Raw genomic sequence first — 72,089 nt, forward strand, 5'->3', positions numbered from 1 at the left:
CTGTACATTCAAGAAATCATTAGAAGTGGTGCATAATCTGTGTGCAAAATCAAATACTGTAGCTACTGTAACTATGAATTTAAGAACTGCTGTAGACTGGGGATAGTCAATCAAGAAGCAAACAATATCCATTACAATTCTTTCTGAAAATGTGAGTGTGAGTTCAAACATATCAACATATGTGAGATGCTTCGACACTGTGAGCATGGGTATTATATAAGAGGAAAAATATTGAAATTATTTCTTCAAAGGCTATTTGTTGTTTTCAGAGAAGCTGCTTCCAACTCCATTATTTTTTAGGCTGTATTTTGATTCCAATTAGTCTGACTTGATCTGCTAGTTTTAGGATTTAATGTACAGGATTATCTTTTACTGCCATAATAGCCATCATGATAGAAAGAAACTTAATATTTGAAAAGTATGCTGTTAAAACAAAAACAATTTTAGAAATACACTTTTAATATGTTTTATGTAGGAAGTCTAATCATGTTATATTGAAAAAACAAGGAAACAACTGTATATAACAAAATAAAAATAGTACTTCTGGAGCCTTATGTTCCTTTTATATATTATACTAATATATTTGCATTATACTATATATTATACTAATATATTTGCATTAACACAAATCATGACTGACAACTGATATGTTGTATTTGGTTCTGAGGCTTGAATTAGAAGCAAAAAAAATTTTGCACTACAGAAATTATATCAGAATGGATGACTCGCTATCTTTTCTTATTTCTTTTTTTATGTTGGACATCTTTATGTCATGTCATAACATATCACATGCTGTGGCTGACAAATAAGATGAAATACTATGCCAGTACAGCAGCCATAGAGCACCTTAACTTGAGAGCATCACATGCAATGTAACTGTACTGCAATAACAAGCATAATTACAATGAAAACACCTAGGATGCACCAAATAATCAATTATTTCCTTGGCTACTTTGATAATAATGAAGAAATTTGGTAAACATATCTACTACTACATTTTTATATAAATTAATGGTTTTATATTTTCCCTTGTGATCCAAATACTGGCATCTGCTACACAGATTAGACAATCTGGATGCAAAATTCAGAAGTGTTCTCTTTCTCACCTTGTTTTCATACACTGATGTATTTTATTTAGTCTGGGGTTTGATTTTTTAATAGAATCATTGATATGTAAGACTTACATGTTGAAAACTACTTGTGAAGGTCATCTAGACTACCCTCCTGATCTAAGTAGGTTCAGTTAGACCAGGTGCTTAGGGTCTTGTCATGTTCAGTTTTTAATATCTCTGTGATAGATATCCAACAACCTTTATGGGCAGCATGTGACAGCGTCAGACCACACTCACAGTGAATTCTTTTTTCCTTAGTATCTAACCAAACTTAACTAAGCTCCAGCTTGGTTTTGTTGCCTCTTGTCTTACCACTGTGTATTTTCTAGAGGAGTCTGGCTCTGTTTTCTCTGTAGCCTCCCCATTAAGTACCTCTATACAGCAATAAGGTGTCCCCTCAGCCTTCCCTTCTTCAGACTGAACAAATCCTCCACTTTCTGCCTTTCCACTTTCTGCACAATAGTGCTTCAGCCCTCTTATCATGGTGGCCTTCTCTGACAGTATGTCACTGACTGTGTTGTACTGTGGAGCCCAAAAGCAGGCATGGTACTCTGGATATGGTCTTATAAATGCCAGGGGGGATGAATTGCTTCCCTTGACTTTCTGAATACTTGCCAATACACCCCAAAATGCAGTCACATTTCTTAACTGCTAGGGTATAACGCTGATTTTATATATTTTTTTAATATGCAAACTATGTTGTTGTCTGCTTATGTTAGAAAAAGCACAACCAAAGAGGTGCCCTCATCTCTAAACCATTTTACCTTTTTAGATGAAACGGGTAATGCTTACAACAATCTTTAATTCCTGTGGGAGTACATTATTCTTCCAGAGCAGCTCTTCCTCCTACACAAAGGAGTGTTAGCATGGCTGTTCTATGCTGATAATAGTCTTATCCCATCTAGTTTCAGACCATTCATAAAGCAAGGTAACACCTGCTATAAAAGCACCAGGATGAGGTCAACAATAAATGATGCACAAGTTTCACAGCTAGTATTTACAAAAAAACAACAACAAATATTGTTCCCTTTTAAAATTCCACCCTGTTACTCATCACTATAATGTACTTCTCCCAGCACATATTGTATCCACTTAGCAAAATGGATTATGCAAAATGGACATTGGTGAGTTATCCAAATGAAAGCGTACCTTTAGGTCAAAGCTTCATGATAGCAGCATGATCACTGCATAGATAAAGCTGCTGCTGAGATGTCACTATAACAGTGGGTCACTGAGAAAGCTGTGAATGACACAGGCATTCTTGGACTGTTTTTGTGTCACTGCTTGCGTTGCTATAGGAAAGCAGCTGGTAAATTATTGATCATACGATCATGCAGCTTGACTAACCTGATGTCCTTCTATGACAAGGTGACCCACTTAGTGAATGAGGGAAAGGCTGTGGATGTCGTTTACCTGGGCTTTAGTAAAGCCTTTGACACTATTTCCCACAGCATTCTCCTGGAGAAACTGGCTGCTCATGGCTTGAATGGGAGTACTCTTCACTGGGTAAAAAACAGGCTGTACCCAAAGAGTCGTGGTGAATGGCGTTAAAACCAGTTGGCAGCTGGCCACAAGTGGTGTCCCTCAGGGCTTGCTATTGGGGCCAGTTCTGTTTAACATGTTTATCAACAATCTGGATGAGGGGATCAAGTGCACCCTCAGTAAATTTACAGACAACACCAAATTAGGTAGGAGTGTTGATCTGCTTGAGGGAAGGAGGGCTCTATAGTGGGATCTGGACAGCCTGGGTCAATGGGATGAGGCCATTGTGTGAGGTTCAACAAGGCGAAGTGCCGAGTCCTGCACTTGGGTCACAACCACCCCATGCAATGCTACAGGCTTAGGGATGAGTGGCTGGAAAGCTGCTCATTGGAAAAGAACCTGGGGGTGTTGGTCAACAGCCAGCTGAATAGGAGCTGGCAGTGTGCCCAGGTGGCCAAGAAGGCCAATGGCATTCTGGTTTATGTCAGAAATAGTGTGGCCAGTAGGACTAGGGAAGGGATTGTCCCCCTGTACTTGGCACTGGTGAGCCCGCACCTTGAATACTGTGTTCAGTTTTGGGCCCCTCACTACAAGAAAGACATTGAGGTGCTGGAGCGTGTCCAAAGAAAAGCAATGAAGCTGGTGAAGGGTCTGGAGCATAAGTCTTATGAGGTGTGGCTGAGGGAACTGGGGTTGTTTAGCCTGGAGAAATGGAGGCTAGCGGAGACCTTATTACTCTCCACAACTACTGAAAGGAGGTTGTAGAGAGGTGGGTGTTGTTCTCTTTTCTCAAGTAACAAGTGATAGGATGAGATGAAATGGCCTTGAGTTGCACCAGGGGAGGTTTAGATTGGATATCAGGAAAAATTTCTTCACTGAAAGGGTTGTCAAGCACTGGAACAGGCTGCCCAGGGAAGTGGTTGAGTCACTATCCCTGGAGGTATTTAAAAGATGTGTGGTGCTTAGGGATATGGTTTAGTGTTGGACTTGGTAGTGATAATTTTATGGTTGAACTGGATGATCTTAAAGGTCTTTTCCAACCTAAAATTCTATGTTCTTAAGTATATTGAAAAACATGGGAATGAGAACGTATGACCTATGAGTTTCTCTCAGAGTATCACAGAACAATCTACAGTTGAGGTAAAGAAAAACTTATTGCATTGAAAAGGAATGAGAAAATAGTCTTTACTGGTACACTGAGAGTTGCTAAGGGAAGTACCTCACTGTTGTATATCCCTGTTTCACCAAATGTCATTGAGGGAAACCAGAAGACAGCATCCAGATGCATATTCTAAGATGAAAGCTCTGCCAAAGCAGGAAACACTGATTTTATAAGATGTAGGAAGAACTTTTTAAAAGAGATGGATCTAGAAAACCACAATTCTGTGGCTGCTTACAAACTATCTTCCCTCTCACTTTTCCCACTGCTGCTTCACTCTCCTACTGTTCTCTCTTGTTCCCTACCTTATCATCTCTGTCTTCCAAGTAAAAGTAAGTAAAAACCATGGTGATAGAATAATTGCAGTATCTGCTGTGACTCTGCACTCTTACCTACTTAAAATGTCAGGGATATTTTTTTTTGCTGTATTGTTTTGGTTGGGGTTTTTTTGTGGTTTTGTTTGTTGTTTTTTTTTTTTTTCCGTTGTGTTTTTTTTAAGGAAGGAACCTCATCTGGCAATTGAATAATCATCTTCGATTAAATAGTTCCAAATTTCTGTTTCAGTTTATTTTAGAAAGAGGAAAAGCTGATATAAACATTATTAATTTTTTAGTGCACTGGCCAGAAGTATTATATTTTGTTTGCAGTATGGTCTATGTGATACATGTTTTGCAGATGAATTTGATTTATTGCTATAGTTTGTGTAGTTTTTATTTCAAGCATGAAAAATGAAACCTTTTTTTTAATGTTTTTTCTCGGTAATCATGAAAGTTCTAAAGTATGCATTTCTAAGTAAGCAGAAAGGACAGAACTGTTGTTATGCTTTTAGCTTTTAAAATAAAATACTATTTTTGTGAATATTTATGCCCCCAGGTGACAGCTCAGCATCCTCTGGTCCATGCACCCTTGCTCTGAAATGTTTTCTGCTCTAACAAGATCACTATCTGCAAAGATTACAGAACACCTATTTAAGTGTTTCCCACTGATTCCTCTTAAAATCTTATTATAAGATTTTGCAGTATTCACTTTCATGTTAGACACCTGACAGTCAAGATTCTGAGAATGACATTAGTTAGGAATAATTTTCTATATGCATTTGCACAATTGTTTCAAAATTCTATATCAAGACATTTTTTAAAATAATATTATGAAGCTTAAATAGGAAAATATATTAAAAAGCAGTATGCTAAATTGATTATAGAAATTTCTACTAGGTAGCCATAACCATTCACAGTATATTTCAACAAGTCATTTTAAATTTCAAATAATCACAAGTAACACTGCAAGTTGCATCTCTATTATGCCTCTCAGATGCCCTTCAATGTGATCAAGAGGGCAATTCAAATCTGACACTTTTCACCAGATTCTTCAGAAACTGTATCTTATTTGAACTTTCTGACAGTACAAAGGGGAACAAACCTTAATAAAAGAAAACCTTCCTAATTTGGGCATGGTCTGATTCTGGCAGCCAGTAGCCAACATACTAGCAATTTCCATAGTTAATATGTTACATCTCTGAGGTGATTTTTACACAACTTTCACAGAAGGATATTGATGTGATCAATAAGTTAGCTATTACCTAATCAGATAACAATCTACTGCATTGCTTCTAGGCAATACAAAGTCAATGTAATGTGTATGCAATTTTGCTAGTCATTGGAAATGTCTTAATTCAGTTGAACAGAAAATTAACAATTGAAAAGAAAACCAAGAATATCTCTTGTAGTCACACAAATAAAAATTATGTTCTCCATCCCACCCTGATGAATTTTTAGAGAAAATGCATTGCAATTACCCTACCTAACATTGTAACCTAATTTGGGGAAGGAAAATGTCATATAGTGATTTCAGCTGTTGTAAAATCATATCAAATTTCAGGAGACAAATGCTGTTATTAGCAGATGAAATAAGAAAACACTGTTTAAGGAGGACTGACACTACTCAGTGTAGAAGAAATGAGAAATCAGTGAATATTGTACTATTGCACAAATACTTGTGTATCTTCCTGGAGTGCTGGAAAATAATGTTTTAGAATTTGTGATCACCGACCATTTAATGCAAAATATATGAGATTATCTCTGGCAGATGCAGATAAGCAATATCTTATGTGGTGTGTGGGGCAAAGATCATGTATTTTTATCAATTCTCAGAATTTTCTACCAATTCAAAGAGTAAGCCTTTTAAATAATCATCATCTCTGAGCACTGATGGATACAAAATTTCAACACATTTTTTCTGTTGGTTGCCAAAAAAACCCAACTAGCCATGCAATGAATACTAGTATCTAAATAGGATGGACTTCACAGTTCAACATAATCTTAGAATTTTTCAGAGACGTAATGAAGATCACCTAGCAGCAATGTGTACTAAGGGCTCTTGTTAGTAACAGCTGGAGTCAGTTGCTATGTTTACAGTAGGCCTTTTTCTTCTTTTTTTGCAGCCTTTTCATACTGTTCCAGGCAAGTTGTACATATGTTGACAGTGATAGACAAAGATGTTCTTATGTAGAGCTATAAATATACTAAGGTTGATCTTTCATTAGCTCAACAGATACATGGAAGAAGGCAAAGTTTCATTTTGTAGAAATCCTCTTGACAGTCATATCCTCACACTATAAACAGAACCAAACCTTTAGGTGAAAAATTGCCAAATTGCCACTAATGAATCAAACTTCAAGGCTTCAGGTCCTTCTCCAGGAACAATCCCTCAATGGGTGACGTTCAGAACATCAAAGCATAAGATACTCTACATTAAGAAAGTTTTGTGATAGTGAACTGGGATAAATGCAGATGTGGGCATACAGCATACACAATTAAAGGCTTCTGTGACATGTGGTGACATTGTTAAAAAAAAAAAAAAAAAAAAAAAAAAAGAGTTGACAAGTCTTAAACTAGCCTAGCACTTCTGAAACTCATGTTTATATTGATGCAACTCGGAAGTGAAGACTGCCTATTATTTCCTTAATGCCTTCTAGTCCTTCTAGACTTCCATGAATGTAGGTTAACAAGAGTACTCTGTCCATAATAAACAAGTTTTTGTATTAGAAATCAGAAGCCAAGAGACTTGTGAATGTTTCAGATAACTACTAATTTAATCATTCAGGGTCTCCCAGGAAGAAATTCTGACTAATCTCAAGATTAATCTTTTAAATATCTTTTCTGATGCATCATGACTATGATTATAACAACCATTCCCAAAGGAGTTCCAGGCATATACAGTGCTGCAGAAGTAGTGCATGTATCATGCCATGCCCCAGCAGCAGCAGAAGACTCACACCATAATGTCACTTAGAATAACAGTGTACTTGGCAGTGTTAGAACTGTATGAAAGGTGAAAGACTGAACAATGTTGAACTTCTCTACGTACTCTTTGTAAGTCATAAGAATTGCATCATAGGCTCATTTGTAAGGTCAAAATAGTGTCATATGCCTTGATATTAGATAGATTATCCTAATACTCTTTCTTTTCTTGAGAAAACATGGATACATCACCTTCTCTAATACTTAAGGTTCAGCTTCATTTGCAGAATTTATATATTTTCTCTACATCACTGTTCAATTTATGATGTATTAGCTCACTTCTACTTAATCCTGCATGTCATTCTCCAATATTTGGATCAATTTTCAGCTGATTATAATTTTGTTAAATTTCATGCATGCAGGTTGAATCTTCCCATCATAGATATTTACCTCACCTTATTAATACTTACAGTTGCCAGTTTTTCAGGGATGTACCTTTTGCAATTCCTCTGGAAAACAGTACCCAAGCAGAGCATTTCTGCAGTAGACCCTTGCTAAGGCTCTACCTCTGCAGACTGCCTACGCAGAACTTGCTTCACCTCACCTTGCTTCTCTGCATATATCAAAAAAGATACTTTTCAGAAATTGTTCCACTGGCAGCTGACAGCCTCAGTTGTGCCAGCCAGCAAGCAGGTACTGGAAAGTGTGCATTGTAATTGCATGGCAGGATGAACTGAAGCTGAGGCCTCACAGTCCCTCCCTCTCTCCCAGGCTCTGCTGTGTGTTCTTGCCATCCTTCCCACATCAGCCTGGGTGCAGCTCAACCAGCCAAAAGCTTTTTAGCAGTGTTTGTTTTCAGCAAACCCACGAATGTCTGTGCCATCGCCAGCACGAGTGAAAACTATATGAATATACATTCATGCACAGTGGGAACATGAGGAGAGTGCTGGCTTAGAGCTGTCATGGGATTGCAGTCTCTTTTCCCATGTTTCTTGTGCTTCTGCCTCTTGAAAACCAACTAGACCAGCATGAAAGCAGGAAGCAAAAATGAATGTAAGAAGTAGTGGAAACAGGCTACAATTAACAGTACTCCTAAACACAAAAAGATCTGACTCTAAACTGGAAATTATGATCCGTGAGCATCAGCATTCCCCACCTAAGGCAGGAACTGTCAGTCCCATAAATCTCTCGTGGTCTTTATACTGGCTTAAGTTTTCAAATGCTTGATTTTCTACAGTACAGCAAAAATGACCATTTTTAGAAGACATATGAAAAAAATCACAAAAACAAGGATTACACATTTTTAGAAGACTGGAATTAAAATTGCCTGTCCAATTCTAATGGCCATTTTTCTTAGGATTTTTCTTAGGATTCAGTAGTCACTTCTCTGCAGATTTTTCACACCTCTATACATAGAATGGGCCACCTTCAAGGAATAAAGCAATGACTGCACACTGAGGTATTTATTTACAGTGGGAAGATGTTGAAAAAAAGACTCCAGAAAACGGAGAAAATGCATTACAGCTATGGGCAGTTGCACTTTGTCCTGGAGAAGTAGGTGCTGTCTTTTCTTTCAAAATTTCTGTGTAATAGTAAACAATGTTTTTCCTCAGTAATATTTTACATAATTGGCCATCATTTTGTTGCTGCATTTCTTTAACTAATCACAATGCAGAATTGACAGAGCTTGGTGAGTACCCATGGCTATCACTGGGGTGGCTCAAAGGTATTAAATGCTATTCAAAATGGCAAATTACTTGAAAAAATGAAACATTTGGCTTTTCAGATTAAGATTCAAAATCAGTGGATGTTTAAATGATTTTTACCTTGTCTTGTGCCTCATTTCTCCATATGTCAGATGGAGATAATAATTCTTACCTCTCCTGGAGAGGAATTTTCAAGATGAATAAAGGTTTGTGAAGAAAAGCCCATGTTATTCCACAGGCAGTTCAATATAGAGATGGTATAAAGTAAAATATGGCATGGCAGTAGAGAATGAATGATGACATAAAATTAAATTGAGTTCCAAATACCTCTTAGAACATCGTTCTTTCTACTGGGTCACGATTCCTGTGGAAAAAATGGTACTGCGGTTTCCTCTGCACAAGTATTCCTATGATAAAAGCCAGATTACGTAAACCAATTTTTGATCTGCTAAAACATCTAATTATTTGAATTATGTATGCTAATAATCTATGTATGTATGAGCTTGTTAGAATTAAATGAAACACATGTTTCTCTATGTTGGATGTTTTTAGTTTTTCTCCTTCTGGGTATTATTCATTACTCTTCCCGGCAACTTTCATTGCTCTTTTCTGAACCTGAATCCATTTTATGAATAATATCCTGGTAAGATACTGTAAAAAATTTAAGACAACTAAGTTGCAATAGAAGTTTTGAGCTTAAAAAAAAAGTTTTATTGCTTCTCTAATTCCTAAAAATCACAATTGCCTTTTTCAGTACAGGTCGTATTAAAATCTCTTGTCAACACGTTATCTGATTTCAACTTTATGTCCCTTCAGTATTATTTCTTTCTACATTTCATGCCATCCTTTGGATTTTTATTTTTTTAACCAGCTGCACATATTTCCATATGTTGATTCAATGCCTATACTTTTAACTCCTAATTTTCTTCCCATGTTTTTAATCAGGTACAGAACTGGCTTGTGATTTTACAGGTGACTTACATTATCAACTATACATCTCAAAAAGCTCCAAACCCATAGTAATCAGCAGTTTAAAATTCTGCTTGCATTTTCAACAAGATTCATGAGGTTGAATAAAAGGAGAGTTAAATCTTGTCCATCCCATCTGCCTGAAAACAAACCCTGTTGTGAGGACTGAGAAACTGGCAGAATTTCAGGTTCTTTGCTGCTTAAAAAATACCTGCTATTGGATGGGCTCCTAGCTACCTGCAACTGGAAAAAGGGCAGATATTTGAATTAATTTCTTTGTATGTTCTATTTTCATTCATGCAAGAAAGGTCATCAGCCCAATATTTAGTAACAGAGCAATGAAAAGGATGTTAGTTTATTGTCTCGAAATCAGCAGTCACTAAGCCATCACTAATTCTATATTCTCTATGTATATATTGGTCTTGGAAAACAAATAAAACATCAATCTTTAGCTCTTATCTGGAGAAGATTTAACATGTCCATAATTTTTAGCGTCTGCTTACTGTAACTGCATTCAATCTGAGTGCTCAACACATGTCTCCAAAAGCATCTGCAGGGACAGACGCTTACATAATTTTACAGAGTTCCTGCATGCAAAACACTATATAAATTGTGTGAATTTCTTCGGGGAATCTACTGAGAACATTAGCTAAGTTAACATAGCTATACGATTTGCAAATGTCAAAAAAGCTTAAAAAATGAACTTTCCTTTGCATTTTCTATATTTGTATAGACTATATATAAACTGGGTATGTGTTCATATATACACGATCATAGACTCACACTTAAAAATAAAGAGAAACACAATTGTTTTTATATCCATCTATTAGTTACAGTTTCCTCAGACAAGGATAGAGAGGAAATACTACATTTAGAAAATACGATGAAACCAGTAAGTGTTATCACCTTCACTGATATCAGATAAAAAGAAATTGTCTGTTTCATGCTGGGATTCAGGAGAAGAAACTAATAAATATGCATGTGTAAGCAAAAGTGTTTATGCTACCAGCAGCTGTAGCAGACCTTCAAAAGGGTTTCATTTTTAAGTTCCCTGTTTTGATCTGCTTTTTTTTCCCCAAATATTCACTTTTGCAGTAAAAAACCAGTATAGGTCATTCCTGAAACAACATTTTAAAGTTTAAATCCAAATACTTTAATAAGGTCATCCCTTTCCCTTATCTGTGGAACAGTTCTGACCATCGTCCTTCCCAGAATACTGAGAATATTTTAAAATTATTCAAGTTTTAAACTTCAGATTTAGTGTGTAAATTCTGCCTACTATAACATTGCAGCATTGAATTGTTTTGTAAAAATGTTATTAGTGGCATCATAAGGAAGACCAATACAGTGACTGACCTGCTAATCTGGTGAAAATAGGAGAACCTCTGAAGGCAAAAAATAACAAAGTCTAATTTTTTCTTCTCTTACTTCAACTGCAAAAGGATGAGAAGAAAGAACAATGTTGGGTTTGCAGAATTAGAGCTTGATTTACCCCTTCTTTTGCGGACTTATGTGTGGCTGTCCAAAAAGAGCTTAAAATGTCACCATATCAGAGCAGTGACCTAAAACACTGGTTCAGGTGTAAATAATAGTAGAAGAGACAAGAAGGCAGCAAGTCTGTTCTAGAGGATAAGTAGGAAATTGTTCATTTCCGTGAGTAATTTCCAGCTGTGGCATATCTCCCACTTCCCTGCGTAAGCCTGGGTGAGAGTTTCCCAAGGAGCTCTCCTTCAGACAGGATGGCACAAGGCATGTGGTGGCCAGCTTGGAGCTGCTGCTGCACATGCTCAGTATGCTTGGCCCCACATAAGTGGTCATGGAGATGCTCACAGCAGGGTGTGTATCAGGCAGAAATCCTGCCCGTTCAGCATCCCTTGGTGCCAAACAGGGGAGAGAACCAAAAATGTCCCCCACAAAACCAAAAACAGAAGCTTGTGGAAAAAAAAGTTTTAACGTGTTAAAAACATTTATTTTAATTTATGTAATATAATATTGAAACAAAGATTCAATAAACACAGGGTGAGGCTTTTGAGAGAACAATGTCATAGAACTGACTGGCTGACTGCCAACTTTATGAATCTAAGCCTTTAAAAATTCTCTTTTCTGACTATGATTTGAGTCAATCTTTAAACAAAGTGCACCTGCCTCCCCAAAATCAACAACAAAGGATTAACAGTAAAGGTGGGGTTTTTCAGGAGTATGAAAAGAGAAAGAATATTTAAAATAAAAGAAGTAAATTGGAGGGTTAAGAGGTCAATAGAATTTGCTAAAGATCTGGAACTAAACTCCAAGGCATACAGAAAGCTGAGTCTGAAATACAAATAGATATGCTTGCCTGAAACAATAAATAACATCAGAATTATCACTAAAAATCTATTTAACCTTAAAATTATTTTCCCATCATTTAACTGCATTTAATTTACTATACAAAATTTGTCTCAATCTATGATATTGATTGCCTGTGTCTGGAAATGCTAACCATCTCTTCTGAGGAAGATAAAACTCCTAAGAAATGTCCTGTAATTCCTATTAGATGCTGAACTGTTGAAGGTGTAGCTGTAAGGAAGCTAACTTTGGATATGAAGTTTATAATCAATTTACAGAATCACAGAATCATCTAGGTTGGAAAGGACCTTGAAGACCATCCAGTCCAACCATTAACCTAACATTAACAGTTCCCAACTACACCATATCCCTTGGCGCTAGGTCAACCTGACTCTTAAACACCTCCAAGGATGGGGACTCCACCACCTCCTTGGGCAGCCCATTCCAACGCCTAACAACCCGTTCTGTAAAGAAATACTTCCTAATATCCAGTCTAAACCTTCCCTGGTGCAACTTGAGCCCATTACCTCTTGCCCTGTTGCTTATTACTTGGTTAAAGAGACTCATCCCCAGCTCTCTGCAACCTCCTTTCAGGTAGCTGTAGAGGGCGATGAGGTCTCCCCTCAGCCTCCTCTTCTCCACACTAAACAACCCCAGTTCCCTCAGCCGCTCCTCGTACGACATGTGCTCCAGACCCTTCACCAGCTCCATTGCCCTTCTCTGGACACGCTCAAGTAATTCCATGTCCTTTTTGTAGTGAGGGGCCCAAAACTGAACACAGGAATCGAGGTGCAGCCTCATCAGTGCCGAGTACAGGGGTAAGATCCCTTCCCTGTCCCTGCTGGCCACACTATTTCTGATGCAAGCCAGGATGCCATTGGCCTTCTTGGCCACCTGGGCACGCTGCTGGCTCATGTTCAGCCGGCTGTCAATCAACACCCCCAGGTCCCTCTCTGACTGGCAGCTCTCCAGCCACTCCTCCCCAAGCCTGTAGCGCTGCTGGGGGTTGTTGTGGCCCAAGTGCAGCACCCGGCATTTGGCCTTGTTGAAGCTCATACAGTTGGCCTTAGCCCATCGCTCCAGCCTGTCCAGATCTCTCTGCAGAGCCTCCCTACCCTCGAGCCGATCAACACTCCCACCCAACTTGGTGTCATCTGCAAACTTACTGAGGGTGCACTCGATCCCCTCGTGGAGATCATCAATAAAGATGTTAAACAGGAGTGGCCCCAAAACCGAGCCCTGGGGGACACCACTCGTGACTGGCCACCAACTGGATTTAACTCTGTTCACCACCACTCTTTGGGCCCGGCCATCCAGCCAGTTTTTTACCCAGCAAAGCTGGGTAAAAGTCACTTGAATTCTTTTCAGGATGGATTTTTCTCTCCAGTAGAGTTGCACTGTCATATAATCATCGTATTATATGTACAGTTCTGTGCATGACTCAGGTTTGCATGTTCTGCTCTCAGAAACCTTCACATCTGATTTTAAGAAAAAGGTAAAGTAATAAACCTGGAATGTTTTACTTTTATTTTCCAGTCAGCCATTTATATGTTGAACTTCTTCATTCAGCTCTTGTATATTAACATATATTTTCACAATATCATAATTTAATCTCCAATAGAAATAATTTAGAGGTTTTAAACATTTTCACACATACTTTATAATGCAATAACTGTTATGCAGTTATTGATAAATGAATTACCTACCTCTATACTGGAGAGAAAGAGTTTGGAGGCTGTGTGCCTTTGTTATTAACAGCTGATAAAAGAGCTACTGTTATTTTGCTTATTTTTAAATAAATGAGTTGTCTCTGATTCTACATATTCTCATGTGAGTTATCAAAAGAAAACTTGCAAATCTATAATCTGCTTACATATACAAATAGGTAATAGTTTATTTACCACAGCAGCCAACTTAATGTGAAATATTGGCTTCTCTCATTGACCTGTATCTTTCATTACCCTCCAAGCAACACTGTTTCCCTTATGAAACAGGAAACAATTAGTTTACAGAAGTTTACCTTTGAAGGATGTTTATAGTTGGTAGATTTAGAGGATGGACTGAAAAACTGGTCTTGTATAGTTTGGCAACAGGATCTTGGAAACTGGACAGGAACCTGATTGCTTTCCACACAGCAAATAGGCTTATTTGCAAATGGTGTTTGCACAGAATAACCTACTGACAGCTTTAGAATATTTTTTTTTTTGTATGGCTATAGTCTACTCAAAACTATTCAGCTAACTTAATAAATGCATTTTTTTAAGAATCCCCAAGTACTTTAAAAGATGGGATACTTTATAATTAGGGTGAATCCACTGAAATGTTCTAGAATTTACAACTGAGACAGGAGAAAAAGTAGAGAAAGATACAGTATTTAGAGCTCAATTCTAAAGCTTCTAAATCAGTGGCAGCATAAGCCAATTTTAACAGGATATAACTGCCACAGAAGGTTAGTTTCTGGCCTATACAGAACCAACAGGTGGTGTAGGAGTCTGGGCCGCGCTGGGAGAAAGTTAGTGCAGACAGAAGAATGCAAGGACGAAGACAAGGCCAGCAAAATAAGGCTGGCAAAAACACACAAGATAGCAGATAAGTGAGAAACACCTGTGGTCAGCAAAAGCACACAAGTCTGAGCAAAACAGGGTATGAGATAAGGGAGTTTTGGCAAGTTTTGGGCTTTACGTGCTAATTGCAATTAACCAATGCAAATGCTTGTAGAGGCGCGTGAACAGCGCGTGTAGATGACCTGTAGCCTATTAGAAGATAGATGAGTGCGTGTACGGAACTTAGTAGAGTATAAATGTAACCAGAAAAGGAATAGAAAAAAACTAAAACAATAATATATAATAAAAAGATGGACGACCTATCATCACATTGGTGTTGCATCGTTTCTGTTCCCGCACGGAGAAATAAGGACCCCGGCTAATGGTGACTCCGACAAGGTGGTACAACTTTTCTAGATCAGGGGTACAGATCACAGTAGCAGTTATACTTTTTCTAATACAAAAGGAACAGAACTAAATTATATAATAAACATGAAATGTGTAATAAATTATTAAAAATATTCTGAAAAAGGTTTCTGAAGAAAATGCTTTTGTGTGCATATAAAAATAGCTCACTAAACTATCTCTGCAATCTACAAACATGCATAAGGTGTGGCTCATCCTGTAAGTACAAGCCAAGCAGACCAGAGACAACCACAGGGCATAGTACTGTAATGCCCCTTGAAGGGGGTGAAGGGTGTTACTTTTGCTTGGTAAAATTTTCCCCTGTGTGAAGAGATTCTGAGAGAACAGTAAACACTATCTAAGGAATAGAAAGCAATCATTTGTTGGGTAATTCACATAAAAAGATAGGATTAATTAGTTAGGCTAAGCACTAGTATGGTGGTCTCCACTAATAAGGTCCTGCAAGTCTTTGGTGACTTCCTTTTATTTATTTATTTTAAACTTTTCCTATTTCACATATCTGTAGACCATGTGTTGACTCACACCTCGATGTGTTTCTCATGAGCTTCTGAGCTTAGTCAAATGACCCTGCTGTATCAGGTGTGGAGGGTTACACGGCTCTGTTCCTCTGGTGTGCAGCAATTATACCAACATTACATGACATATAGATGAATCCCCATCCTGGTGCAGCAGCACATCCCCTTAGCAGAATACATCACACTACACTCATTACTCCATACACAAAATGATGAGAAATGCTATAAAAGTAACATAATATGCACTCTTAATTTTTTCAGTTAACATTTAAAAATATATTCTGTCAGTTCAGGACACATCACTGGGCACAGTGGTTGCTTTGTCAGTCTCCTAGTTAGTGCTACAGCTAGCATGGGAGCTGGAAGTGGATCCCATCTGTGAGAGAAAGGAGGAATTAAGACAGTTCTATTTTGCTTTTTTAAAAAGAACACAAATATTGAAAGGCTTCTGATGGCAAACTCTCTTTACTGATACATTAGCTCCAAGAAAGTGAGCTTGTGCTCTGTAGCAAGAACAAGGCACCTGTAAGGAGGCCTCCACATGTATGTATTTTATATCTTCTAAATGATAACTATCATCTCAGGTGCAGATTACTGCCCAGTCCCACCAGTGGGTATTGTCTCCCTGATGAGCGGCTTCCGAGTAACAGAAAGGAGATGTCTGTTGGAGATAACCCAGTCTGCTTCACTACTAACATACAGCAAGTGATGGGTCATCACATATATATCATTTGTCTCCTGTACGTGTGGTAGGCCTGGGGGTACCACTTCCTACAGGTTGTATGCATCTGTTTTGCTGATTAAGGATACCAATTAAACTCAGACACCAAAGTGAAAAGAGTAGGTGTACTTTACTAGTGATAACCAAGTAATGTAACAGAGTAATACAGAAAATATGTAGTAAGAAAAGGCAGTGTAATGCACCTAAATCAGCAATAGGAAAATACAGGGTAATGCATCGAATCATTACTACATGAGAGAGAGAATAGTGATTAAGAAAGATACATCACCACTTGCATATGTTACCATCATCCAGATCCGCAGTCGCTGGGGAGCCCCGGTTACAGCGAGGATTTGGAGAGCCAGTCCCGGCAAGTGGGAAATCCTACGCGGTGTGTCCACCTGTAGGTGAGGCATCCAAAGTCGCTGTGAGCGGGTCCAGCCTTATATACCAGAGATCGACAAGCCAGAATAACTGGCACCTTTGTTTTGAGTGGAAAATTTCTGGTTTCATTCTCCTGTTGGATTCCACCCAAAGCCTGGCCAGGGCTTGGAGGGGGGGAAACCAAGGGAGTTTCTGACAAGGCCAAATACTTGGCTTCTCAGGCTTGAACAAGGCTGAGAAAGGAAAGTTGGATACATTCTCTCCTCACTACTGATTGTACTGATTATATTCTGTCTAAGCTGCATCTTTCATGAGTTTATGTATTTTATTAATGACTACATGCTAAGTTAGCATGTTCAGCTTGGGGCCTGATGTTCAGGCTGCAGTATTTCAATGCTTTAGCACTTTTTACACCAGCATAAGTGGGTTGTTATAACTTAGTACAATACTTACTAGCACAATGGTTATCAGTTATAAAATATACAGGATTCATCTATAGGTCAACTCTGGCTTGGGCCTGTTGTCCAAGCCTTAGCACTTCAGCATCTCACAGTCATTTGTCTAGCATCATCCCAAAAAGTTAGGTTCCTCAACTTGAAACAGTGGGAATGTCTCTTCCATCATGTACTTGATTAATGTAGGCAGCTGGAGCAGAGGTCACAGCAGAAGGAGCAGGAAATGGTGGTGTATTGTCACAACTATCATGAGTGCTAACAGATTACTGGTGGTACCTAGGGCTCAGCAGAATTTGAATGTATGATGTGTGCACAAACTAGAGAAATGTATATGTTACACATGCTAGAAAGGTTTATGGGAGAGTAAGTACAAAGGTGTCTAAGATGTATTCCTCATCCAGAGTTGTCCCACTAGTGCTATTCAGCATAGATTCAGCCAGTCTGCTTTAGAAACAGCCAGCTCTGGATGTTAGCTGCACAAGGGCCAATTGGCCAGGGGGGCATAAAAATGTCATTAGACAGGATCACCAGAGCAACAGCATAATCTAATTGCCTTTTATAACATTTGGAAGAGACAAAGTCCTTCTGAAGAGAATTTTAAGGAGGAAACCATGTCATTTGACTGCTGGAGGTAGTAAATTAGAAACACCTTCCTTTGGCACATGTTGCTGTTTTAATACCTTCTGTCATATATCCAAAATGAGGTTCAATTATAAGAGTCGTCACACTTTAAGATTATTCTCATCTCTAATTCCATTATGGAAAAGCCTTTTACGTGTCTTGGTCATCTATAGGAAGCTTTATCTTGGCTGTTCCTTACTACTGGTAATGCAAAAGACTTTGTGTTGTTCCTTTGTTAAAGCATGGAAATACTGTGCTTATCATCTAAGTAGTTTGAAAGAGCTGCCAGCTAAGGTGGCCTCTAGTTTACAAAGGCTTTTTTTGTTTGGTACAACACTCTCACCCCGGGCAGAAGTCCACAAGCAATGGCTCATTAGTGCTGACTAATCAACACAGATCTCTCCAGAGAAGCAACTGTGCAATCTAAGATACTGAGTTCTTAGCTTTGGGGTGCTTTTTGTTTGGTCCTCAGTGCCAGATCAGGTCTGATGTAACTACTGTCTTTTCTGACAAAATTTGAGTCTAAAGTCAAGTTATACCATGTTATCATACTTTAGTACAGTAATTGCATACCAGCATTTCACTTCATGGTGCTTCATATCATCTGAAAATAGTCAATTTATAGATACCTATCCTGAGAATACTAAGCACACAAGATTCATGAATGCGTATAAAGTCAATCAGGCTTTAACCTCCTATAATAGCCATATGCATTACATATGCTGAAATTTTTCACTTATATGTGCAGATGTAAAATAATCTTTTTCTAATGAAAAGCAAGAAACATAAGGAGTTTCAGGTAATAAAAAATGTTATGAAATATTCAGCCATAGTGCAAAAGAATGCCTATATAGAAAATATCACATCTTGATCATTAAATAAATAGAAAACTCTACAAAAGTGAATATATAGTGCAAAAAAATAAACCAACGTCTTCATTACTGTTTCACCAAATATCACTAACTATATCTTTAATGTTAGCTTTCACTATTGCCTCTCAAAAGGCTATTTATTATTTTTCACCCACGCAGTCACCTGCCAATACATTACAGTTTCTTGAGTTATGACAAGTCATTTGTCACCCCACAGGGCAAAATGTTATTTGAAATAAATGACAATGCGCAGATGAATTTAAAAAAAATAGTTTTCCCATTCTAGAAATGGAAAGCTGTTCAGTCTTAAAAAAGGTTCTTCATAATTTTCCAATATAGAACAGCAAAAAGAAAAACCCCTAAAAGCAGTCTTCCAAGAAGCACACAAAAACAATCAGCAAACTGCTTCTTGGGAAGACAGATAAATCTATAATACCCCAACAGGCCTTGGTCACCCTGGCCACACAGCCTCTCTTGAGCAAACATGCACATACACATGCATAACCTTGTCCAAATTCTATGCCTGTGAACACAGTTTCATACCAAAGCAGGTGTTGAGGTAAATCAAAACCACAAGCGAAACAGCAGAGGTGGCTGCAGTGTACACCATTCTAGTTGGCCAGCAGCCAGAATACATCACATATAATGAATATGTAGATACACTAATCAGGTAATAAGATAAAGCACTGCTGGCTCTCTGTCCCTCTTTTGTGAGGTCTGGGGAGATTTCATCATACACCTGTTTTCATTCAAAATGATATTGACTGAAAGGTGTATCCATTTACAAATTAATCCTTTAAATAAGACACAGAACCTATAGAAAAAGCAGTGTTATGTGCAATTCCCTTAATTCTTCCCCCTAATGAGCAAAGTGAAAAACAAGTATTGCATACACTTTAAAAAACTCTGTACTTTAAACTCTGAAATATTTCAAGACTTTGCTCAATTGGTTTTGGCCATTTTAATTAATGTTTTTCCTAATCCTGCTTTAATTAATGTCTTGTTCTCTGTGTTTTGAAGGTTCAACAGCAGAAACTCACAGATGAAGTTTTCCAAAAGAGAAACTCCATAAAGGACTATCCAGTTGCAAAATGGCTGCTATGTCACACTGTTCTCAATGTGACTCTGACTCCTGGCAGCATAAGACACCCAAGTATCTCCTAGCTTTTTTTTGTCAGGGGAAGTAACAGGGGCCAGAGGATTTTTTGGAAGGTGTCTGTTTATTTCAGTGCCACTGAGAACAATGAGATGCAGCAGCCATTTTAGAAGGAAACTGTTGCATATTTCTTGGAATAGAAACTTCATGTAAGTCCTCTAAAGTTAAATTAAGTTGCAAATGTCTAGCAGCCCAATACAACCATATAAGTAAAAATATATTTTTTTAGTAATTCTCCATTGCACTCAACTCTACTAAACACTTTTTTTTTTTTTTACCCAGATAGTCTAACACTTAGAAATACTGCCAATTATGCATGCATACAACTTGTGCATATAGAAAGAAATAGGGTTTGACTATTTCACTCCCACATTATATCACCTGGTTCCTATAGTAGTTTGGCACCTTCAAGTTCCAGAAGAGTTATTTCCTTGATCCATCTCTTGCACGTGTCCAGGACAGCACTGACTCCCTCCCTGCACACCAGTGCGTATCTGCAGCCATTAAAGACCTTTAGTCCTTCCCAGCCCTTAGGAGAGTGACTTCAAAACATGTTTTCTTCTCTCTTTCTCAGGACTGCTGTTAGAATGTTAAATAAGAACAAATGAGCTAGAGGACAGAGATGGCAATGTATATGATAACAATAATGAAAAAGAGTATGCAGCATCTTTGTGAGGGATGATGTAGTTGTAGAATAAAAATGAGGGACTGACAGAAAAGAGGTAGAGAGATATTGGAGAATGTACTTCAGCTGCTTTAATGTTATTCTGGCAAAACAAAATAGCTGTGAATGCAGTTTAGTTGATGACTGTAATCTACTCAACCTGCACTATTTGATGTTGTAAAACAGAACAAACTTGATGCTGGATCTGCCATAAAGTTGACACACAAGTTAATCATTTAGGATTAGGATTTAGTGAATTAGGTTTCAGCTGCCTTCAAGTAAACTGCATTGTGGCTCAGTAAATCTTGTGGTTTGAGGACAAAATGTCAGGAATTGCTGAACACCTGAATAACAATTAAAATCAGGTATTTATATTAGCAAGTCTTCTCCATGATATCACTCACTTTTCTTTTACAGGCACCTCCATCATTACTCTTCTAGGGAGAGACTTTTTCAAAATCTAAAATTACCTCCATGTGTATTTCTCAAGAATGGCAGAATATATTTCAGGAATAAACCCACTATCTTCTGTATTCCAATAACATCTAAAAAAATCCCACCTACACTAGAGTAACTGTTTAAACATCGTACAACCACACAACAAAAGGCAACTAATAAAAAAGAAGTTATTAATTTAAACAAACAAGACAGATTGAAGAAAGATGGTATCATGACATGTTGCAAAGTGAACTGAGTCACCAGCAGGCTGGTTTACCTAGGTTACATGGTAGTTTGTGCCATCTGGGAACAAAGGAGAGGAATAGAAATCAAAATCTTCTGATTCCCTGTATACTGCCTTAACCAAAGCCCAAGGTTACTACTCACCAAACCCCAAATTTTTGGTTTCTTTGTGCAAAAGCAATTAGTTCCTAAGGCTATATCTTTATTGCATAAATTATAAAAACATAAATTACCAATTATTTCATGCATTATAGATACTTTTTCACTGCTTATGCCCTTTAACATCCTACTTCCATAATGATTAGCTTTCATTAATTTTAACACATGCAAATATAATCACATGAAATGCATAACATTGGAAAAAAACGTATAGAAACAAATTTTATATTGCCAATTATTTATTCATAGATTCTCTTGGAGTCAGAACAGATGTTTTAATTAAGATTAACTATGAAATGAATTAAACTGCAATTTTAATACATGTTTCTTGTGATAGGAACTGAGCTATATTTATCCATCCAGCCTCACTATGTATTTCTCAAATTCTTCATGTACAGATCTTTCTGCTATGTGCTCATTCTCTTCCAGGAACAGGTCTTAGATGAAAAAAAAAAAAATTCTTACAAGAAAAAATTTCTTTTCCTCAGTAATGGATTTCCTCCAGTCACTGGTCTTTCACTAACTTTGTGATTGTTTTCTTTATCACACATTCATTTTGACAGCCAATAAATATACAGTTATATTTTCCTTAAGAAAACAAACACCATTAATGCTTCCCATTAATGTTCACATATGTTAAGAGGAATATCTGTTTAATTCAGTCATGGTTTTCCTTTTATTGAGAAGAAATTTTGTCAAAGACTTTGATTTAGTTCACAAAAGTCATACTGGCAGTGAGCATGTCAGACATTTTGGCAGCTCCAATTACAAAGGGGTTTTCCTTTTACATCAATATCTCTCAGGGATTTGCCTGCTTGAATTTATTTCTTTGTGGGATGGGGATTTCTGTCATACATAATGATCCTTATGATTGCTTCATATAGGATTTCTTTACAGAATTATTGTGTGACCTTTATATTTCATTTAAAGTGCTGCAATAAAACAGAAAATGACAAGAAAGGCGACTAAAATTTTCCTTACTGACACAAAGCCAACACAATTTTCATTTGCCAATGGAAGAAAACAGATCAATGGAAGATTAAAACTTTAAATGGAGGTGTTACACACAAATGAAACCCAAAATGGTTGTTGATGCATGGACTTCACTTGGTCTCTCTTCCTTTGGTTGGGAAAAGATCTATATCTTCTGGGGAAAGTTGGGTTACAGAACTATGTAGAGAAAGTGTTAAAAACATTCAACATCCATGGCATGACTTAAAGACTACTACAGTACAGAAACTGGTGTAATTGTTAAAACAAACTGTATTACTGGAAACTGCAAGGCTTCACAAGAGATCTGAAATTCCTGTATCTGCAAACAATTACTGTTTATTTTACTGTTATAACAACTGTAAGATCTCTTCATGGAAAATAGTCCATTTAAACACTTTTCAGATTGGCAGTGGAGAAATTATATTTTGTAAGACAGGTTGTCCATTTTGATGACTTTTAAAATAATTTCTTCACAATAAAAGTTCCTCAACCTATGGATTGCCATCTGGTTATTATTCTGTTTGCCAGGATTTGAAAAGTGCTTTGCTTTTCTATCTTCTCATCCTTCTATTAAATCAGTGTGTTAATCTGATCAGCTTCAGCTGCTTACAGTTTCTTAAACATGGGATTTTCTGATCACCTCTGCTACTAAGAATTTGATTCTTCTGATGGCAAATTCTCCTTTCCATGACTATTGCACATTTCTTGCCATTTTAGGTAAGATAGCCCTGTTTTACAATTCTGGTTGTGCCTGGTTGCAAATTTATTGATGGGGGATGGGGAAAGAGAGCCTACAATACTTAAAAGACAATACATTGTTTTAGTCATGTAGGGAAATTGTATATGAGATATGCTAAATCTTGTTTTATGAAAAAAAATATGTTAATTGTGCTAATGGACCACCTCAGATACCTACTACATTCAATAGAATATGTAACTCCATTTCCTTCCCAGTTTAATTGCCATAGCTAACAGTAGTGCCTCCATCAGTTCCATAGCTCCTCAGCTGCTGCATTTCCCCCCCCGCCTCCAGTGGAAGTGCCTGTGAGAGATCACATCTGGAAGTCATCTCAATAACTAAGAGGGAATCCCTTTTTCCTTCCTTTGTCACCTCTACAGCTCCCTTCTGTGTCTGTCTATTCACTGCAGTGGGATACTATCCACTTCCTGCATCTGGATTTCATCCCATGGCTTCTTGGAGATGATGATTTAGACACAGGACATTTCTCAACCTCCTTCACATATCATAGAATCATAGAATCATTTAGGTTGGAAAAGACCCTTGGGATCATCGAGTCCAACCATCAGCCCTACTCTACAAAGTTCTCCCCTACACCATATCCCCCAACATCTCATCCAAACAACCCTTAAACACATCCAGGGATGGTGACTCCACCCCCTCCCCGGGCAGCCTATTCCACTGTCTGACTACTCTTTCTGCGAAAATTTTTTTCCTAATGTCCAGTCTGAACCTCCCCTGTTGCAATTTGAAGCATTCCCTCTTGTTCTATCTCTAATTACCTGTGAGAAGAGACCAGCACCAACCTCTCTACAATGTCCTTTCAGGTAGTTGTAGAGAGTGATGAGGTCTCCCCTCAGCCTTCTCTTCCTCAAACTGAACAGTCCCAGCTCCCTCAATCTCTCCTCATAGGATTTGTTCTCCAGGCCCTTCACCAGCTTTGCTTCCCTCCTCTGCACTTGCTCCAGCACCTCGATATTTCTCTCGTATTGAGGTGCCCAAAACTGGACACAATACTCAAGGTGTGGCCTCACCAGTGCAGAGTACAGGGGGACTATCACCTCCCTATTTCTGCTGGTCACACTATTTCTAATACAAGCCAGGATGCCGTTCGCTTTCTTGGCCACCTGGGCACACTGCTGGCTCATGTTCAGCTGCTTGTCAATTAGAACCCCCATATCCTTCTCTTCCAGACAGCTCTCCAGCCACACCTCCCCAAGCCTGTAGCAATGCATGGGGTTGTTGTGGCCCAAGTGCAGGACCTGGCACTTGGCCTTGTTGAAGCTCATCCTGTTGACGTTGGCCCACCAATCCAACCTATCCAAGTCCCTCTGCAGTGCCTCCCTATCCTCATGCAGATCGACACTCCTGCTTAACTTGGTGTCATCTATGAACTTACTGATGATACACTCTATGTCCTTATCAAGATCATCAATAAAAATGTTAAACAGAAATGGTCCCAACACCGAGCCCTGAGGAACACCACTTGTGACCGGCTGCCAGATGGATTTAGCTCCATTGACCACCACTCTCTGGGACCAGCCAGTGCTTGATCCAGCGGACCATTGGCTCATCCAGGCCATGATCAGCCAGTTTTTCTATGAGAATTCTGTGGGGAACTGTGTCAAATGCTTTTGGAAAATCCAGGTAGACAATATCCACAGCTTTTCCCTCGTCCAATAGTCGGATCATTTTGTCATAGAAGGAGATCAGGTTTGTCAGGCAGGACCTGCCTTTCATAAACCCATGCTGACTAGGCCTGATCCCCTGGTTGTCCATTATATGACTTTTAATGGCACTCGAGATGACCTGCTCCATGACCTTCCCTGGCACCGAGGGCAGACTGACAGGTCTATAGTTTCCTGGATCCTCCTTTTTGCCTCTCTTGTAGATGGGTGTCACATTTGCCACCCTCAAGTCCAATGGGACCTCCCCAGTTAGCCATGATTTCAGGTAAATCATGGAAAGCAACATCTGCCAACTCTTTCAGCACCCTTAGGTGTAACCCATCCGGTCTCATAGACTTGTGTGCATCCAAGTGGTGTAGCAGGTCTCTGACCACCTCCTCTTCAACTGTGCTGACCTCATTCTGCTTCCCCTCCCCATCTCCCATCTCATGAGGCTGGGTGTCCAGGGAACAGCCAGTTCCACTGCTAAAGACTGAGGCAAAGTAGGCGTTGAGCACCTCAGCCTTTTCCTCATCCTTAGTTACCATGTTTCCCTCTGCATCCAATAAAGGAGGGAGATTTTCCCTAATCCTCCTTTTGCTGTTAATGAATTTATAGAAACATTTTTTATTATCCTTAACAGCTGTAGCCAAGTTGAACTCTAGCTGCGCTTTGGCTCTCCTAATGTTCTCCCTGCATAGCTTCACTACATCTTTATAGTCTTCATGAGACCTGGCCCCTCTTCCAAAGGCAATAGATTCTCCTTTTGTTCTTGAGATACAGCCAAAGGTCCCTGTTTAGCCAGGCCGGTCTCCTTCCCCGCCTGCTTGTTTTTCGGTAGACGGGAACAGCCTGCTCCTGTGCCTTTAAGACTTCTCTCTTGAAGTATGTCCATCCTTCCTGGACTCCCATATCCTTCAAGGCAGCCTCCCAAGGTATTTGTTAATCAGTCTTTTGAACAGGTCAAAATTAGCCCTCCGAAATTCCAAGATGGCAGTTGTATTAACCCCTCTCTTTGTTTCTCCAAGTATCGAAAACTCCATCATTTCATGATCACTGCACCCTAGACGGGTGATTCTTCTTGGGATAATTTAGGATTGGAAACTAGAAGTTGGCTGAGTACTTAGTCCTCTAGTATTCTTACTTTGTTTCCAAACAATTTGCTATTATGTTCAACTAGAGGTAGCAACAGGCGAATTATGAAACATTCTCAATGATTCTTCAGTACTGCAGAAAGTCTGGATTAGCCCAACTACTCAGAATTTTACTTTCCCCATTATATTCTATTAGGATCTGATTAATTGTTTTTCTGCCTGCTCTGAAAACATATGCAGTGAAAATTGGCTTTCCACCTGCTTCCTAATTATTTTCATATCAGACATCTAGGTTCAGGAGACCATTTAAAAAACTGCTAATAAAGTCTTGCATGATTTCTCATCACAGATACCAGAGTTTTTCATAGGTATCAAAATCTATTATATTGAGTCATTAAATTCCTAAATCCTAGTTTTAAATGCCAAACTGGAGATGGAAAATTTTTACCTTGATGACCTAATAGTAATTTCTCATACTAGTTTTTATACATGTATAAATAGATCAATGAAAATCAAGGATAATTAGAGATATTAATGTAAATCACATGGTACCTGAAATGTGACTTACTGCCTGAAAGAGAGCCTCAACTAATGTGAAATATTTCTGGATTTTAGTAGAACTCAACAGAATTAATCTACTTCTTAAATTGTAGGATAAGAACTATTTCCTTTCACTGAATCAAGAGAGAGGACTTAGGTTCTATTTCAATTCTACTATGGGCTTGACAAGGTACCAAGAATATCCAATTATTCTTCTCTGTACCTGTTTTCCAATACATGAAATAAAAATTTGATTGAATTCTTTGTATAGCATTGCAAGGTCTCTTGGCTAAAAAGAGAATTAACAAAGTTGGGTAAAAATCATGATGAGATTGTACAGTTTCAATATTCTCATCCATGTTGCTGACACCATGTCAGCTGACTCACTCGGAGAGTTGCATATTTTCTTCAATAGTTATGCTAAATGCATTTATTGCATGTCAGTCCTCACTTATTCCTGGCAATGCAAAAATGTTTGATTACTTACACTTTTCTATAACCTCTCTTAATTTACTGATTTTTTGTTAGCAAATATTGGAATTCATAAAAAACTATAAATAGCATAAATGTATAGACTAGTATTTTCCCATATGTATAAAAAACCAAACCACTGTATTGTAATGGAATATGAATTAGTTAACCAGAGCATTTTTTTATTTGCTCTCAATCAACTATTCCTATTTTTTAATAGTATTTTAATTACATCTAGAAATGCTGATATATTTTTCTAGCAAAATGCAATAATTTCATAACATGTTATTGATCACTTAGTCACTTTCAGAACTTTTATCTAGTAAATTTTTTACATCCTCTGTTTAAGAAAATTGTGATCTACACTTACACATCCTGGCAATTATCAGGTTTTTGGTAGTAAAGCTTTAGAAAGGAAATATTCTCCTTTTCAGTGGTTGTGTTTGAGAAGAGTTTAGAAGCATTTATATGTAGGGCTAGGTAAGAGAAGAGTTATTCCTCAAAGTCAAACAAGAAGGAAATACCTGTGGTTACCATCTGCAACAAAAGTCACATGATTTTATTTGAAATAGAGTCTTTGAGGAAGAAAGACTTTGATCTAAAGGGAATGAAGTGGCCTTAAAAATGCCTTTGCTCAATTACCTTAATAACTGGAGGTAGTGGCCCATATAGCAAATCAAGAAATGCTTTCTGTGTACTTTTTTGCATTTTATGAAAGCTAGCAACAATGAAATGTATCCCTAAAACCTAAAATGCAGTTTTCTAAAACAGATTAGAATGAAATAAAACTCTATATCAAAGGTCACCATTACTATTAAATTAATAGGTCAGTGGACTAAATCACTAAAGAGGAAGGGTTTTTTCTATGTTACTATTTTCTTTCTTACATCTCACTGATGGGTAACATCTATCAGTTTCTTTCCTTCTCCTTATATACAGTAGTTCAATGCTTGCAAAGATTTAACAGCTAAACATAGAGCTGTTTAGAAATAAGAACCCAAGATGATAATAAATAATTTCTTAATATTTCCATTGCTTATCTATGGTATTCCCCTTCTGTGTTGGACATAATTTCCCTTGAGAAAAGTAAGTGTTGTTGGTACAAAGTTAAAAATGCCACTGCTACCTCTAAGTTCACTTGCTGTTTGAACAAGGTGCCTGCTTTCCCAAAAGGAAAAGACTGAAAATTCACAATACTTCCTGTGTTGGGGAGGATGCTTTGGGATGCATTAAATCATCAGTGAGATACAGGGTATCTCAGTCAAAGTGAGAACAGAGTGGGAACTTACAATAGCAACAGACTTTCTCAGAAAATTGGTCTGGTTGATACAAAAATGATGAATCATCTTTAGGATGTACAGTCTGTGCAGAAAGAGATACAATTCAAATCAGATTAGATTTCTACCTTTACAGTTACAGAGTGTATCTCACTCTGCTTTGGAAAACATGGACATAGACTCAAGAAAAGTTAAACAGTGTATGTGTTCCAGATAGAATCTTTGTGTCCCAGTCTCCTCTGGGTGGGCAGTTTTTGTCTTGAAAGTTAAGTTTCTAAGACAGCTTGCTAAGAGACTTATAGAAACAGAAATAATTTTCATGGAGCCTGTGTGGTAGGACTTTTTATCAGCCTACTATCAAAAGACAACCATAAAATCTTCAGAAATTTTCATTGATATTATCTGAACTGATGTTAAGAAACACATAAATATAGAAGTATATTCTCTCATCAGTATAAAACTTTCCTTCTTGTGTTAAGGAGAAAAACTAGATGTAAGAAGTATGTTTGTGTGTGAACTTATTTGAAATGATTTTTTTTTTTTAACCTCAACTACTTTTAAGAAAGAAGCCCAAAGCAGCTTCCATATTGTTACCAGTAAATTCTGTTTACTGTGAAAATTAGAATTTCTCAGCTGTAACTCAGCTAGAAGCTTCTGAATCTCACATGATAAAAAATCTGACAAGCAATGAAATGTATGAATCAGGCTTTTGAAAGCAGTGGTCTTTCCTGAAAAGAAGGTAATATTGTATTCAGTTACTCACTACAGTCAAAGCTCAAAACCTCAGCTAAACAGGTATGACAAACATTACGTAGGACTTCTTAAGACTGCTTGTGTTAAATACCACAGCAATGGCATGAAACTGGTCTTTTTTGTTGTTAGGATGACTATCAGAGTGACATGAATGCACGATTTCATTATATATTCATTTGAAATCTAAACAGCTGTTCAATTTTTATCTCTATGAAGGCAGTATTAGAGCAGCATAAAGGTATCAAGACAGACATCTGTTCAACCACCCATCTATCTTGGAGATTTGCTAATTTTAGAGTTTCTAAATAAATCTTCATTTAAGGATGACAAATACTTTAAAAACTGCAAACTGAACATAAAAAACTCCATAATGTATATAAGTACTACCTGTATTTCATAGAGAAAAACAGAGGTAAGAATAAGTGGTTTGCCAAGGCTCAAAGAATATATTAAAAGCAGAGCCCAGGTGAGCAGTTTATAGTCATACTGCTCAAGCCAAGATATTAGCCCCAGGGAAGTCCATGGCTGCTCTCTGACCACATCCCCAGAGAGAGAACTTCACACAGAATCATTTACCCCCAGCCACCAGAGAAAACACTGCTTCTGTCTGCTCACTCCACAGTTTAATTACAGAAAAAGTTACAAGACGATATTAAAGTAGAGCTGCTATATAACACTTCTAAGGAAAGTAAACAGGAGGACACTAGGTTAACTAATCTTCCTTAAACCCCTGCATTTTAGAAATATATAAAATGTATATAGTTTGTACAAACATACTTGTATAACTATATAAATATAGTTGATGGGAAGTGGGGGTTTTGAGAAAAATATTTCCATCTTCCATTTGTTGAATACGAAGATTATAAACTGGGGTAGGTAAGCACAGAAATTACAAGAAAATATCAGTTCAAAATTGGAATGACATAAATATGACCTATAGAACTGTGTAATTTCCCTTATAGCAAACATATTTTTAATAAAGATCCAGATTTGAATACAAATCTTGTACTACAACAACCCAAAATAATCTCTGAATAAAACCAGTTAATTTGTTCATGACAAATGTTAGTCACATAATGAAGTGAAAAAATTGACTAAATAAGCTTAACCTTTATGATTGTAATTAAAAATAAATAATGGATATCACAGGGCACATTTAAATTAATGTTAGATAGTAAACCAGTTTTACTGGTTAGGCCAACACAGGCCTAAGAAGTCCTGATTTTTTCATTCAGTTTTAGATTCAAAGTAGGGGACTGCCTGAGTTGTTGGAATTTAACTGGTTAAGCCTGTCACACAAAGAGGCTTATGCCTCTTAAAAATAATTAGAATTAGTATTAGCAACATTTTTGTCACTGCTGTCAAATTACTTTGTTCTTGACAAAGACTCATGTGGCAAATCACAATCTAGATTTGGTTAAAAAGAATCCTCTAAGCCTGCCAAAATAAAATGGTGTTTATTGTATTTGAGGAAATTGTACCAAGTTCTCTGACCTCCTGGATAAAGTCTTGGACAAGATACCCTTAACCCAATAAAAGCATGGCTGACTTCCATGTATGATACTTTGAATATAAATGTATATTTATATATTTCAAAGTTAGACAGTGTTATTATATCTTATATTTAAATTCTTTAGCAAAAGTGCTGCAGTTTTTCTGACCAGTCCCCATTTTGTAACTAGTGACATTTATTAATAATTTTTTCTTGAGCTCTATCAACTGGGTGTAATTGTGATTTATTAGTTTACCATAAATACTCAGCTATGCTACTAATTCAGAATTCATTTAAGATTTGGGAGAAATCTGCACAACTTTATTCTACTCCTTCTTCTGACCTTAAAGCTGTAAAAGCAGATAGAAAACATTCCATGCTATAAAGACATTTAAAATCTTTTATTTAGCATGGCTAATATTACTGTTGACATCTTGGGTAACAGTAGCAGCTGATCAAACTGAAGAAATACTTTGGAAGGGAACGTCTACCTCTGAGGAAAACAGCTGAATTCAGACCAAAGATCTGGTTATTTCAAGCACCCTCTTCTGCCGTTTTCTGCCTCTCAGTATCAAGGGGCAATGATGCAACTGTACTTTGATCATTTGCTCTACAATAGCACATCATCTTCTGCAGGCGAGACACAGACCACAGATAGAAAATGAAAAGCATGCTGAAACACAAGCTACAGCAACACAGATACAAAACAGCCATTAGCTACATTTTGCTGGCTGCTTTTTCATGCAAGAGAAAAAAGAGAAAACAAAAGAGTCACATGGTTTATGAGGCAATTTCTGAAACAGAGGCATTAAAACAGCAAACAAGAAAAAATGCCTATGGCTTTTGATGAAAAAAAAATCACTTAAACTGATCTGGGAGTGGAAGGAATACATTTAAAGAAATGCAGCAGATGGAGAGCGGAATAACATCTTGAGTTAATTTATTTTTGAAGTACACAATGAGTTTTAGGATATAATTGAATTAAAGAGTCAGAGGATGAAATAACCTTTTTCTTGTTCTGTATATTGTTCTGGCAAAAAGCAAGCACAGCAAGTTGTCTGAGATTTTTACAGAAATCAGACTAAATTTTAAATATTTTTACTTAATGGATCTAATATAAACCTTCTGGTTGATGAACGTGTCTAAGTGTAGCAGCAAAATAGCCAGTCACCAGGTGCCTAAACTGCTCCATTATTTAGGCATCACCAGAATACAATGCTTGTCATGCAGGTGTACCTGTTGTGTGACTCAGCAACAGTTGCAAGCGAAATGTTTCTTCTGCTTTATATGTCCTTCAGCAGCTTTCCTCTTCAAAACATACATTAGTAAATGCCTATGCTACAGTAGTCTATAAGACCTACACTCTTCTGTACCTAGACTGGTTTCAGTATTAATTCCATGTTCTTAAAAGTAATATGCATATGTAAAGAAACCAAGACATTTTCATCTCTGGACACACATACAGAAATCCAGTTAGTTTCTATCACTTCATGGAAAATGATTATCAACTAAAGAAATTCATCCACCCTGTCAGAGGTTTTCCTATACTTATCATGCAGGTAGGTGGGTTACCCACCTGATCATGGTGCATACACACACGCCTTACCGCCCCAAATCATATGTAGCTAAAGAAAAACTTCTAGACAATGTGTGAAAGCTAAATTACTGCAAATTTTAAAAAATAAAATAATGCATGTCCTTCAGTCAGCTCCAACCTTGTTGCTTTACAAATTGATCTTGCAGGAAAAAGGATAATCTTAGTGCCTTTTTTGGATCGATATTCCTACCAATCATGTTCCTATCACTCATTCATATCCTTAGTGTGAAATTTTGCAGTGATAACTGAGAAGTACTCTATGTACAGGACAGTCTTTAGTGATCTGTTTGCATGTCCTTAGCATTCAAGATATTGCGTTCCAAGAATATTTTCCCCCCTATTTCTGAGCCCTTGCATTCTATGAAACATTTTTCTTTAAGTAAGGTAGTAATGGAAAAGAAGGAAATGGTCATGAATTCCAACAAACAAGGTTAAGACCCAAACATACCCAGCTCCAATGCCTTAGCACTCTGCAAACCCTGAATCATACTCAGCGTCCATGAAAAACAAGTTACAGGTGTAAAGGTGCAGAAAAACTTATGGAAAATAGTGTTAATGCACAGGATACATCATTGATGCCAGGATGAAAAAATTTGCATTAGTGCTACATTAGATTATGATTGGGTTTGGATAGTGGTACACTAACAGAGGAGAGAAGGAAAAGATCAGGCAAGTGTGGACTGAAGCTAAGATGAGAGAATCCAAGAGGAGGTTTTGCAAAATAACATAATACTTTTTCTCCTATTTTCTCAACTTCAAGCTCAGGTGAATTATGAAAGGATGCACAGAGCTGAATGAAAATAAGACAAAATGGATAGTCTTTAAACACCCAAAGCACACTTTAGGCAGGTGAAAGTGAGAATAGCACTTCTACATTCTATGAATTATGGAAATGTTGGTATGAGGAACCACCCTGTCTCTATCAGACAGATATCATAACAGGACACAAATTTTTCTCATATTTGCATTTATTTGGAATTGGACTTTTCAGGAGTCATACACATCCTCTAAGAATTTTGAATTAGCTTATTTAACATAATGCTTTACTGAGGGCTAGAACAACCCAGGTCCTGAGATTGATGAATTGTTTGATGAAGTTTCTTACAGCATGGTCTACAACATAAGTATTTCAAAATATATAGACAGTGGCATTCGGACAGCGCGCAACTAACATATTATATGGCATCTGTATAACATCTACATCTACTCTGTGATAGGTAGGAGATCAGGTACACTGAGATAATGTTTTAGTTAAGACACTGAATTATACTCTAGTTTTTCCTTTTATATTTGATGGAAATTTACTATGGGAAAAATTTAGAGCTGAGATATGCAAAGGTATGTCTGGAAGGACAGTTAAATTTTATTGAACTTAAATTGGAGCTTTTAGAATCCATTAACAGATGTTATTCTCTACAGTGGAGATAAACCTAAAAATATGTCCCAAAAGGCTCTTGTAAAACTGTTAATACCAATACTGTACTAGCTACCCCCAGTTTTTTTCCTTGAATTTTTAATCTACTCCCACTCAGGTCTAATCTATTTTACTGAAAGAAGACTCTCCCAATCCTACCCCACCATCCAGTTACTTTTTTTTTTTTTTTTTCCTTCTGGTGAGGACCAATTCTGTTCCATTTAGCTGATATACAATGACTTCTCTGGAACACTTCCCTCTTCTCAGTTCCATGACAGAGTACACAGTAAAATTTATAATACAGAGGCTGAGTGAATGGATTTGCACAGAGATCAGGTCCTGACAACACACATTTCTAGCTACTAGTAATATTGAAGTTCATTGTTTCTTGAGAGCAGTGGGTGCAGTATAACTGTATATTCTTTTCAGTGATGAAAATGGTAATGATTTGAAAACTTACATACATAACTGATAATAGTTGTCACATGTTGTTCATGTGGAACTTTTTTTTTCTCTGCAAATCATAATTTTAATCTACTTAGAGATGATATACAGTCCAGTAAAGTGGACTGTAGCAAGGGAATCCTCATTAAGTATTCCTCCTCAGAAGAGGAAAAAATAATTTTACTTCTGTCAGTTCTTTAATGCATTTGCATATTCAGCTATCAATTGTAATAAGTGAATGATATGCTGCAGGCCAGATCATCCAAGAGAATAAAAATCTGCACACAGCATTGGCATCCGAGAACTGAAACAAAAGTGAATATGGAAAAGAAGCTTATCTACCATCTCTGACAGTTATTGTTTGATAACCTTTCTGAAAAGGTCTGGCTAAGAAGCCACTGAAGAGTTCATTGTTTTGTAAGTTGTTACAGGACACTAAGCTATGACTTAGCATCTTCCAGGGCAGAAGATTACTGGAGCTAGGATAGTTCTTTCACACACCCCCCCTTTTTTTTGCAAGTGATATTTTGTTATATCAGGTGTGCAATAGAATCTATCATAACCTGTTCAGCATATCTTCTGATGACAGGTAACTTGTCACTACATGCTTCACTTTCCTTCCCTTGCTACAGACTGGCAGCTTCTGCACACTTTTCATTGTGCAGGTGCTTTCTTTTGGCAGACTTGTTCAGATAATAGAGCAATCCAATCAAAACATCACTGGGAACCCTTGACAGAACATTTGCTGCTTTAGAAACATTTGCACTCACCATATGGCAAGGGCAGCTTAGGCTATGAAACTGTGATAATTTTGGGTTTTACTCAGTGAGGGCATCTGAGATTTATGATGGCCAAAATTCATTATGTGTCGACAAAGCCATCCAAATGTTTAAAGCAATTTTGTAGGATAGCTCCAGAGCTGAGTAAAGGAAAGGCATTTGGTTTTCACTGCATTTATACAAGGACATATATATTTCAACAACCATTACATCATCAACCTTACAACCACCAACCTATATTAAACTAAGGCAGCAGCTTTCTATAGCAATGGGAAAAAAAAAAAAAGTAACATCTTGCAATACTAGTCATATTGTTTGTATTTTTTGTTGAGTATTTTCAGTAATGTACTTACCAGAATGTGAAAAAGAATGATAACATGACAGGCATGATAACCAGATTGCTTCTTTCACATTTTAAAGGCACTAGAGTTCTTAAATATACCACACTCTTTAATTTGCTTTAAAAACAGAAGAAGCTAATTTGTGTTTACTGTAATTTTTAGAATTGGAATATTTTCTACGTTCCCTGACATGGAAAATATGGATAATACTTATCTTACATAATTCAACGCCATTATTATAAGGTCTTGTCATAAATGCAAAATATGTGCTAGCATAAATTATCAGGAACCAATTAAAAATTCTTACAGATTACTGCTTGTTAGTTTATCTATATACCAGATTTCATGGCAATAACATTTTTATGTGATCATGTTTCAATGGCAACAGCAACTTTTACTCCCATTTGCTTTTAGCGAAAGGAGCTTCTGAAAAACACCTTTAGCCCTCTCCTATGGATACCAGGTTACTCACTAGCCAGGTGTTTGATATATTATTTTTTTTTTTAATTCAGTAGAAGAGATTCCATTAACAGAAAGAAAATGATACCATATAATGATGAAAACCATAACATAAGGGCAAACAGCCTTTATTTCCAGTTTATTGTTGGGGAAAAAAAAAAAGGAAAAAAATGAAACAGCTGTTCATGGTCTTGCAAGTGGTGTAGCAGTAAGTTATACACATCCCACACACAAGATAGTGTTTTGTCCCTTTCACACTTTCTTCTCACGACTATAAATTTTTGTATTACAAAGTTAATAGGTGATACATTAATCATTCCCTTTTACTTGTGTTTTAAGATATATATTATTCTGTACACTGGTGTGTAAATTAAACATTTCCTGTTGGTGCCTGCTTCACCTTCCTCAGCATTGGTTCCAACAATTAATTTGATGTCAGAAGACAAATTATCATAACCAAGCAGACCAGAACTCCTTAATTTAAAAACAATTTTGTGAGATCTCATTTATTTTAATAAGCAAAAGAGCAAATCTATGTTACATATACTCATGTTTCCTGAGAGATTCAAAGACAATCTCACCTACTTGAGAGACTACTCCAAATGACAGTGGACTCCAGAGACCATCTTTTCTTCCTCTTCTGACTGGAGTAATATTTGAATGACTCAGCTTCTGTCTAGCCTATCCCATAATATGAAAAGTTTATGGCATTAGAAATAAGCAGAGTGCCCTGTTCCAAAAGCTTCTATAAACCAAAACAAAAAGTGGATTGAACATATGAGGTCTTGGACCACAGAATGGGAATAATGCCTGTTTTGTTTGATCTCTAAGCCAACAGGAGGGCAACTCTATCAAGTTCTAAAAAACATAAATATTGGATGTCTGTCTTTCCTTAGCAGGCCAAATGAACAGCATATCTACAGCCTGGAATGGAAGTTAGTTTAACTGGCATTTAAAACTTAACAATGATGTTTTCCCTACTGCCAAATAAAAAGTTAAAATTACAAGTAACTAAAAAAACCCCACTTCCTACCACCTGTGCTGGGCACTCTGTCCATAAGGATGCTTCACCATTTTACTGTCCTCAAGTGCTACAGTTATGCTAGGTATTCCAAAGTAACACAATGCCTAGTGACACCACTGAAAGGCCTTGGGCAATTGTATTGCAGAGAGCATGATCCTAAGGGCTGATAGTCCTGAAGTGCCATACTGGTACGTTGTTTAGTGGTTGAAATTTAGATGACAAAAGTCTAGAACTAGGAATCAGAGAAGGGAAATACTATAACGATAAAGCCTATGGATTGTTTTTTCATGAGCACAGCTTCACAAAGCTGAGACAAAAGGTTCCAAAAATGCAGTAATCTACTTAGGCCATCTAGATTTTTGTGAACCAGCTCTCTTAGCTCAAATGACATGTAGGATTAGATAGTAAAAGGCATATTGTTTCTATTCAAACTCACCCTTGGGCCAGAAGCCTTATATAGCCCTACTGTCTTCCTTCCTCGTATTTAAAAAAAAAAAAAAAAAAAAAGAAAAAAGTCTTCTAATGTTATCAGCATTTTATGAACTACAGAGAGTTTTTACTTGCCAGACAATTAAGTCTGGGAAAAAAACAAATTAAAACCAGACCATAACACTAAAAAAGCCACATTCTATTTATATATCTACTGGGGAACATTTTATAGATTTTATCTACACAAACTATTACAAAACAGTGCTTGCAAGTCCTAAAGTGTTATTTTAAAAAATTCTTTCTCTAGATATTCTGCAATGCAAACAGGTCCACAAGAGCTTTACATCTTTGCATGGGAAAAAATTTACAGCAATATATACAAGCGAGGTTTGAGAGATTAGTTTGTTATACAAAATCATTTGCTGTTTACTTTCACATACACATTTATTCAACTGGTTGGAGACAAATATTTCTTATAAAATTGTTGAGTTACTTGAACACATCTAAATACTTCAGCACTTGCAGGTCAAGTTATCTATTCAATATTTATTTAGATGTAGTAGTATGAGAATACAAAAGTAATTTAAAAAAACAAAACAAAACAAAACAAAATCCCCAGATTTTTAAGTATGAAAGTAAGATTGAGTAAGCATTAAGTAAAATTTTTAAGTATGAAAAATGCTATACGTTGAAAGTACTTACTTGAAAGAGAAGGGATACATTGTTTAGTCAAATACATTTCTTCTTCCACATTTATATACAAGTTATCTTACTTTGTATTTTAAATATTGTTATCCTTTTTTATTGTATATTGTGAAGAAATCTTTTGTGTGAAATGAGGTTTTAAAGGACTCTGGTTTTGCTAAATCAAATTTTCAAATCAAGAAAATCACCAACACACCCTTTTCCACATGAAATCTTGTTCTCATGTTAAGATAACTTTTCCAAATATATCTGTTCCTATACCATTTTCCCAAGCTAGCTGTATGTATTCACAGCAGCTTTCATGTGTACTTTTGATTATTACTATTAGCATTCAATATATCAGATCCATGCAATATTTAGATAGGTAGTGAAAACAGTGAAAACTAAAAATATTAATTTTCTCAGAAATTTTCTTTTCTTCTGTCATAAGAGTATCTTAAGTGTCATGTTTTAAAGATAATTTAATGCTTGAAATACTCACCTGACTTAGATTTCTACATCCAATCATCTTCCAATGATCTTAAATGTAAACAAATACATTTAAAAATCCTAAAGTGACTTCTAGGTATCCAAGGAACCTAGTTCCCTTGGTATAAGCAGGTAGAGTGCTCTAATTGAATGTATATGTTCTTTTGGACTACTCTAGCTGTAAGATGAAGTGTATGAATGAAGTGCTTTCTTAAGAGGACCATTAATTCCTTACAGCGCTTTGAATGATGTACACTAACAAAGTGCACTTTGAAGAAAGTGTGGTCATGCATAACACAGATTAATGTCTACAGAGGAGACGAAAGTTCTGTGTTTTCCCCAGGAGGCGTCATTTCATTACAGTCACAGCTCAAGTTATATGATCAACATACAAAACATGAGTTCAGAATTTAACACATATTGGAAAGAGAGAATATGCACATAGTCAGCTTTAAACATGTGAAAGGAGATAAAAATTTAAGCTCCTCCATAACATTACACATGTGCCCTGCCTGTGAGATTCCTTTTCCAAATCATTAATCCATTTGAAGGGCTTTTCGCTAGCTGTTCATTTTAGAAAGGGCATAGGTGTCTTTCTCTAGGTCCCTGAATTTAGAGTGTTAAAAGTTGATGAGTGAACACTCCCACAGTCTCTGACATCAAAATCAACTTTTCAAGTTTAAGGATATTAATCTTTATTAACTTTGTTCACCTCCATTAACTGTATTCAAGTGGAAGAAATTCCCATGGCTTACATTTCTCTCTTTCCTTCATCTTCCCCTTATCAAAGAGGACATTCTTTTGTTCAGTCCTGCAATCTGCAGTATTTTATCTAAACACATAATTCTGTACATTAGAGGAAACCACAGCCACCTCCATGACCCATTTTTAAATCATAGAATCATTTGGGCTAGAAAGGATCTTAAAGATCTTCTAGTTCCAACCCCCCTGCTATGGGCAGGGACACCTTCCACTAGATCAGGTTGCTCAAAGCCCCGTCCAACCTGGCCTTGAACACTTCCAGGGAGGGGGCATCCACATTTCTCTGGCAACCTGTTCCAGTGTCTCACCACCCTCACAGTGAAGAATTTCTTCCTTAGATCTAATCTAAATCTACCCTCTTCCAGTTTAAAACTGTTACCCCTCATCCTGTCACTACACTCCCTGATAAAGAGTCCCTCCCCATCATTCCTGTAGGCCCCCTTTAAGTCCTGGAAGGCTGCTACAGGGTCTCCCTGGAGTCTTCTCTTCTCTAGGCTGAACAACCCCAACTCTCTCAGCCTGTCCTCATAATGGTGATTTTACAAAGCCCCAGTCATTCTGGAGTCCAAGCACCACTGAAAGTAAATGGAAATTAGGTGTTTAACTTATTTTTAATCTCTATTCCTGAATATTTGCAAGCTAATTTTATGGTGCTCTAGGTTTAACCTCTATAATTCTGTCTAAACATTATAAAGCACTCCAGCATATACATCAAGTCTTGTTTGTGCTGCTCCTGAAAGTAGTGCATTTGCTCTTCTAAGGAACACGTGAAGAAATAGAAAAGAGCTTCCTAACAGGCTGACCTCTGGATCTATCTAGATCAAATTGAAGTCTATCATCAGATTTATCTAAACACACAGGCCAGGTTTACTCTGATGCATCCAAACCCTGTTGGACATGGCTGCACATATGAATTTGAGTAGTCATTTATAGCAGAAGCAATAAACATTCACAGACTTATTTTAAAAACAAGCTTTTATCCCATTACTGAAAACAGATATCACTGCAAAATTGTAATACAAGAAGCAAGTATATGAAAGCCTCATTTAGATCTCCTACAACCACTTTGAAGTGCTTATAATTGAAAGCAACAGCAATCAAAAGATATCCAAAAGCTTCACTTCAACAAAAATCACAGTTAGAGAAGGAAAAATATATGCAGATAGAATAATTGCTATAAGGAGGTGAGGGCAGACTGAAAGATAAACAAGTCATGACTTTCTCATAAAAGCCATCTTTTGAGTATATTTTATCAAGTTTGCTAATTTTCACATTTTAGCATTAGACTAGAAGCTTAGGGGATTTTGGGGGGGAACATTTTAGAAGCAATTCCTGTCTGGTCATGAACATTCTACAAAGGTAGAAATATCTTTAAGTTTCTGCTGTGTGGGTGTGTGTGTCTTCCCCCTCTTTAAGACATGCTCATTGGTGTCTGCCAAGATCCTGGCTAAATGCTAAGTGCTACGACTATGAGAATCAAATTATGACATAACATGGATGTTCAGTTTCACACTGGAAGTGTTTGAAGAAAACATGCAAACTCTTGAAAGCAGAAAAATGGCAGGAGTAAAATAGATCTACTTGTGGCACAGATAACATGCTTTTCTAGTAGTATGATGATACTATGCAACTTCTTTGGTTTTATTCAAGTTCTTCTCCAAAGGATGCTGAAATATTTTTACACCTTCTATGAACTATTCCATGTTCTTGAGGCAGGAATCAACTTAATACTGGCACAGAAAATCTGAGCTGAATTATTAAACCCAGTTATTAAATCCAGGTTTCTCTAAACGTAAACAGGTGCATACCTGCATACCCAATTTATGACCGCAAGAATAAAAGTGTTTAACCCAAAAGTTTTACTAATATGGACATACAGACCTCAAAATAGAATGTATGCTTTGTGTATTTTCTATACCATAGAGATCTTTCCAACTGTGCAAGAAGAATCATCCAGAAGACAGTGGCAAAACAGACATTTTCTTGGAGAAAGAAATGTCAATATTTGAGATGTAGATGATTGGCCCATGATGTTTATTTTTAATTAGAACTGAAAATTTGGCCTCCAAATGTTTACAGGGGATCTATACACTTAAAGGATAGAGTTTATTACAGTGCCAGAGCTGTGTTGTCTCAGCTGCTTTTATATTGATTAGCTGTGCTATCATGGGATGTCAGGTGTCTCTTGAATTGTGATTGTACTTTGGATGCACTTTTCTCACCCATTAGAAGTGAATTAAAACAAAAAGCCGTTAATATAGGTACTATATCAATAAGTTCTTAGAGATGTGTATTTGGCTGACAAGGCAAAAAAAAAAGTGTTATGAAATACTGTCAGGTTCTACTCCCCTGATCATGTGGATTGTCAAATTATATATTGTTTTAATAACTATCACCTTAACAATAAAATGAATGGGAGTACTCCAAGGAAAGACTAGAATGCAAGTCAAAATCTGGATCCTGTTCCCAGCTCTTGGTCAGACCATCCGTGTGAGTTATAAAATATTCCTTTTCCCTCCTGCAGTTGTCTATCTATTTGAATAGTAAGATATTTGTAGCAGGATATACACACGTTCCACATTTAGCACATATACTAGCCTAGGTCAATTCTGAAAACTACCAAAGACAGACTGCAGAATTTTTCAACTTCAGAATACATTTGTATTTATCTTCATTCCATATTGTAACTTTTCAAGGAAGAAACACTGAATTGTTTGCCTGAATCTTCAAATTAAGTAGGAATAGAAGTTTGGAAATCTTTGTTATCAAGAAAGTAGAGGGATCCACAAAATCCTTCCTTACAGTTTGTTGTGATTTGAAGTCACAGTGTAGTTTTTTCCTGTTGATTGTAAACAGAATTTCCAATAAATAAGCAGCTGAGGAAGGGAAAGACTGAAAGGTGGTTTGTTTCTGCCTTCATGAAAACAGAAGGAATGTTTTTTCTAGACTTTCTTCACTGTCCAGGAATAAATTCCTGATCACGGGTTCTCTCTATTTATAGTAGTTCACAGTTATTTTTAAAAAATCTTGATCCTTCCTCTTAGAAGTCTACTTAATGTTTCATTAATAACAATACGGTCTACAGCTATAAACCCAGTATGATGAATATTAATAGTTGGAAAGATGAATCCATTTACTAAGCTAAGCACATGTGATTCATTAACATGAAGGGGGTCACCATAAAAGTTTGCTAGACTAAAGTTTACGGTTAAAAGGCCTTTTTTTTAAAAAAAAAAAATATCTTTCTACAGATCAAAAATGTCACATTGTTCATTGATGAGTTCATGCTAATTGCCAGCACTATAACCAATGTTCTTTTAGACCTACTGCTTTCTCCCGCTTTACTCCAGCTTGACAACTTGATAGGTAGATCATCCATGTAAAAACTCTCAGCTTTATATTGATACTCAGTTGGGCATGCAAGATGTTTTCCTTCATTGTGTTCCTCAACCCTCATCCCCCCCCTCCCCAAGAGTCTAAAATGAGATGGGTTTTATGCCTATAAAGTAGATATAAGCAGGCTTCCAAAACTATCTTGGTTTTAGCTAATTTCAGATTACAGCATGAATCATCTAAATGTAACCTAAACTTCTTTGGGTTAAGTAGCTATGCAAGAAAACAAAACTTTGAGACACGATCCCCCTCAGACAGAAAACAATCAGAGTATCTGAATCACATTATACCTTCCTTATTTACAGTAGATGGTGGTTTTGTTTTTCATGTGGAAGACAAGTAAACGTGTTAAATTTATCTGCATTAAAAAAAGTGAACCATGAAGTGTCGATAAAAATTGGTTTAAAAAAACAGTTGTGAAAAGTTCTGAATTGGACTGCAATTTAAAACTATGCATGTAGATGAGAAAAACTTGCCCTGGTAGAATTACCTCCAATAGTTACTTTTCTTTGTGCTAATAGTTACCTTTCTTTGTGCTAAACCTGAGGATTCTTAGGACAATCCCTAGGACTTTTGTCATTTCAAGTCTTGTAACCCATGTTTCTTACATAATTTTTCCTTAAACATTTGATGTATGTGATTAAGTATTTCTTTTTCATTTCAAAGAAGCATTAAGCCTTCAATGTAAGGAACAAAAAAGTTAAAGAAGTGTAAAACCTCAACAGTTCATGACATAATGAAGTAGGAAATACTAAAAATATTAAGAGCAAATCAAACATGACCGCAGCTTACTTTTATGCTCCATTACCATGCTTCCTCTTTGAGATAAAGCATGTTCCATTAGTTTAGTATGAAGACATATACTCTGGGAAGAGTTTCAGCTAAATTTTTGCATTTATGAAAATGCAGAATGGGACACTGACATAAAAAGGCCTGAACCATAGGCCTTGAACCAGAGCCTGAACCATAGGCCTCGAACCACAGCTGACTTCTCAGTGAACCGAGGAGCTGACTTCTGAGTGAGCCTCCCGACCAGCATCATTTCAGCATGAAATATGACCATGGTAATATCTTCTGAAAACTATAGATAAAGAATATATATTTTCAGACCCTAAGCCAGCCGTTTCCTAGAAGACAGGAACTCCTTGGACGCGCCCGGGATCCTGGCCAGATCCGGGATGCACCCAAGTGAGGTGAAGCCAATCTACCAGATGTTTTCTTGCCCTTTTTTATAGGATTTGTTTGTTAAACTGTATAAAATCAGACCTCACCTACGAGTGGACACGCTGTGTAGGACTTCCCAACCGCCAGAAGCGGTTCTCCGATCCTTCATTGTGACAGGCTCCCCAGCTGAAGCACAGATCAGGGTGATGGCAATTGGTGATGTATCTTTCTTAATCACTATAACTAACTTTATGTAGTAATTATCAGGTGCATTACCTTGCTTATTCTTTCTGCTGCTTTAAACTAAAGTGAAATAAGCTTATCTTTTAAACTTAGTGTCTGTGTCCTTTCTGTTGACCCCATCAACTGGCAAAACAGACAAAAAATTAGTACTACATATTCTTATACTGATATGCCAGTGCTCTTACCATCCATGCTTGAAGTATTTGCCTCATCCTAGCACTGAGAAACAGAGAAAATCAGCTATTTTTAATGCATGCATTTGCTATTTTCCCCTAATTTTGAAATAGAGCTTATGCTACATGTTTTACAGTAAATTTGATGCTAAAAGTTACCCTATTACTTTTCAAATGTCAAAGTATATATCCACATTAGTCAAAATGCAAAGCTACCCAAGTTCTGTGGTCTCATGAATTACCTATTTGACTTGTCCACATTTGTAAGTGTGAAGATGCTTCCAAGCAACAACTAGTTTTTATTCATAAATATTCATTCACTATCTCCATGCATAAATAAATCTGAACCAAGGATTTTTTTCCCCAACAAGTACTATGTTATTGTAGTAAAAGTTAACAAAAAGAATATGCATATGACAGTTTGAAGAGCAGATTAGTCTTTTTCTACCAACTAGTAATGGGACATTTTACACAGAAAAAAATACTTCCCTTAGAGATCTAGGTGTATTATAGGATTTTTTTTAATGTAAATTATGACATAGTTTTGATTTCTGTTGAAATTGCTCCTGTGGGTTTAGTGATCTTCCCATAATCTCCAACATATAATTCCTAGTAGAAAGACAGTTTATTTAGGTACAGAAACCTGAGGATCTTACACTCTTTTATATTTCATGAATGTCAGAAAATAGAAAAGCCATGTTACTAGGTTAATTTCTCTAACTGAAGAACTATTAATGTTACTATATACTTAAATGAATGGCTTTTTATGCTGCAGAAATATTACAGCTCATAAAAATGGCCTGAATAGAAATATCTATAATTGTCACATTTATTTTTGCAGATTGTCCTCTCGTGTTTTTCCCTTCAAGTCCGATAGCAGTACCAAAAACTTACTCAAAGAGATTGAAAAGTTGGCAGCTATATTGTGATATTCGATTAACCACGTGAGATCAAATTATGAGATACCAGTTTAAAGTGCTGAAGCATTCCCTGAAGCAGCTTTCATTTAAGATATTAAATGTCATCATTTTTGTACTTCATTAACGCTATAATTCAACAGGGAATAACTTCTTTCAGCCACCAGGTTTGCAGTATCATTTGTTGTGTCTTGATGAATCTTGTTTACCTCAGAAATTAAACTTAAGTAATAGTCTTATTTTATGGAGTACTAAATATAGTAATAAAAACATAAATATTTGCCTCTTATGCCTCAAAAGCTGTAAATTCCAATATTTAAAGTTTGTTCAGTCATACCTCTTTAATTAGCCAATTAAGAAAGTCATTTATTCAGCTAAGTCACTTTTGAACACTAAAAAGATTAAAATAACTAATATTACAGTAGTTCAAAAATTAAGATAAGGCTGACACTGGAGAAAATTTTCATTAAAATGAGATTAAATCATATCCTACCTTCATAGTTTACTTATGCTGTTACAGTTAGCTAAGTGTTTGATTATTTAAATCTGAATATCTAATATCTGCACCCAAGTAAGTACAAGATATTGATGTCAGATAACTGCCTGTCCCTACCAAGTCCTAATGCAGTCAAAATATTTGAGCCTCAGACTTTTCAACGTTCTTCAGAAATCAAATCATTCAAACACTATACCAATGAAATCTGGCTATATAACTCTTTTGAAGCCTCTACCATAGCTTCCAACCACAACTGACTATGTTGAGGACTGCAACATTATTGAAGTGACTTATTACAAGAACGCATTTGCTGTTTCCCTGACTCTTAAGTTTGGGATAGATATTGTGCTATTCTAAATCCATTCCACTAGCCTTTTTCACGATAATTATAACAGCTCAATATTAATGATAAAAAAAATCCTGAAACTGTCATAGGTATATGCTTATGTTCTTCTCCAAAAGACTCCTGGAATACGAGTTTACATGGCTGAGAACTGTATAGCTGACATTAAATAATCATCAACGATTGGGACTTCCAGGAAAAAAAAAGTGGCTAGGTGACAGAATAATGCTAACTTATTATTACATGCAGTAGTGTAACATTCTGCAAGCCCTGTTTGAAACAGAAATCCCAGTATGCTAGGTGTCATATGTTCCTTCCTCACAACATCCGTAAGAGAATTTAAATCATTACAGCAGCTGGTTCAAAACTAGAAGGAAATCCTCAAGTGCAGAACATCCATGGGTCTCCCACAAACAGATTATCTCTCCCATGTCCCCTTCAAAGGAGTTGTAACCATTGCGGATATTTATGCCACCCACTATTAAGTAAAGACATAGCCAGTCAAACCAGACTAGGACCCTATACTCCTTGCTGACTAGTATCCTACACTCCTTCCATGGAAAGATGAGGACAATGGAAAGATTCCCCCAGAATAATACAAAATAGTCTTCCAGGACTACAAAGGAAACACAGGGAGAGATTAACTATATTAACCAACTTAATTTGGTGCCAAATTTAAGTGCTCTGCATTTGCCACTCCATTACTTACTATTGTTTGACTGCTATCACTGTAACTGAAAACATGAGAAGTTGAAAATCTGAACTCCCTCTCCCTCCAATTCTTGTTTCTGCTAAGTTATAGAGAGAAGAACAAAAAGTCTTTCAGGTAGAGGAACTCCTCTGCTTAGTGGTAGTGCTCTGGGAGGAGGTGAGTAGGTTGAGGAGTTTCAGGGAGTGCGAGAGAGAGAGAGACTACTGGAATCATACCCTACCTTCCTATAAGACAGGTCTGACAGACAGGACTCATCATACGGAGGATCCCCTATCCTCTCTTCACCTGCACCTGACAGAACATGGTGACTCAAGGGATAGGGGGCAATGGCGACAAGTTCCTGCCTGGCACAGCAGGTGCATCTCCTCTGTGACTACCCCACCTTCCCTGGTACTCTTGCATGATAGGTACAAGGCTCTACAAGTGGAACCAAACAATAACAAGGATAATGGTTCATCTACCTTGGAGGTGTCAAGGAGGTTATATCGGTCTACGCCCTGCATCAAAACCTCTTCCATAAAAAAAATAGACAGGTCATGGTCATAGGAGACTCTCTCTTGAGGGGAACAGAAGGTCCAATATGCTGACCTGACCCACTTCTTAGGGAATTCTGCTGCCTCCCTGAGACCTGGGTTAAAGATGTGACGAGAAAACTTCCTACCCTGGTAGGGCCCTTAGATTATTATCTGTTATTGATTTTTCATGTAAGCAATAAGAAGTCCAAGGGCAATCAAGAGAGACTTCAGGGCATTGGGACGACTCGTTAAGGGATCAGGAGCACAAGTAGTGTTCTCCTCTATCCTTCCAGTCAAAGGGACTGATGAGGGAAGAAACAGACTGTGAGACACGAGAAACCAGGCCTGCGAGAAACTAAGAAAAACAGCCTGAGAAAGCAAAAGTTGAGGCTGATCAAAGAAATGCCTCAAACACTCGCAAGACAAAACTATGAGTCACAAGGTGCATTCTGTGGAGGTCGAAGCTGATAAAGCTGCCTGAATAACACAAGATGGGGCTGGAGGAGGGAGCCCTGTGGACACAGGATGGCTCTGCTCTGGTGCACCTGGCCAAAACTTCAAGGGCCATCTGTCTGGTGAATGACCTTTGCTTCATTATCCACAAAATGCATATTAAAGTTAACACCCCTCAATATGCTAACGAGGGCTAACATGATCATGCTAATTACATCATCCCATGAAACACCTTACCCCTCCCCGTACATGGGATACATAGCTATGTGGGTCGACCTAGGGGACGGACCCAAGGAAAGTGGGTATAAATCAAGAAGGGGGGGGGGGGGGGGCGGGGCCCAAGAGAGAGTGCAGTGAAGTGAAGACGGATGCCAGCAAAAAAGACGGATGTCTCCTGTGCCTCCTGGAACCCTTGCCGGTGGGATCAGCGCAGAAACCCAGACCGGTGATCTGTATTTCCCCATTCCCTCTATCTTCCTCTTTTCCCTTTCCTATTAAGAAATGCAAGGCATATTATATCGCTTGCCACAACTTGCTATATACTTAGCCAACTATCGTGTGTTCAATTAGTACATTGTGAGTAGTTAATAAATGTTTAGACTTGGAGACTTGTTGTCCGCTCCATTGGGGATTTGCGATTCTAAGTCACTGTCCCCCCTGTCTGAGTGGAATGTGACACAGACAGACCCAGAAGATCAATACCTGGCCCCGGGCCTGGTGTCACCAGCAGAATTTTGGTTTTTTTAATCATAGGTCCATCTACATGACACCAGGCCTGCTGGCAACAGATGGGGTACACCTGTCTCAGAGGGGAAAAAGGACCTTTGCACAGGAGTTAGCAGGACTCATTGAAAGAGCTTTAAACTAGATTTGAAGGGGGAAAGGGATAAAAGCAGGCTCGCTAGAGGTAAGCCTGAGGGCAGCATGCCAAAGTTTGAGGGAAAGTGTGCTAGTGAAGTCCTTCGGTCTGTCATCTCAGTGGAGGAAGGGGATAGAGACCCATGCGGCAGCAAAGTCACAAGAGTTACTGATGTACTAGAAACCACAGTAGCACCTGAGAATGGTCACAAAGGAATTAGGGCTTCTCCCCCCAAAATGGTGGCGGGATTAATAGCCCAACTGAAGTGCATCTACATCAGTGCACGCAGCATGGGCAACAAGCAGCAGGAAGTGGAAGTCACTGAGCAGCTGGTAAACTATGATATAGCTTCCATCACAGAAACATGGTGGGATGACTCACACAACTGGAGTGCTTCAATGGATGTCCTTAAACTCTTCAAAATGGATAGGTAAGGAGAAGGGCAGGGTGTAGCCCTGTATGTTAGGGAGTGTTTTGACTGTCTAGAGCTTGAAGATGGTGATGACAGGGTCAAGAGTTTATGGGTAAGAATCAGGGGAAAGGCCAACAAGGCAGATATCATTGTGGGAGTCTGTTACAGACCACCCAACCAGGATGAAGAGGCAGATGAAATATTTTATAAGCAGCTGGGAGAAGTCTCACAATCACTAGCCCTTGTTCTCATGGGGGACTTCAACTTACCAGATGTCATCTGGAAATACAATACAGCAGAGAGGAAACAGTCTAGGAGGTTCCTGGAGTGTGTGAAGCAGAACTTCCTGAGACAGCTGCTGAGTAAGCCAACTAGGGAAGGTGCCCTGCTGGACCTGTTGTTTGTGAACAGAGAAGGGCTTGTGGGTAATGTGATGGTTGGAGGCCATCTTGGGCATAGCAATCACAAAATGATAGTTTTCATTTCTCAGAGAAGTAAGGAGAGGGATCAGCAGAGCTGCTGCCTTGGACTTCCAGAAGGCAGACATTGGCCTGTTTAAGAGCCTGACTGACAGACTCTCTTGGGAGGCAGCCGTGAAGGGCAAAGGAGTCTAGGAAGGTTGGACATTCTCTAGAAGGAAATCTTAAAGGCACAGGAGCAGGCTGTTCCCATGTGCCAAAAGACAAACCAGTGGGGAAGACTGGCCTGGCTGAACAGAGAGCTTTGGCTGGAACTCAAGGGAAAAAAAACAGTTTATGACCTTTGGAAGAAGCGGCTGGCAACTCAGGAGGACTACGAGCATGTCGTGAGGTTATGCAGAGAGAAAATCAGAAGGGCCAAAGACCAACTAGAACTTAATCTAGCTACTGCTGTAGAAGACAACAACAAATGTTTCTATAAATGCATTGGCAACAAAAGGAGGGCTAAGGAGAATCTCTATCCTGTATTGGATGCGGGGGGGAAACAGTGACAAAGAATGAGAAAAAGGCTGAGGTACTTAATGCCTTCTTTGCTTCAGTCTTAAATAGTAAGACCAATTGTTCTCAGGGTACTCAACACCCTGAGCTGGAAGACAGGGAGCAGAACAAAGTCCCCATAATCAAAGGGGAAATGGTTAGCAACCTGTTACACCACTTAGACACACACAAGTGTGATGACCATCTATGGGAAAGACCAGAAGGAGGATCCAGGGAACTACAGGCCTGTCAGTCTAATCTTGATGACAGGGAAGTTATGGAGCAGATCATCTTGAGCACCATCACACAGCACATGCAGCACAAAAAATGTGATCAAGCCCAGTCAACATGGGTTTATGAAAGGCAGGTCCTGCTTGACAAACCTGATCTCCTTCTATGACAAGGTGACCCGCTTTGTGGGTGAGGGAAAGACTGCGGATGTTGTTTACCTGGACTTCAGTAAAGCCTTTGACACTGTTTCCCACAGCATTCTCCTGGTGAAACTGGCTGCTCATGTCTTGGACAGGTGTGCTCCTTGCTGGGTAAAAAACAGGCTGTATGGCTGAGCCCAAAGAGTTGTGGTGAATGGAGTTAAATTCAGTTGGCAGCTGGTCACAAGTGGTGTTCCCCACGGCTCAGTATTGGGGCCAGTTCTCTTTAATATCGTTAGCAATGATCTGGATGAGGGGATTGAGTGCACCCTCAGTAAGTTTGCAGATGACACCAAGTTGGGTGGGAGTGTTGATCTGCTTGAGGGTAGAAAGGCTCTACAGAGGGATCGGGACAGGCTGCATCAATGGGCTGAGGCCAATTGTATGAGGTTCAACAAGGTGAAGTGTAGGTTCCTGCACTTGGGTCACAACAACCCCATGCAATGCTACAGGCTTGGGGATAAGTAGCTGGAAAGCTGCCCCACGGAAAAGGACCTGGGTCAACAGCCGGCTGAATAGGAGCTGGCAGTGTGCCCAGGTGGCAAAGAAAGCCAATAGCATCCTGGCTTGGATGAGAAATAGCGTGGCCAGCAGGGACAGGGAAGTGATCATCCCCCTGTACTCAGCACTGGTGAGGCCACACCTCGATACTGTGTTCAGTTTTGGGCCCCTCACTACAAGAAAGGCATGGAATTACTCGAGCGTGTCCAGAGAAGGGCAACGAAGCTGGTGAAGGGTCTGGAGCACATGTCTTATCAGGAGCGACTGAGGGAACTGGGGTTGTTTAGTGTGGAGAAGAGGAGTCTGAGGGGAGACCTCATCACCCTCTACAGCTACCTGACAGAAGTTTGTAGAGAGGTGGGTGTCAGTCTCTTTCCAAGTAACAAGTGATAGGTCAAGAGGAAATGGCCTCAAGTTGTGCCAGGGGAGATTTAGATTGCATTTTAGGAAAAGTTTCTTCACCAAAAGGGTTATCAAGCTCTGGAACAGGCTGTCTAGGGAAGTGGTTGAGTCGCCATCCCTGGAGGTAGTTAAAAGGTGTGTAGATGCGTTGCTTAGGGACACAGTTTAGTGGTGGACGTGGTAGTGTTAGTTTTACAATCAGATGCAATTTTACGATTACAATTAGAGTCTTAAAGGTCTTTTCCAACCTAAATGATTCTATGATTCTGAGAGTAACACATGTAAATAATATCTTTTTGCCATTGTTTCACAATCCTAGAAATTGAGATCTCAATGAGTTTTTACTCCTATTCAGGTCAGAATTGCTAGAAAAAAATATTTGTTTTCCCCATTGTCACTGCATAAGTCTAAAATTAGAGGTAGGCTGGTATCAATAACAATTTTCCTAACAGCAAACTGGTATGATTTAATGCACTCACTATCAAAATGAGCTTTATCTTTTCCTACCAACAATACTATCTGTTCAACCTTACCATATGCTGTTTTATATAAACCTAAAATTGTTTCAACTTTCCAGGGCCTTGCAAGGGTCAGCTATATATGACAATCAGTGCTGTACTTATATACGCCTGAAAACAAACTAAAAGTTTTTAACAAAACTTGATTTTAGAGGGAACAATTAGTGTAGTGTCTTTACAACCCTCATGTAAAGCAGCAAATAAAACACACGATAGAAACTGAAACAAGTTCTGTTCCTGCTTCCGGTAGTTGTATTCCATAGATATGTGGTGTTTATTTCATTCGCATTTCAGATCCTTGCCAAGTAAATGGGAAGAAAAAAGTTTAAGGCATTATGATCTGTTTGAAGCTTAAACAGGATAGTAAATTGTGTGCTGATGCATTCAAAAGCACATAGCTGGGTAGATCCAACTGCCATTAGTTAGGTTTGGAGATGAGTTGTCTTTAAAGTAAATACTAAGAAATGATCATTTAATTTGCTTGATAAACAGTAACTAGTGACTTATGTTAAAAGATCTGATATAGCCTAACATGTGGCATGGAATGACTGAAAGTGTTTTTAAACTCACATGAGGTGGTTAATGATTTTAAAAAATAATTAACAACAGAAATGAAATATCAAAGTGGGACTAGCCTAAGGATTATCAGCCATCTGAAGTTAATCAGCAGGCATCGGCACCTACCATTTCTGAAATCATCTCCCAAGAAATTATCAGGACCTTAGTCTATATTAATATTCCAATTAATTAAGCAATGGAAATTCAGCTTTCAGCCTTGTTACAAAAGTCACATCTTGTTGCAGTTTGATAATAACAGTGTTCTCTAATGCCAGGAAGCAAGTAAATCTCCACAGGAACGTATAATCCTGTATTGTACTGACTGCATTGTGCAAGGTGCACAGCATCTGCAATCAGCAATATTTTCATTGATTTCAGCATAGTCATAGTGTCAGGTCCTATGATCAGTGAAAGCTCATAAAAAACTGTGACATACTCCCAAGGCTTCCTCAGCCAGCTGAAGAGAGATATAAACCTTTCAAAACCTGATCTTACTATTTAAATTATACAGTGAGGATGTTATAGTTTCTCAGCAAAGGTAGGATTATTATGGATACTCTTGATTTTTGTTAGCAACAACATGAACTTATCTATATCTACAATCTGTTGTTCTTTATTGGTTTGAGCCATGATTCCTTATTTAAGCAGACTTTCTAAACAAAGCTGATTCCAGCATCAGATGACAGTAAACATTATTAAGAGCATGCTATAAGATGATTAAAAACTGGGATAATGGTTCAATTGCCCAACTAGTTAACATTTCAAAAATATAGAAAATGGAATGCTCTGAGATAGTCCACTAGTAATATGGTTTTCAAAGGGTCAGGATTATTTTGATTTTAAGAAAACAACAAATAGAATGGATGCACAAGTAGCATAGCCTGGTGGAAGCTCTGGTAGAACAAGAACAACTGTATCCCCTCAGAGCAAGGGGTGGCAAATTTAGAACAAGTGACTGCACTTTTCTATTTCGTCCTGTACAATGTACCACCACCTTATTGCACATTGTCACAGGATGGCAGAATAAAGCCATGATTGTCACAGAACTCCAAAAGAGTGAATAGATATTGAAAAAGGACAAAGTACTCTTATTAATTGAAAGCATATTAGAAGAGCTGTTATATCTGATGATTCAGGCTTCATTCACCACTTTCTATCTAATTGCAATTACGAGCTCTTTTGTCCTTTGTTGAGCAGTACTGAAATCAGTCATCACCAAATGAACCCCAAGTTCAGTTCAGAGATGCAATTCTTGTGTTTTTATGCATTTTCGATATGATTGCACTAGACTTCTCTAGGAAAAAAGAAAGATGATTGTCAGGAAAAAGGGAAATTGTCCACTTATGAAAAGGTAAAGTTAAGATAGGATTGTATTGACTGTATTTTAAAATGCAGCCCACACATTAGACCTTATAATTATGTACTTCATAAAAAGTAAATACACTTAGACAGGTGACTAGTGAATTAACAGTTCAGTGAACTTTTTAAAAATTTTTATTAACCTTATTTATATGAATGTGGTATCATCCTTGTGACTTTGAGGTTCAAGTACATAGTCCAATATTTCACTGCATGCCACAAAGCCTTTAGTGATATTGGAAGTCAATATTAAGCTTGCCCCTCAGATCCTTTTGAGCCAGTCCTGCATCAGGCTTCTACCACTCATACAGGGAACCCTTCATGATTTGGATACAATGTGGAGTGGGGTGCGTGCTAGTGATATGTGGTACTTCATAAAATGTTTGAGAAGCATAATTTATAAACTCATCACACCCTTATGTCAGAAGTGTCTTGTTTTTCCAAGTAACTTTAAAAAACATTGAGCTTAATCTAAAATAAGAAAAATGCAAATAAAAGCAGTTGTTTAACAAGAAGCAGAAAACAATTATAAATACTTATAAAAGACAAATAAGAGTCCATGCATAGCATCCTTGCACTAGTATGTCATTAAACATCCTGATTCCCATCCCTTTTCCTTCTCTATCCAATGTGCACAATCAGAATCAGGACTGTGGGCTTTGGGCTTATTTTATGTTACAGATGGTATTTCTTTAGGAGACTATGTAAAGCAACAAACCAAGTAGAAAGCTACTTTTAGAGACCTTCAAGATATTCACACAGGTAAAGTGCAAAGGACCTCCCTTCTCAAACCTCTTGGATGGGTGTGGTAACAGCAGTGATGTTAATTCTAGAGCTGAGCTTTCCCTTTAAATCCTCTACCTAGGGCTCCTTGCATATTAAATCTTTCACCCTGAAACATTTTCTCCTTTATTCTGCAACACAGGCTGCTCACTCTCTTAATTAGAGAGCTTTAGTTATGAAAAAGGTTTTGTAGTGGTGGTAATGTTTTGGATTAAACTAGCAAATCCTTACTTTAAAGAGTAGAACTCCCCTCCTTTTGCTGGATGCTTGGAACACTTTAGGGACAATGTGTGTTTCACTGGAACTTACACTCTGTATCAATTGGGATATTAAAAATGATGCAAGCATCTCAGGTAATTATTATTAGTTCATTATCAGTAAACACTAGGTGGCGTGCAAATGAATTTGGGGTAACTGATCCTCAGCTTCTGTTTTAGGCATAGAATATCAGTACACTATTTTCTTGTAGTAAACATGGACAATTAGTTTTGCAAGAGAGTAAATTTCAAGTAGGGAACTGAACTAGAAAAGAGTAAATTTATTTGCTACAGTAAGCGTTAAGTGTTATAGTGTTTATACATTGGGTTTATTTCATGATAGCAGCAGCATGCATCAAGACCTTTATTACTACCACTTAAATGTTTCCATTCTTAAATTTCCTTTTCCAGGCTGGGTAATTTTTTTAAACCTAGTGAAAATATTCTTTGCTAGAAAGTAATTTCTTAAAGCTCCATCAAAAGGCTAATAAAAACAATGCATGTTTGAAATTGTGTCTCAGTTCACAATCCTTTTAGAAAAAAACTAGGACTTCTAACTGAAAAGGATGTCTGCTGATGCAAAACCCCACTTAACCCTAGAAATAGCATGTGTTTCAAAATTGCTAATAATTAGTAGGTGCTCATCCCTGTTCAGACCAACTGAACAAGAGGTGGTCTCATGGAAGGATTGTAAAAAGAAAAGTTACATTAGAAATTTTACCTTTAATAGTGTTTAATATGAAGAATTCAATTTCATAAGATGTAATTATCTATCTTTTATCATATTAAAAAAATAGGAGACTTATTGGCTAACCTGTATTTTATGACCTATGCATTTGCAATAGAGCAAAAAATACACAAAAGAGCACACAACACTGAGTATTCAAGGAATTCACCCATGTTGTATGAAAGTTGAATTACTGAGATGACAATTTCATGGTTGGTATTACATTTAATTCTGTGGTACTTGGGACCTCATCTCAAAATGAGTTTCAGTTGAAAAGCCATTTGTTGAAAAAGGATGTGATACAGCCTCTTGATCTGAAATATGTTGCTAATAGATAATGAAAACACTAACAATGACTCATACTTTAATATTTTTCACACTGTCTTGCAAGTTGTTGATACACAACAAATACATTGGTAAGTTTAGAACAAGGCAGCAGCTTTTGTCTAATAAGAGTTAGTGTCACCATTGGTTTTATTTACAGAGATCAGAGCTTCTTATCAGGTGCTTAATAAAGCATCTCAGACACATAGCTGGGTTTTCTACATATGCATGCTTGGCATTTCATATCTAGCCAGAGGGCAGTGCTAACAAGGGGTAATTTCTCACCTGTAATTGTTATTCCTTTGCAATTTTACCATTCCCAAAGAAACACTGGTTTAATATATGCTGATAAGATAATAAAATATAACCCTTACAAAGTGTGTTATTTTTATATTTTCTTTTTCCAAAATTATTTTCTAACTAGTCAGACATTAAAGGCAAGTTTTTCAGAACACAGACCTTGTTAACCCCAGCAATAAATGCCAAGTTCCCTACTTCAATCATCCATCAAAACACTCATGGAAAATGAATTTGTATGTGTCAGTTTGGAAAAATGTTATAATTTGTATTTGAATTTTTGGATTCAGTTTAATGACTTATAAAAGGGGAGAGATGTCTGATTCTCTAAAGATCTTGTGTAAATACCTACCCTGCCAGTCACTGGTATGTATGAATACGTTTTCTTTACTCTTGTGTTTCAATTGTCCAGTTCATAATGAACATCACTCTTCTTTCCTCCTAAACTTTTGTTTGTTAATTACAAGTCCTTTAGGGATGCAACTATTCCTGATCACATGCTTCTGGAATTTCACAAACTGATTTTTATCCTTGTTGACATATTTACAGTACAAATGAAAGTGAAGTCAGTGGGGAAAAAAAAAAAAAAGGCAAAACAAAAAATGGAGAACCTTTCCCACATTTAAAATATTCTGATAACTAGAACCACAATCAAGAAAGTGAGAAGAAACAGCTGCCAATTAGTTTACAGGGACATGTCTTGAGTGTTACATACAGAACAACAAAAAGCCAGGTAGGGTATACATATCCCAGATGTAAGAGCAAAGTAACAGCCAGTGAAACAAAATGGAAAAGTTGAAATGAACCAATGATTATATTTCATACAATCCTCCTTAAAAAATATCCAGCTGTGAGACAATACTGCATTCAAGCACTTGCATGATTTTAGAAGTGGAGTCGAGGAGCGAGAGGGAAAAGGGAAGAGGAGATCACTTGAAACACTACCAGAGAAGCTGGATTATGTCCTTTCTTTGCTGTTCCAGGTAAATAAACTATGCAATCCTTAATCCCCTCTTCCTTGACTGAGAATTAGTTTCAAAACATTAAGAATCCCAAGAACACCACCAGAAATGAACAGGAATATTTATAAATGAGATTTAAGAAATGTAGTTTTATAAACAAAGCTGAAATCACTGTCTATTGTATTGGTTTTCTGACACTTTTGGGGTTACAAAGAAAGAAGTTAATTTTGATAGTGATTTCCCCCTACCCATGACCCTCAGTATGGTTGAATTGTCATAAACAATAAAAGCAGAAGAACAGTTCTGAAGCCCTGCACCAGTAAGAAGAGTATGACATTAGTGTTAAATTATGATTTCAGATATTCCCTTGAGAATCTCCAGATATTAAATGCTTTTGGAGCAAAGTTACAGAAGCTTGTACATGGAAAAGAGTCACTTCATGTCAGGGTGGTTTCTTTTCTACCTTGTAAGAAAATAGAATAATTTTATGAAAACTACTATTTTCTAACATTCTGCAGTGTCAAATACTGGCAAAGTTGTCCAAGCACTGTCAACAGAAAGATCCTTGTTGGTTCTTCAAAGTATCTTTCAGAGCTGCAGATGTCAGGAATTTTTTTTTTGCTTTGCAAATACACATTAACAAGAGACAGGTTGATGACAGTTACTTTGTCTTCTGTTGCTGTCCTCCCTGAAGAATGAAACAAAGATGAGCTCGTAGCCTGGAGATCATTGCTATGGGAAAGTTGATGTAGGGGAGCAAGAGATGAAAGAACAAAATGGGATCTGAAACTGACCTTCAGATGCCACTACAGTGAAAGAAATGTGGTAAATGCTAGGGCTGACAAAGACTAAGAGACCCAGAAGTACTTTTCCTGTCACAGTTCATTGTCTACAGTACAAGTTATTAGAAAGGCCATTCAGGAAACAGCCTACCCATGCCTTCTTCGTAAATGGTACGTCACTTTTAACTTAACTGTCTTAGTCTCTCAATTGCAGATCAGGAATGAATGGTAAATTTAATGGTAAATATTTTAAAAATGGGTTTAGGCAGAAATATGGGACCAGTTTAGTAACACCAAAAAGTTTGTATTTCTCAGTCCATATATTCATCTTGTGTTCACAGTCTGGAGAAGATTATGAATTTCTAACAGTAAAAAATTACAGCCATATTTTAATTTTTCATCATCTGCAAAGTCTCCATGGAGAGGCAGGAAATACTATTTGTTTCTAAAGCAAAGCCAGTACCTTTGTCTCCGAAGCTTGGTGTGTGTAGTATGTTGTATACATAATTTCTATACAGAAGAAAGTCAGTAAGAGGCCATCAAAAACACATCCGGATATGTTATTAATCACAGTACAAATAATCTGTTAATACTCAAAATTATGTCTCAATTAACATTTATGACATTTTGTTTAAATGTAAATACATTACACAAATATCTTGGAATAAAAGAAGCTGAAGTTAGAAGCAAAGCCAGTCCACATTTATGAAAAGCTCATGTTGTCTTTTTCACAGCATCACAGAATCATCTAGGTTGGAAAGGACCTTGAAGATCATCTAGTCCAACCGTTAACCTAGCACTGACAGATCCCAACTACCCCATATCCCCAAGCGTCATGTCAACCCACCTCTTGAACACTTCCAGGGATGGGGACTAAACCACCTCCCTGGGCAGCCCATTCCAATGCCTAACAACCTGTTCTGTAAAGAAATACTTCCTAATATCTAGTCTAAACCTTCCCTGGCGCAACTTGAGGCCATTACCTCTTGTCCTATCACTTATTACTTGGTTAAAGAGACTCATCCCCAGTTCTCTGCAACCTCCTTTCAGGTAGCTGTAGAGGGCGATGAGGTCTCCCCTCAGCCTCCTCTTCTCCAGACTCAACAACCCCAGTTCCCTCAGCCGCTCCTCATACGACATGTGCTCCAGACCCTTCACCAGCTTCGTTGCCCTTCTCTGGACATGCTCGAGTAATTCAGTGTCCTCTTTGTAGTGAGGGGCCCAAAACTGAACACAGTAATCGAGGTGCGGCCTCACCAGTGCCCAGTACAGGGGTAAGATCACTTCCCTGTCCCTGCTGGCCACGCTATTTCTGATGCAAGCCAGGATGCCATTGGCCTTCTTGGCCACCTGGGCACACTGCTGGCTCATGTTCAGCCAGCTGTCAATCAACACCCCCAGGTCCCTCTCTGACTGGCAGCTCTCCAGCCACTCCTCCCCAAGCCTGTAGCGCTGCTGGGGGTTGTTGTGGCCAAAGTGCAGCACCCGGCATTTGGCCTTATTGAAACTCCTACAGTTGGCCTTAGCCCATCACTCCAGCCTGTCCAGATCTCTCTGCAGAGCCTCCCTACCCTCGAGCAGATCAACACTCCCACCCAACTCGGTGTCATCTGCAAACTTACTGAGGGTGCACTCGATCCCGTCGTCGAGATCATCAATAAAGATGTTAAACAGGAGTGGCCCCAAAACCGAGCCCTGGGGGACACCACTCGTGACCAGCCACCAACTGGATTTAACTCCATTCACCACAACTCTTTGGGCCCATCCATCCAGCCAGTTTTTTACCCAGCAAAGCATGCGCTCATCTAATTTCATAGAATTATGTATTTACCAAGGTGTTTAATAATATTTCATTTAAAAATAGATTCAGGAGACTGATCTTTACTGGAATATTTTTGTTGCCTGCAAAAAACGAGTGCTCTTTCTTCAACCAGAGTAACTCGATGAAAGGAGTGAGTTTAACTCTGTTACAAAAAGCTTATAATTAGTTGTTGTTTACTTAATATGATTCTGAAGATGAAGAAAAAGTTAATTAGAATCATTTCCAAATAACAGTTCCCACACATTGCCTGTGATATAAACGTTACTGCCGTAAATAAGGATATTGGAATTGCAAGCTGAACTCAAGAATTGGCGATTCTTCACCATGAAGAAGTGGGGAATACAAGTCAGTTTTTTTCAGCTAATCAAAACTACAGCAATTCCACTTTATAATTAGTTTCTACATAAGCTACTGTGGGACAAAATTAGTATCATAAAAATTAAAAGTTTCAATCAGTTATTTTGGACTGAACTACATGCAAGCTAGATTCAGAAGGAAAAACTATTTCTGAGATCCAGGAGAAGGACCTGAGTCATATTTCAATGAATGAAATTTCCCTAGCATCCATGTACTTTAAAATATGAACATAGTTCCTCAGTAATCATGATGATTGCGCATGATTACTTTCATCTCAGGACTAAAAATGCTTTACAAATACTGTGAGGGTCCACAAGTTTATGAGAAAGCAAGAGTCTTTTTTTAAGACTCATTTCACAATAAATAATTATGGAAGACTGTATTTTGCTCATTAGTTATCCAGTGGTCTAATAGATTGAAGTGGTCAAATCTAATTAAGTTTTATAAAAAGTAGGGAAAGGCAACAGGACATAAAATTCACAGAAGCTGAGATTCTCTTAAGAACCAAAGGAATTGCAAGAAAGCAGAAATACTTGCACAATAAGGCGCTGCTCAATACCTATCAGCAGCAGAATCAGAGCCTTTGTTATTTAAAGACAGCAGAGGTTGTAACTGGTAGATATATGAACTATCAGATGCGATCCTTAGGAAGTGTAACATTTGTTTCCTTCACCTCTTATATTGCAAATATATTTTTAACCTTTAATGGACTATAGATTTTAGGAAGATTTGTGTTTCCGGTATGCAACACTGGGGTACAGTTCAAAGCAGTACTGAATTAAAAGAATAAGTGCAGCAATACACATGTCAAGTGAAAAGTAACTGAACCTTAGCCTGGTCGACACAATCAGTTTTCCTGAAGAGCAAGAGATCAATTAGATCATCTGGACTGATAACACTATATACTTTATGACAAACACCGTCTTCTGCTTTAGAAACTTGATTGTCTTCTGTACATCCCAGCTAAATTTCTCAAACTAGCAGAATGAACACTCTGTATTACTGGCAGAGGACAAATTCCAGATAAGAAAGTTGAGGGCCTGAAACTAAAACCTTAAAACCTGTCACAGAAACGTTTAACAGTGTTTGAAGGATAGAGATGGGTTAAACAAATTAATTACTATCATATATGAATGTTAATCCTAATTTCATGGTCAATGAGGAGAAAAAGTATCAAGGGGAAAAGCAAACAAAAAGCCCAACAAAACACCCAACAACCTTACCTTCACCAGTGGGGAAATTCCAAGGGAAATTCTCTACTGTGATAGGAAGGCAGAGCCTCTCTAATGCCTGTATCCCAAGATGAAAAGTATGAGCAAGACTGAAATGTTATTACTACTACCTTGTTACAGACAAGGAATATAGGATCTTGAGACTGAAGTAACAGGCAGAGTAGGTTAAAAGCAACCTAGGTGCAGGATTTCATTCCCTTGACATAAGTGTAGGAGGAAGACAGGTGAAGGATTTTCTATTATTTAAAGCTAAAGGTCGGACATACTTATTCCTCATCCACCATGGAATTACAGGGTTTAAAGACATGTTGCATGATCATTTAACTCTATTCCTTTACCTGAAGGCATCATTCTATCTGCATCATTTCTGAGACCTGCTTATCTACTTGTCCTCCACTGTTAGAAGCTATATCCAAGCAATTTATTCCAGTGCTTCCCAACTTAAGCATTTTCAAAATTTTTAAAATATCTAACCTTAATCTTGCTTACCATTTCATGAATTCATTATCTTTTATCTTATCATGGACACAGCAAAGGATTATTCCATCTGTCTTTGCAATAGTGTTTTACATATTTACATATCTCTTCTTAAAGAGAATAACATTTAATTAAACCATATTTTTCTTGTAAGTCATATTTAGTAGAACTATGATCATTCTTATGATCTGAGCTTTTTCCAGTTGTGCAGCGCAAAGCTCAGAACTGGACAGAAGCCAAGATCTTGCTAGTACTCACAGTAGAGGATTACTTCAAAAGGCCTTATAGACAGTAGGCTCACTTATACCAGAATATAGTACTTACTTTTCCCCAGAACAGCAGGATTTCCCTGGATTACAGCTCAACTAGAGATCCACTACTGAGCTTTTTGGAATAGCTGATACCTGAACATTTGTTTGACACCATATACTTGTGCAATTTTTTAATTCCAGCTTTAATATATTTTCTCCCAAGTTTTGCATCCTACATTTTTTTTTTTTCAGTAACTGCAATATCAACATTTTCAATTCTCAAGTGTATAGTCTCTCTGTTCACTGACATGATATCTTATTCTGTATTCCATCACCCAGATCACTAACAAAGCACTGAAGAATTAAAAACATCAGAGAATTAAGAGTTGCATAAGCGGTCACACCTTAATGTTTAAATATTCAAGTCTACAGTTCTGAATAGACTCAATGACACCTCTAAGTTATAAAAATATGTATTTTTCTATGTTTTGGTAATACTAAGCTATTATGCATTATTAATGGGATCTTTCAGTGTTAGTTAAGTTTCTCAGGTTAAGACTACATGCTGATAACATCTGGTGTTTAGTTTGTTTTTGTGGGGGTTGTTGTTTTGGGTTTTGCTTTTCCTTCTTTGTTTGATTTTGGGGTTTTTTTTCGAGAGTGTGTTCATGGTCTCATTACACCATACTCTTCAGTGGGTCCAGTATCAGTAACAGTGCAAGTATCCAGTTTTCATTCTGAAACGTCACCTTTTGGTAAATTTACAAGATTTTCTATGCAGAAATATTCTATGAACTATCTGTCCAAGGACACGCAATAAGCACCTGTATCATAATTTAAAATGATGTGACTTACTTTTAATTGAAAATTTATCCTTGGTGAATAATTAAGTATTCATAAATTTAAAAACTCTTGATAACTGTTTTTTTTTTTTCACTACTAGTGCTCAAGAGGTCAATAATTGATGAATAATCCACTAAAATCAGAGCTTTTCTTTCATATTCAAACCTCAAGACACTCTTCATAATTCATTTGATCATTATCGAGCCATGACTTATAAATCTAAGTGGGATACATACATGTTAATAAATGCACAATATAATTAAAGGTCACCCTTTTCCATAGTTAGTAGCAAAGATGTTGAAATTAAGACAGTGCGAGAATTCTGTATCTTAAACATGTTCTGTGCTTAATGATGATACAGTATTGATACTTGTATCAAGACAATGCTACCTCTTTGATCTTCTGAGTAACATACTACATTAGTGTTACCAAGAATCGTCCAAACAAAAGCTGGGCTAAAAAAGAAAGCCTAAACTAAAAAGACAAAAATTAGAAAAATAAATACTAAAATAAAACTAAAACCTAATTTTTTTCTTTGGAAAAAAAGACAGATTATTTTCCTGTAAAGTGATAAGCATGAGTAAGATTTTTAAATTTATATATTGTGCTATATCTAGCTCTAAAATACATTAGTTTCCATTCTTTGGACATATTCTGTATTTCAAAATATTGTATACAAAAGTGTTCATCTTGCAAAGGAATTGTTTTGTTTTCTCTTTTTGGAAATACAATTATGATTTCAAGCACAATAAATTACCTCTCTCATGTTAAATATATGCATTTCTGTTGAAACAGATTTGAGCTAGCACTCCTTTTTCAGAACCCAAGTTAGTCTTGCAACTTCTATGTTGTCATAGTGTGCACACTGGTAGTTCTAACAACGGAGCTAATTGACACCTCACAACAGTTTATTGTGTGCCTGAGCTCATCTAAAGAGTTCCATATAAGAGGTAATAGTGAAACATGTGAATAAGTATTTCTCACTTAAACCTAGAGTATTATTTTTTTTCCCTGATAAATTTATAATAGACAATAATACAAGACTTATAGGAATAAGTGATTTATCAAGCATAATTGCTCTGAGAGCCAGCATGAAAACCTGGACACAGTTAAGTAGTGTCTGATTGATAGCTAAGATCTGAACTAGAAAATATCTTGGGATTGCTTAAAAGTGTGTTGAATGAGCATCAAATGGGTGTCATAAGTATAACAAACAAGTTAGTGTCACTAGTGCTACCAATATTCAGACATCCCATGTAAGTCATTGTGTTGGACAGGACAGTTAACTACTTTCATCTGACTGAGTGCATTTGACTAAATTCCACATCTCTCTTCTCATTCATATGGCATGTCAGAGTTATTCAGCTGTTCACTGCTGATACACTGACTGGAAAAGTTGAGTGTTAGATGCTAACATTTTGAGCACATTGCAAACTCAAGATGCTGTCAAAAGTATAATAAATACAGCAACATTTTTAATGACAAAGTTTCTAGGAGATAGCAGGTGGCACACAAAGATGACCATTTACCTCACCTAATCTTGCTGTTCTACATGAAACAGTGTTTCTTGTGGGAAGGGGGTGTTGTTTTGCATGGTTGGTTTTACTTTTTTTTTAAAAAAAAAAAAAACACACAAATTACTTTCCCCCATTACTCAGATAATTTCTTATCTTTTCTCCCTTTCAGAGCCCATTAAGGTTAGCTTTCACTTTGGTCTTGTCTTTTTTTTTTTTTTTAAAAAAAAAAACCCAACTATTTCACTCACTTCTTGTTATGTCTTGACTGTACACGAGACAAATTATCTTCAAGCTTCATGCTTGGTCAAATGAAATCACTATGCATCAGATGAAATCAGTGATCACTGGGCAGGAACTTTTTCATCTTTAATCTTTTCCCTTCAATACTAGCATGTTTTTTTCTTTATTACTGAGATCAACAGGACTCCATTTTCCCTCTCTTCACTGAACAGAATGTGACAACTTTGGAAGCTAATTGAACTTACCAGCTGGAAAGGTAAGCTGGGAATTTCAAAAGTTAAGAAATTCCTACCACAAAATATGAAGATAAATGTTTCCTTCAATATTCAATAAGCATTCTTTTTCCTCTCTTCCTTTTCCTTCTCTGAGAATATAGATTAAGTAGTATTTATTAGACTAAATAATATGAAGCAGGGACCTGGTTCTTATCTACGTGAGAACCATTATTTCCAGTTTGCATACTCAAGTAGCTTTTCTTGCTATAATGCCTAATTACTTCATAAATTTACCTTCATCTCAGGACACAGAATATTTGTTGAACTATGAAAATAGGCAAAAATCTAAATTCTTATGTTTAATAAATAAAATAACTAGTAACTTATAAGAGTAATCAGGGGGTTTAAAGCTATTCAAATGAACACAGTAAGTGAGATTTTGGTCACTACTTACCTGAAATGAAGGGCTAGAACTCATTTTCACATACCTCTATTGCAATATAAATACTTCAAAGTAAAATTACATCTGTCACAGAGCATTACATAATACTTGTACTAGAAAGAACAGTCCACTGCCAAATACTTTAATTTCACCATGTCAGTTGGTAATGAGGGCACTGTTCATTGCATTACATAACAAAGACACAGAAATCTGCTGTAGTGTGCTTGTGATAGTGTAAAAATGCATTTTGTGGTAAATATTTTATCAAGTTTTCTATGAAGAAATCTATAATTTAATTACAAATATATGACATACTCAAAATGCTGCACCACACAGTTTTCAATTAAATGACTCAAGGATTGTTTTCCTATTGGACACCAATAACAATTTATTTTCAGGGACTAAATCTTAAACTTTAGCAGTTGAAAGCTGCAGTGTCAAAATGAGGTGAGAGTGCTGTTTGGAGCATGTTCCTTTCCATCAATGATTGGAGTGACAACAGATGTAACAGGCATCACTTTTCCTGGTGAGAAGAGCATCTGAACATTTCCAAAACTCATTCCAAGTGCATGAAACAAACTATAATTTTTATTTCAGGCACTGCTTGTGTCCATAATGGCTATCTGAGCATGGCTGTGGCATTGCTTCTGCCTTGTAACAAATGTCTAGTAATCTGATGAAGAAAAATCTGAAGTGGATTTGTGAAGGCAGCCCCCCAAGATGCCTGGAGATTTCTCTAAAGATCAAGATCACAGAAAACAAGAAGAAAGTTGTATAACCCATGGACTCTCACATGAGTGGGGTACAATGAGATCCCAACTACAGGCTGGACAAGCTACGTAAGTAAAAAAACTCATGACAAGCAGCAACCCAAAGAAATAATTTTCGGAAAATGCTGACCTGTGTCATAATGATCCTCACTACATTATTCCCGAGTTACTGCAGTAGATTAGCCACCCTCATTGAACTCTTCTTCCTGTATGTAGAACAACTTCCCTGCAGATATATAAGACCAGAGGTATGACACACACACCTTCCATATCATCACTTATTTTTCAAATAAAGTTCTTGTTATAAAGACCTTCAGGAAAAATGACCTGAATTGGAACAATAAAGTTTTATATGCATGAGTATGGCTAAATGCGGAGAGACCACCCACTAAGAAAACCAATGTTTAATCATAGCAGCTTAACTCTCCCTGTTCCCATTATTCTAATTAATACTGTTGGCTTTTGATTTTTCTTTCCTCTCCCCTTTGTAAGGCAATAAACATTCTCAGAATTCTTCTTGACACATCATAGCTAGCAAATAACTGTTCTCATATCTGATTTTCAGAAGATTTCCATAAAAACAATGTTATCAAAGGAAGATCTAGAAGACTGGTGAGCACCAGGCAAATTAGGTACCTTCCTGAAAAGGTTACATTAGAAACAAGATGTGAAGAACAAGTATCAAATCTAGAGTCAAATTCAACCATGCTGTGAATGGGAGTCGGAGAGGGGCGTGTATAATACAGAAGCAACTTTGTTACTTGTCCAGGACAGCCACATCATACCAGGAAAAGTAATCAGTATTCAGGTATTTTAGTACTTTACATGATTTAATATTGTACTCCCTTTAGTTTCTCCTCTTCCACTTTTGTGTGGTAAATTCACATCTACATTCAGTTTAAAGATGTAAAACCCAATTCATAAAATCAATCACCAATAGTTTCCCAACATTTATAAAGTCAGTGTATTACATGCAATTTTTACTACTATTGTACTACTGTTTTCTCCAGTTAGTTAACTATTTCAGGACTTTTATAAGTTGTTCCCAGGAGACAGATGTGTTAACCTCTTCCTTGATGATTTAAAATCAAATATATGACTGCCTTTGTACCTCAGAGACCTCAGTGTTTGTCTAAAGTGCCAGCTGGCATATTTTATTTTCCTATTAATTTGTTCAATTTATTTAAATCTATTTGGATCACCTTATCAGACTGGTACCACCACATGCTTTGACATTGATTTTTGCTTTTCTGTACTTATTTGACTTACTCAAACCAAAATTATTAGACTTATTCAAAACAAAATTAGTTTACTTCCAAACATAATTTGATGAAAATAATGGAAAAGGTCTGAGTCATCTTCAGTAGATCTGAAGACATCAGAAGCTGGCCAAAACGCCAACATAACACCAGGATTTTTGTTAAGCATGCTGTAGAACCTGAATGTGCAAGAAACACAAACTAGAAATTTGAATGTGTCTGGGAAGTAAACCTCTGGGATTTTTATTATTTTGATGTCCCAGTTAGAACTAAGTTTCAGACGGGCTATTCACACAGGAAGTTCAGCTATGTTTTCACTGTATGCCACTAAAAATCTACTGAAATAAGATTCACTTCACATCAAGCTGTTTATAAAATTTCCACTAAACTATTTCAATTAAAGACCATATTAGCTATGCAATTACCAGACTCAGAAGTAGGAGACATAGGAAGCAGAGGGACACTGAGGAAAAATCCACCATATTCAGAGGTTCTGTGAACTCTAGTTGCTGCTGGTCTTCCTGCTTTGAAATACTGCATAATAAGAACCAAATACCCATATGAATCTCATATGGGTAAAATGTTCAGTACTGCTAATAACCTGGAATGTGTGGGAGATAACTTTCTGACACAGCTGGTGAGTGAACCAACCAGAGAAGGTGCCCTGCTGGATCTCCTCTTTGTGAACAAAGAAGGACTGGTGGATGATGTGGCAGTTGGAAGACAACTAGGGCACAGCGATCATGAAATAATAGAGTTCTCTATTCTTAGAGAGGCCAGGAGAGGCGACAGCAGAACTGACATCTTGGACTTCCAAAGGGATGACTTTGACTTCTTCAGGCACCTGATTGACAGGATCACTTGGGACACGATCCTGAAGGGTATAGGGGTCCAGGAAGGCTGGGCACTCTTTAAGAAGAAGTGTTAATGCCACAGGGGCAGGCTGTCCCCAGGTTCTGTAAGAGAAGCCGGCAACAGAGGAGACCACCCTGGCTGAACAGGGAGCTTTGGCTGCAATTCAGGGAGAAAAGGAGAGTTTACAGCCTTTGGAAGAAGGAACTAGCCACTCACAATGATTACAAGGAGGCTGTGAGGCTATGCAGGGTGGAAATCAGGAGGTCTAAAGCCCAGCTAGAAATTAATCTGGCTTCAGCAATCAAGGATAACAAGAAATGTTTCTATAAATACATCAACAGCAAAAGAAAGACCAGGGAGAGCCTCCATCCCCTGCTAGATGCAGGAGGAAACATGGTAACAAGTGATGAGGAGAAGGCTGAGGTGCTTAATGCCTTCTTTGCCTCAGTCTTTAATAACAAGACTAGTTGTATTGAGGGAATCCAGCCCCCTCAGCCAGAAGACAGAGACTGGGAGAACGACCCCCCCACATTCCAGGAGGAGATAGTCAGTGACCTACTGCACCCCATAGACACACACAAGTCTATGGGACCAGATGGGATACACCCAAGGGTGATGAAGGAACTGGCTGGGGTGCTCACCAAGCCACTTTCCATCATTTACCAGCAGTCCTGGCTGACCGGGAAGGTCCCAACAGACTGGAAATCAGCCAATCTGACGCCCATATAGAATAAAGGTCAGAAGGATGATCGAGGAAATTATAGGCCTGTCAGCTTGACTTTGGTGCCTGGGAAGCTGATGGAGCAGCTCATCCTGAGAACCATCACAGAACACATGTGGGACAACCAGATGATCAGGCCCAGTCAGCATGGGTTTATGAAAGGCAGGTCCTGCTTGACAAACCTGATCTCCTTCTACGACAGGGTGACCTGCTTATTGGATGAGGGAAAGGCTGTGGATGTAGTTTACCTTGACTTCAGTAAGGCCTTTGACACCATTTCCCACAGCATTCTCCTGGTGAAACTGGCTGCTCGAGGCTTGGATGGGCACACGCTTTGCTGGGTAAAAAACTGGCTGGATGGCCGGGCCCAAAGAGTTGTGGTGAATGGAGTTAAATCCAGTTGGTGGCCGGTCACGAGTGGTGTCCCCCAGGGCTCGGTTTTGGGGCCACTCCTGTTTAACATCTTTATTGATAATCTAGATGACGGGATCGAGTGCACCCTCAGTAAGTTTGCAGATGACACCGAGTTGGGTGGGAGTGTTGATCTGCTCAAGGGCAGGGAGGCTCTGCAGAGAGACCTGGACAGGCTGGAGCGATGGGCTAAGGCCAACTGTAGGAGTTTCAATAAGGCCAAATGCCGGGTGCTGCACTTGGGCCACAACAACCCCCAGCAGCGCTACAGGCTTGGGGAGGAGTGGCTGGAGAGCTGCCAGTCAGAGAGGGACCTGGGGGTGTTGATTGACAGCCGGCTGAACATGAACCAGCAGTGTGCCCAGATGGCCAAGAAGGCCAATGGCATCCTGGCCTGTATCAGAAATAGCGTGGCCAGCAGGGACAGGGAAGTGATCTTACCCCTGTACTCGGCACTGGTGAGGCCACACCTCGATTACTGTGTTCAGTTTTGGGCCCCTCACTACAAAAAGGACATGGAATTACTTGAGCGTGTCCAGAGAAAGGCAACAAAGCTGGTGAAGGGTCTGGAGCACATGTCGTAGGAGGAGCAGCTGAGGGAACTGGGGTTGTTTAGTCTGGAGAAGAGGAGGCTGAGGGGAGACCTCATCGCCCTCTACAGCTACCTGAAAGGAGGTTGCAGAGAGCTGGGGATGAGTCTCTTTAACCAAGTAATAAGTGATAGGACAAGAGGGAATGGCCTCAAGTTGTGCCAGGGAAGGTTTAGACTAGATATTAGGAAGTATTTCTTTACAGAACGGGTTGTTAGGCATTGGAATGGGCTGCCCAGGGAAGTGGTGGAGTCCCCATCCCTGGAGGTGTTTAAGAGTCAGGTTGACATAGCGCTTAGGGATATGGTGTAGTTGAGAACGGTCAGTGTTATAGTAATGGTTAGACTAGATGATCTTCAAGGTCTTTTTTGCAACCTAGATGATTCTGTGATTCTATGATAACCGTATGGAATGGCAAAGTAAGTATCACTCTTGTTATACATGGAAATATACCTTTCATATTAGATAAACTACAGAATTTTAGGAAACCAGATTGCACATTTACTGGACACAACAGAACATATTCCTGTATGTGCAGACTTTATGCTAATTTTGTCCTAAGTGTTATAGACTATCTTGCCAAAATGATGCAAGTTAGGACAAATTAAATTTTAACTATTTATTTTAGCAAGCATCAATAAGCAAAACAGTGCTGGGCGGCCAGGGAGTCCTTGCTCCACCAACGGCACGCACCCACTTCCCGAGGGTCTGTCTTTTTTATATCCTCCGCCTTCCAGTATCGGGTCTCTCTGAGAGGTGTACCCTGCGTCTGCTCACTTTGCAGCTAGGGGGTCGCTCCATCCGGGTCTTCCTTACGTCACCAACTCCTCATATTTCCTGCTTTCCTGAGAGTGGCTCACAAAGCTTTTGTTGATATCTTACAGAGTATAGACACTACCCCTTTTTCCTTCTCCCCTTTGTCTTTCTCCCCTTTGTCCTTCTTCCCTTTGTCCTTCTCCTCTTCTCCCTCTTTTCAGTCTTTTGCACAATAGGAGTCCTTGCTTCAGCATTTCAACTTAGATAAGCACTTGCAGTCAGTTAGTCGTTACACAATGTAATAGTTAAGATTAAGCTTAGGCCTGCATAGTTTATGGAATAACATGTCACGAGCTCCCAGTATCTTTAATGGAATTTGATGAACAAACAGTTTACTGTCTATCACACTAAGGATGATTTTCACTCCTGTCTTGAGGACTAAGATAACTCCCTGATAGACATTACAAGAGACTCCAGTCTGGCTAAGGACATGATTCTGTGCTAGGTATGTGTTTCAGTCATGTTAGGCCAATTCAATTCCTGCTGTCGTCGCAGCTTAACATGTTGAACCATTTGTACACAGGTATTTCCTGATCAGCAACGGTGGTCTGAATAGAAACTGGATTGACATACATGACAAATCTTACAACTTGCAGACTGTACTGTATTTAGATTTCTTCTTTTTGTTTAAAACAAAAAGTAAAAAAGCTGCTAGGGCTGCAGACTGTCTCCTTTATCCACATCAAAGGAGACAGCAACCAGCTGTTCTAGCAAGGTATACTTCTTGAAAAAGCCAATTCCTGGCTTTGCAGCCCCCTCCTCCTGCTGTTGAGTTGGCAATTAAATGTATGGGCTGGTAACTGTACTAAGTCTTCTCAAAGGCATGCTTTCTGCATTCTCTTCAGCCTCTGGTAACAGATAGTGTGCCTTTTCTCCACATTCCCCCTCCGTCCCCCAAGTTACAAGCATTCAGTAATGCCAGTAGGAATATTACTCCCACTGGGTTGTATAGAATACAGGACTAATTATCTTGAAAAATGCAGTTTGCTCTCCTAATGTTGCAAAAAGTTGTTACAGGTAAATAAAATAACACAACTTCTCTGCTGCAAGGAGAAATTAATGACATAGATGCATATATCATGGAAGAACTCTTCAAAAAAGCAAAGAGAAAGCCAGAATGATTTTGAATAATTTTTATACATTTTCTGAATACTGTGAATAGCTTCCACTCTTTAACACACATGGTCCTCCAAATGCAGAGTAAGTTTCTTTATTGTCAGGTTTGGGGTGGCATTGCTTGCATTGTTTGTAGCATGAATTGTAGTACTCGCAGATACAATGTGATGTTGTAACATGAGGAAAAGGCCAAGATGTTTTAAGTTAAGAGGTGTTCTTCTGTCACACTTCCTTTTTGTTTCATTTCTTTACCCTTTCAACATACTATTTGTTTGGGCCTCCATAGCAAGGACAATTTCCTCCAAGATGATTTCTTACTGCAGAGGGGAAAAAATTACAAGATTGGCATGCAAGAAAAATTTTATTATTTGAGGCTTCAAAGGATGAAACACTCTCCCTCTTGCAAGAGCTGTTGTACCTGCAAGACATATTCACTGTTTACCCTTGTGGTGGTGCAGTTCTTACCCCCCCCGCCCCCACCCCTCTTTGCTGGGCTGCTTGGTGCTAGGTGCGATTCCACCCACATCCCCCGAGCTATACACCATTCTGTGGAGATAAAGACTGATAATGTTAATGAGCCTGGCTCCTGCCCCTCCCGATTGCTCGGAAACAGCTATAACAGCCCATCAACTCCTAAGGGCCTGGCACACCTGTGCCTGGGATGTGGTCAAATGGGAAAAATAACAGAGTCGCACATTAATCAAATTCTTATGTAACTGCTGGAAGGCACCAGAAGGTATTTGACAAAAGTCAATTATCTTGGACCCTATAAATGGCGACCACCAGGGAGACCCTTTGAGCTCTCCTGGATCGCAGTGGGCCTGTGACCAGCATCTCCCCTGACCTGGGACGCCTCTCAGGTACCAAACCCTTAAGGTGTCGTCTGCTCCAGATGGAAGGCCAGGGTGAAGTCCCCCACTCGAGTTTCAATTATCGCCCGTTGAGGAATGCCAAGGCATTGCAAGTATTTGCTCTAAACTC

This window comes from Strix aluco, chromosome 1, assembly GCF_031877795.1.
Source record: "Strix aluco isolate bStrAlu1 chromosome 1, bStrAlu1.hap1, whole genome shotgun sequence".
Lineage (NCBI taxonomy): Eukaryota > Metazoa > Chordata > Aves > Strigiformes > Strigidae > Strix > Strix aluco.